Genomic DNA, 56,843 nt, shown 5'->3' on the forward strand with positions numbered 1-56,843 from the left:
CCTGTAATCCCAGCACTTTGGGAGGCCGAGACGGGCGGATCACGAGGTCAGGAGATCGAGACCATCCTGGCTAACATGGCGAAACCCCGTCTCTACTAAAAAATACAAAAAAACTAGCCGGGCGCGGTGGCGGGCGCCTGTAGTCCCAGCTACTCGGAAGGCTGAGGCAGGAGAATGGCATGAACCCGGGAGGCGGAGCTTGCAGTGAGCAGAGATCCGGCCACTGCACTCCAGCCTGGGCGGCAGAGCGAGACTCCGTCTCAAAAAAAAAAAAAAAAAAAAAAAAAAAAAAAAAAAAAAAAAATTATGTGGCTAATGATAAAATTGGAGTGAATAGCAGACGATAAATTATTCAGGGCCCTTTCATTATCTAGTGCTGCAATCACTAAATAGGTAACCACTGGCCACATGTGGCTAATTATATTTAAATTAATTAAAATTAAATAAAATTTTAAAACTCAGTTCCACACACTGGCCACATTTCAAGTGTTCAGGGGTCACAGGTGGCCAGTAGCTACTGTATTGGACAGCACAGATAGGGAACATTTCCATCATGTCAGAAAGTTCTATTGGACAGTTCTAGAGAGATCTGAGAGACAGTATGTGTCTCTCGCCCACCAATACTCCATCTCGCCCTCAGCCTGTGTGCAATCCAAGCCTAGAGACTGGTCCCCAAGCTCTACCACTTTCTACAGAAGATTTAAAAACTGGTAGTGCCAACAGAAGTCATTTAGCCTAGTCCCGCCAAGAAGGTGCTGTGGTAATAAAGTCCAAGATTCTGTCACATAAGTCGGGTCAGCAAGTCGGCGGCGAAAAGAGGGTTACGTCCCAGACTTGCTGGGAGGAGGCGGGACAAAGGGGCGGGGCGAGAGCCTGGCTCTCCGGGTGGGCGCTGTCAAGAGGCCGGGGGCGGGGCAGAGCGCGGCTGGGCGGGGCCTTGAGGGGCCGGCCGGGGGCGGGGCAGCTGGCGGGTCGGCGCGGGCCCAGCCGTGCGTGCTCACGTGACGGGTCCGCGAGGCCCAGCTCGCGCAGTAGTCCGGGCGAGCGAAGATGGCGGCCGAGAGGGAACCTCCTCCGCTGGGGGACGGGAAGCCCACCGACTTTGAGGATCTGGAGGACGGAGAGGACCTGTTCACCAGCACTGTCTCCACTCTAGAGGTGAGAGCGCGTCGCTGTGGGTGCTGCGCTGCGTCGCTGTCGCTCGTCTCACCTTTCCCCTGCCCTGACTTTTTCCTCCCCACCCCCCGGGTTTGCAAGGACCGTCTAGGGGTGACACCTGTGACGCGAGCCCCACCTCCGGTGCCCGTCAGAGGTCTGTGTCGGGCTGAGCGCAAGGCCTCCTCAGGAGAGCAGCCTGCGACCCGGGGGTGCCGACCTAATCCTCTGAGGGGCCAGGACCGAACTGAGAATGGCAGCGGCCCTTTCCCAGCTCAGCTGGCCTTCCTCGGTGTCACTTGCACCTCCTCCTCTTCAAGCCAGGAAAGGGCTTGCTCTGCATCCCAGAAAACCTCCACCGAGCTCTCCGGGGGCTTCAGTAGCCCTTTTGGAGAGGTGCTCGCTTTTCCTTTCCCGAGGAAGGGTGTGCCGCTGCCAGGGGAGTGCAGTGAAGTGAGCGCTGAGGGGCTGAGGGTCTGTGGGAAATGAATGGGTGTCCTTTCCCAGGAATGGCTCTTCACGGACTGAGGTTCCTCTTGAGGGAGCTGCTTTCGATTTGGACTAATTAGGTAAATGCGTTTGCCTGTTTTTGTTTGTCTTTAGTTCCTAGACTTTTAAAAGGTCATAGTGTTTATAAAATGTAAAACTGAAGGCAGGATTAGTCCAGGAAACTGCTGTTTTGTGTGTGTGTGTGTGTGGTTTTTTTTTTTCTAAGTTACCTAGGGAGAAATAGAAACAGATGTCCACTCCTTTTTCCTCTTTTCTCGCTTGATCAGCGATCTCTGAAGCTGTGTGTTCCTGTTTTTGTCAAAGGAAACACCCTCTGTAAACTTAACTGTATTGGGCCCTACTATATCCAGTTCACATTTGAATTGCTTTGCGTTTGATGAGAGCACCCACACTTCACAGCCTAATTTTAAGTGTGTGTATGTGAATTAAAATGTACGAAATTTCCCAGAGGATTGTTTACCGTGGGCTGTACTTGCTTATGAAGTACTTTTAATAAGCTTTCTTGGCTTGTTCAACTCTGCACCCAATCAATTGGAAATTACTGTAAAATATCCATTATCTGAAATTCAGTTACCTGAAATTGGAAACCCGGAAACCGTTTTCAGCACTGATCACATTCTGCTAATTGCATGTGCAATGTCCCAGCCAAACCCCACGTCCCCTCAGGTTATAGGCTTCCTGCAGCTAGTGTTAGTTTCCTGATCATCTTTGTGTCTCTCACAAAATTTTGAACATGTGTATTTATTAGGTTGGAACAAAGTAATTGCGTTTTTTGCCATCCCTTTTAATAGCCAAAAGCCGCAATTACTTTTGCACAAGCCTAATAGTAAATGTTTACCTGAGTTAAAACCAGCACCTCCTAAAATTAATAAAAATTACTTTGCAGAATATATTTTTGGGGATTAGTATCCTTTTAGCCCTTTATACTTACTATACAGCTACTTTAACATGTACATGTGTTTTGAAAGTGTCTGCAGGATCCTAAGACCTGTATTCCTTTTGGAGGATACAGTTTTTCTACCAGCGAGAATTAGAACAAACTTGATTGACCCTAGTGTGAACTAGAATACTGTGAAGGCTAAGCATTCTGTTGGGGGTCTTTTAGAGTTGAGTAAAAAGAACTATAATCTGTATTTCCCGTGTGAATGGAACTTTTTAAAAACCAGAGCGTTATATCCTTTCTTCCGTAAGTCTGCAAAGTTTGTTTATGAATAATTTATCTTGGTTAACGCACGTGAAAGTTGTAAACACATTTGTTTTTGATTGTTCATCTCAGCCCCTTATTTAATATACTCATTTAGGTTACTGATTTTCAGAAGGTGGTGTGGCTATGAGATTTGTAAAGTCAGATTTTTTTTTTCTTTTCAAATTTGGAAAGAATATATAGCAGTATTTCCTAGTATACCAAAACTGCTTTAAAGGAACGTTCTTTCAGTGCTTCACTTTTCTTTTAAACAGTGCTTCTCAAACTGTGGTGTGGCTGAGTATCCACAGTATTCATCTTTAAAATGCAGATGGCTGTGCCTCACTGGAAACAACATGTTTAATAAAGTGTTCTAGATCCGTGTTTTGCAATCTTTATAAATAGGGATCTTGTTGAAGTGCAAATTCTGATTCTGTAGGACTGAGTAGAGCCCGATATTCGGCATTTTTAATAAGCTTTCCTGATATCAGTGCCTCTGGTGCATAGACAACATTGAGTTGCAAGGCCCTGGGTAATTCTGATATAGATCATCAGTTCTAGAACACTAGAATTTATTCCTCCTATTTGGCTGTAATTTTGTATGTTAACCCATTTTTGACTATTGGCCCCTTCCCAGACTCTACTAATCACTTACTTTCTACTTCTATAAGATCAACTTTTTAAACTTTTAAATAAGTTTAATCATTTGAAGAGTTGCCAGACTGGTTTCCCAAAATGGGATGAGTTGGAGGCACTTTTTTAAAAAAATTATTTTATTTTTTCAAGTTCTGGGGTACTTGTGTAGGATTTGCAGGTTTCTTAATAGGTAAATGTGTGCCATGGTGGTTTGCTGCTCCTATCAACCCATCACCTAGGTATTAAGCCCAGCATGCATTAGGTCTTTTCCCTAATGCTCTCCCACCCTCCCCTGACAGGCCCCAGTTTGTGTTGTTCTGAGTTGGAGGCACTTTAAACAGTCTGAGGTTAAAGGCCTAAAGAACGAAAGTGCAAATAATAAAGGAGAAAAGAGAACTGATGTAATAACAGATTAAAAGATAATATTCAGAATACTTATAATGCCTCCCTTCAGATGATTCTTAGGGGAGGGAATAATAAGTTTATTTCACTTAAGGATATGTTATATCAGTGAAGATAGCATTAGGCAGCTAGGGATGCTGGATGGGCTAGAGATGTAGCTTTGGGAGTCTATCTTAAATTTATTGAAAACACTAAACCGGGATCTTTGTGGAAATCTAGCCCTCCTCTAGTGGAGTGTATGAACCAACAGAAGTCAGTATAATAAATACAACCATGTGAATAAATACCTGCCATACCAGGTGATATATGTGTAATTAAATATCTGCACAAGGTACAGAAACAGGTGATATATGTGTAATTAAAATATGCATAAGGTACAGAAACAGTATAGAAGACTGGAGTGACTTGATTGCGTGGAGATGATCTTTGAGGCCCTAAAAGTGGTTGAGAATCATCAAGAGAAAGTAGATTAAGACAAGAGACACTTTTGATAAAGAGGAACTGAGAACAAGTTTAATATCTGCTGTTCTAACACAACAGGTAGTAAAAGTGTATATAACTTGTTTTCTTTTCTTTTCTTTTTTTTTTTTTTTTTTGAGACGGAGTCTTACTGTGTCCCAGGCTGGAGTGCAGTGGCGCAATCTCGGCTCACTGCATCCTCTGCTTCAGCCTTCCAAGTAGCTGGGATTACAGGTGCACACCACCACACCTGGCTAAATTTTGTATTTTTAGTAGAGACGAGGTTTCACCATGTTGACCAAGCAGGTCTTGAACTCCTGACCTTGTGATGTGTCCACCTCGGCCTCCCAAAGTGCTGGGATTACAGGCCTGAGCCACCGTCCCCGGCCTTGTTTTCTTAATTCTGTTTTCTAATCCTTGGGCCTCCAACTTTAAATGTATGAATTTTTTGAAAATTTCATTATGAATTATCTATGTTTCAGAGGGAGAAATTTGTGAACAGGTATTTAAATGCATTAAGCATGGAAAATTACTAGAAAGAGATTTGTGAAGAAGCATGATTCTAGTTGACCACTTTGTCTTGAAACCTTTAAATTTAAGAAGTTTTGAATGAATTATTTTTAGATCCTATAAAAATATGTTATTCTATGAAGTTGCTTGAGAGAGGGATGCTCAACTTTTCTTGAAGAGATTTTCTTAGCCTCTTTCCAGCCTCTGGCAACCACTGATCTGTTTTCTGCCTAAAGTTTTGTCTTTTCTAGAATGTCATATAGGTGGAATCATACATTATGAAACTTTTAGAGTTTGACTTTCTTTAACTTAACATAAAGCATTTGAGAGTCATTAAGTTTGTTCTGTGTATCAGTTGTTAATGACAGTTTGTCTGTTGATTAGCCGAAGGACATTTCAGTTGTTTCCAGTTTGGGGTATTTATGAATAAAGCAATATAAACGTGTACTTACAGGCTTTTGTGTGAGCATGAGTTTTCAGTTTTGCAGCGTACATACAAAGTAACGTGGCTGGGTTGTGTGGTAAATATAAGCTTAACTTTAAATAAACTGCCAAACTATTTTCCAAAGTGGCTGTACCATTTTTCATTGCATCAGTAATGACTAAGAATGACAGCTTTTCCACATCCTTGTCAGCACTTGTTATTAGCAGTTTTAGTTTTAGGCAATGGTGAGCTTAAGGCTGGTCTTGCTAACAAGAACTGCATGTTACATTTTTAGGAATTTTATGAACTAGTTAATACACCGCCATTATTACGAGTTAAATACAATGAATTTAAAATTAAATATATACATATGTAAAGTTTATAAATGTATAAAATTTTTATTAATGTTATAAATATGTAAAAATAATAAATATACAAAACTCCTCACTAATTCCTTTACTATATTTCCCTATTACCTATGCTCTTGAGATTAATTATGTCTGTATGGTGGAAAGTACGTCTTCCCAACTCTACCACAGAAATCAGCAAAAGCTAAAAATCTGGATCTTCTCCTCTGCAGATCTGATTGCTAAACATTTGCCAACACACCACTGACTTTTAGCCATTCTAAGAGGTGTTTAGTGTTACCTCATGCCTTTAATATATATTCCCTAATGACTAATGTTGCTAAGTATCTTTTTATGTACATAACATCTGAATATTATCTTTTTTGGTTATGTGTTCTTTTACATCTTTTGCTTATTATTTTATTTTAATTTTATTTGAGACAGAGTCTTGCTCTGTCACCCAGGCTTGGAGTGCCGTGGTGTGATCTTGGTTCACTGCAACCTCTACCTCCTGGGTTCAAGAGATTCTACTGCCTCAGCCCCCTGAATAGCTGGGATTACAGGCCCCACGCCCAGCTAATTTTTGTATTTTTAGTAGAAACAGGGTTACACCATGTTATCCAGGTGGGTCTCGAACTCCTAACCTCAGGCAGTCTGCCCGCCTCAGCCTCCCAAAGTGCTGGGATTACAGGTGTGAGCCACCGCGCCCGGCCTATTCCATACCTGGCCTATTTTATTTTATTTTATTTTGTTTTATTTTATTTTATTTGAGATGGAATCTCACTCTGTTGCCCAGGCTAGAGTGCAGTTGGTACAATCTGTGCTCACTGCAACCTCTGCCTCCTGGGTTCAAGAGATTTGCCTTCCTCAGCCTCCCTAGTAGCTGGGATTACAGGCGCCCACCACCACGCCCAGCTAATTTTTGTATTTTTAGTAGAGGTGGAATTTTGCCATGTTGGCTAGGCTGGTCTTGAACTCCTGACCTCAAGTGATCTACCTGCCTCGGCCTCCCAAAGTGTTGGGATTACGGGCATGAGCCACTGCACCTGACCTGTTTTGCTCGTTTAAAATACTGAATTTTGAGAATTATTTATGTTCTGAATTTTTTTTTTCCCGCAGTCGGTGACTTGTGTTTTTTGTTTTTTTGTTTTTGTTTTTTGTTTTTGTTGAGATGGAGTCTCGCTCTGTCGCCAGGTTGGAGTGCAGTGGTGTGATCTCAGCTCACTGCAACCTCCGCCTCCCCTGTTCAAGCGATTCTCCTGCCTCAACCTCCCGAGTAGCTGAGACTACAAGCACGCGCTACCGTGTCCAGCTAATTTTTTGTGTGTTTTTAGGAGAGACAAGGTTTCACCGTGTTAGCCAGGATTGTCTCGATCTCTTGACCTCGTGATCCACCCATCTTGGCCTCCCAAACTGCTGGGATTACAGGCGTGAGCCACCATGCCTGCCTGGTGACATGTGTTTTTGTTCGATTAACAGTATCTTTGTCAGAGCAGATGTTTAACATTTTGGTAAAGGAAAGCTGTCTTTTCTTTTTTTATTGATAGTATTTTAGATGTCACATATATGAAATCCTTTGCTAACTTTAACCCACGGTCACAAAGGTTTTGCTTTTAGTTTCTTCCAAACGTTTTATAATTTTACATTGTACATTTAGGATTCATGTTGAGTTAATTTTTGTATAAGATATGGGTTGACATTCTTTTTTTAAAATACAGATATTTAATTATTCCAGCACCATTTGTTGAAAGTCTAGCCTTTCTTTATTGGGCTGTCTTTTTCAGAAATGAACAGACCATGTATGTGTGGGTTGACCTATTTCTGTATTGTTTCATTCATCTATTGAGAATCCTTTCCCAGTCTACACTGTCATGATTACTTAATCTGAATCTTGAAATCAAGTCGAATGACTCCTCTGACTTTGTTATTTTAAAACTTGCCTTGGCTATTTTAGTTCTTTTGCTTTTTCTTATAATTTTAGAATCAACTTGTCGATTTCTACTGTAAAATCCTGCTGAGATTTTAATTGGGATTGTGTTGAATTAATAAATTAGTTTCAGGAGAATTAACCCGTTAACAATATTGAGCCTTCAAGCTAAAAGCATAATCTCTCTATTTATTTAGTTAGATCTTACTTGATTTTCTTTCACTGATGTTTGTAGCTTTTAGCACACGGATCTAGCATATATTGTGTTATGTGCTAGATCTGTACGCTGAGTATTTCATAGTTTTTAGTGCTTTTGTTTCTTTACTTTCTGTATTTCCCTTTGGTTGCATGTTGACCCTGTATGATAGCAACTGTTCTAAACACTTACTAGGTTTAGTATGTTTTTGTAGAGTCCGATGATTTTCTATGTAGATAATCATATTGTTTGTGATTGGAGTTTTATTTCCTTCTCTCAGTCTTTATACCATTTTTTTTTTCTCTTGTCCTAATGGCTGGGTAGGACCACCAGTGTAATATTGAATAAAAGTGGTGATAGTGAATATTCTTTCCTTTTTCATGATCTCGGGATATAAGATGTTATCTGTAAGGTTTTTTTTTTTTTAATGAGCTTAATCAAATGAAAGGTTCTCTTCTGTTTCTAGTTTTCTGAGAGTTTTTATCCATGAATGGATGTTAATTTTGACAAATGCTTTTTCTGCATTATGATAATCATATAGTTTTCTTCTTTAATTTATTCATAAGGTAGATTATATTGATTTTTTTCTTTTTTTTTTTAAGCCCTACCCTTAGAATGATTTTCAAACTGATTCAAAAAGGTTGAATCAGCATTGCATTCCTGGGATAAACCCCACACAATCATAATGTATTTATCCTTTTTATATATTGCTGGATGCAATTTGCTAGATTTTGTTTAGGCTTTTATGTCTATGTTCATGACAGATATTTGTGTTTTCTTTTTCATATGTCTTTGGTTTTCATATCAGAAATGCTATCTTCATTAAGTGATTGGGCGAGTGTTTCTTCTTATTCCATATTCTTGAAGAGGTTGTATGGAATTAGTCTTACATCTTCCCTCAATGTTGATAGAATTTACTAATGAAGTCATCTGAATTGTAGTTTTGTGTGTTGGAAGCCTTTTTTTTTTGTTTTTTGAGACACAGTCTTGCTCTGTCTCCCAGGCTGGAGTGCAGTGGCGCCATCTCGGCTCACTGCAAGCTCCGCCTCCCGGGTTCACACCATTCTCCTGCTTCAGCCTCCTGAGTAGCTGGGACCACAGGTGCCCGCCACCACGCCCGGCTAATTTTTTGTATTTTTAGTAGAGACAGGGTATCACCATGTTAGCCAGGATGGTCTCGATCTCCGGACCTCGTGATCCACCTGCCTTGGCCTGTGCTGGGATTACAGGCATGAACCACCGTGCCTGTGGGAAGGGATTACAGGTGTGAGCTACTGCGCCCGGCCTGTGGGAAGGCTTTTAATGACAAATTCAATTTTTAAAAATACAGGACTACTTCATGGTAAACTTTGGAAGTATGTATCTTTTAGGGAATTTATCCATTCAGTCTCAGTTGTGAAATTTATGGGCATACTGTTTGTCATAGTACTTATCCTATTACCATGTTTGTGGAGTTTGTGGAGGGTAAACTTTTCTTTTTATTGATGATACTGGTAATTTACATCTTCTGTCTGTTTATTTATGTATTTTGATTTGGTAGAGGTTTGATATCCTCTTAGGATCTTTTCAAACAATCAACTGTTGCTTTCATTGATTTTTTCCCCCTATTGTTTCTGTTGTGAATTTCATTGATTTCTGTTCTTTGTTTTCTTTCTTCTGCTTGCTTTGTGTTTTAATTTGCTGTTCTAATTTTTTTTATTAATTTTTTTTTTTTTTATTTGTAGAGACGGAGCGTCATGCTATGTTGCCTAGGCTGCTCTCAAACTTCTGGCCCCAAGTGAGCCACTTATCTTGGCCTCCTAAAATGCTGGAATTATAAGTGTGAGCCACTGCACCGAGCCTGGTTTTTTAGTTTCTTATTAAAGTAGAAGTTTGGATCATTGTCTTGAGACTTTTTTCCCTACTCTTGCTGTTTAGCTATGTATTTCCCTCTAAGCACAACTTTGGCTACATTCCACAAATTTTGATACTGTGTTTTTGCTTTCATTCAGTTTAAAAATAATTTCTAGTTTCCCTTGTGACCTCTTATTTGACCTGTGAGTTATTTAGAAGTATATTGTTTAATTTCCAAAATTTGAGGATTTTCCATATAGCTATTACTGATTTCTGGTTTCATTTGGTGATGGTAAGAGAATGTTTTATGCTTTTCATTTTTTTAAGTTGTTAAAGTTTGCTTTATGGCCCCAGAACATGTTCTATTATGATAAATGTTCTGTCTGTACTTTTGAAAATAGTATGTAGTCTGTTTTGTTGGGTGGAGTGTCCTATAAATGTTAGGTCAAGTTGGTTGATACTTTTCTGTCTTTCCCTGTTACCTATTTACTTGTTTTATCGATTACTGAGAGAAGAGTGTCGAAGTCTCCAAGTATAATTGTATATTTTTAATTTTTATTTCTTGTTTTAGTTCACTTAGTTTTTCCTTTATGTATTTTGAAGCTCTTTTGCTACATAGATGCTTAGGATTGTTTTGTCTTCTTGGTAAATTGACCCTTTTATCATATAATGTCCCTTTTTATTGATGATAATATTTCTTATTCTGAAGTTTACACACTCTGATGTTTAGCACAACAGCTTTCTTGTAGATCGTCTGCATGACATATCTTTTTTATTGTTTTACTTTTAACTTATTTAATATGTCTTTAAAGCAGGTTTTTTTTAGGCAACATATGTGTAGTTATTTTTATATCCGGTCTAGCCATCTGTGTTTCCTAATGGGTATGTTTAGGCTATTTATTTAATTATTGATGTGGCTAGATTAGATCTACTGTTTTATTTGCTTACTGTTTTTCTCCTCAGTTTTTTCCTTTTCTCCTTTCTTGTGTATTACTTTATGTTTATTAGTATTTCATTTTATCTACTGGATATTTGTTTAATATCATTATATTTAAATATATATTTTGGTGGTTGCCCTGCAGCTTAAAATATACACACCTGAGTTAGTAGTATACTTCACGTAAAATGCTAAGCTTTACAACCACATAGATTCATTTACCTTCCCTCCTTTATGCTTGTAAGTCATTGCTGCCCACACCAATAGCATAGTTTTGCAGTTGGCGCCATCCTCAGGAAAAGTCAAGACAGAATACAGGAAAATATGGCAAAACGGATCCTTGTAAGGATGGGCTATTTTTTACATTTTGGCTCCCTCCTTAGTCTGCCTGCTATTTTTTTACTTTTATATTGTTGCTTTTTGTATTCTATCCAGAATTTTTAGTGTCAGTCTGTGGGGGAGGGAGGCTTTAGTGGTCCTTGTTGATCTTGTTTGGAATCCAAAGTGCCACTTTTTAATTGAAGAGATACTAGCAAAAAAATCTTAAATTTTTTTTATCCTGCTACTACCAGGTGATGGTGTGGGAGAATAAAGGAATATTCATTTATTAAGAATACAGATGTCTACTCAGTTGTATATCTTGGACAACTGTAGTTCTGATCATGCAGAACCTGTACCACAGGCAGAGAAGCCATCAGTATTCTTTTCCACCATCACTTTCTCATTTGGCAGTCACTCTCCATATTCCTTTCCATCCACTAGAAAGCAGCTCTTTTCCTATTCAGTAGGAACCTGGAAGAGGCATGGAGAGGCAGAACAAAGATAAGTAGGTTTTTACAACCTTTAAAGAGTGACAGCTCTCTTGGCTGGGTGTGGTGGCTCACGCCTGTAATCCTAGCACTTTGGGAGGTCAAAGCAGGTGGATCACTTGAGGTCAGGAGTTTGAGATCATTCTAGCCAACATGGTGAAACCCCGTCTCTACAAAAAATACAAAAATTAACTAGGCATGGTGGTGCGCGCCTGTAGTTCCAGCTATTTGGGAGGCTGAGGTAGGAGAATTGCTTGAACCTGAGAGGCAGAGGTTGCAGTGAGCCAAGATTGCACGACTGCACACCAGCCTGGGGGACGGAGCAAGACTGTCTCAAAAAAAAAAGAAAGAAAAAGAGTGACAGCTTCCTGGCAGTTGAGCAGGGCACTCCAAGCTACTGATTGTTGGACACTTGAAGGAAGTAGATTCCTCATAGTCTCTCCATAGTGATAGGACTGCTCCCCAGTAGCCTCTACTTGAGTTGCCCACTGCCCACATCATTCCCATTGTGCAGTCTGCTCTTGGGCTCTGGACTATGAGGTGAAAAGGTTGTTCTTGTTATATAAACATGTTTGTTTTTCTTTCTTTGTTTCTGGTGTCAAAACTATGAGTCCCCAAGGTATTAGCAATATGAGCATTCAGTTATGATAAGAATACATCATACATTGCGAATAGTTTACGTGTATTGTAGCTGTATTATATAATACATGTATTACAATCTTTACTTCAACGGTCATGTCTATTTTAAAGAACTTAAGAGGAAAAATAATCTGCTTTATTGATTCAGATATTTGCCATTTTTGTTGCTTTTCCTTTACCCAAGGTTTGCTCTTGTAATTTTTCTTTTTAGCATAAAGAATTTCCTTCAGCATTTGTTTTTGAGCAGATCTGTTGGTGATGAATATTCTTAATTTGTACTTCATCTGAAAACTTTATTTCACCTTCAGTCCTGAAGGATGTTTTCACTGCTTATAGGTTTCTGGGTCAATAAGTCTTTCAACACTTTGAAAGTATTCTTCCACTGCGTTGCAGCCTTTGTGATTTCTGATGAGAAATCCACAGTTGTTTGAATTGGTATTCCCCTGTGAAAATATGTTGTTTTTCTCCAGCTGCTTATATTTTTCCCCTATAGCTTCTGTTTTCAGCAGTTTGAATCTAACGTGTGTAGGCATAATATTCTTTGATTTTAGCCTCATTGAGGCTTGCTGAGCTTCTTGAATCTGTACATTTATATCTTTCACCAAATTCGGGAAATTTCAGCTGCTGTTTCTTTAAGTACTTCTGCAACAATCTTTCATCCTTCCTTCTGGAACATTTTGGTATTGTCCCATAGGTCTTTGAGGCTTTGTTCGTTTTTTCAACTTCTTTTCTCAGGAGAAGTTATCTTTGTTATTCAGATTGGATATTTTCTGTAGATTTATTTTCAATTGCACTAACTTTGCTCTGTCAATAACAATAACAACCCATTATTCTCTTCAGTAACAGCTCATTCTGTTATTGCACTTATGTGAACTTTTTGTTTTAGGTAATTTTTTTTTTCCAGTTCTAACATTTTCTTTTCTTTTTTCTTTTTTTTTGTAGCAGCTTTCTTTTTTTGCAGCAGCTTCTGTTTCTTTGCTGATAGCTGTCATTTCATTCACTTCAGATATGTTTACCTTTACTTCATACAACATAGTTAGAAATGCTTTTAAAAGTTTTAAAAATCATACATTCAACATCTGGGTTATTTCGAGGTTGACGTCTGTTGATTGTCTTTTCTCGTAAGATTTGGTCACATTTTTTGGACTCTTTATGACAAATAATTTTGGACTATATCTGAAACATCCAAAATGTTATATTGTGTAGACTCTGCATCCTGTTATAATCCTTTGGAGACTATTGGGATTTTTTGTTTATTTTTTTGTTTTGTCAGGCAATCAACTTGCTTAGGTTCAGATTACAAATTCTGTTTTGCCTTCTGTGGGCAGTGGTTCTAATCTCAGTTCAGTTTTCAAAGCTTTTGCTTCTTCGGGTCTGTCTCATGCAGGCACCACTCAGGTCTTAATCTGGGACTTTGACAGTGACCCAAGTATCAATTGAGTTTTCCAGTCTGTGAGAATTGCTGTGCTGTTTGGCTACACGTGTGCTACTCAGGGTTGACCCTGAGATTTGCACACATTCAGTCTCAGAATTAGGGGATCCCCTTCTCTAGGTTTTTCTCTGGGATTTTCCCCACATTCTTCAGTTTACAAGAATGCCCCCCACCCCTGCCCCCTCCCCCCCACACACATACAAAAATTAGCTGGATGTGGTGGCGCATGCCTGTAATCCCAGCTACTCAGGAGGCTGAGGCAGGAGAATCGCTTGAACCTGAGAGGTGGAGTTGGAGGTGGAGGTGGAGGTTGCAGTGAGCCAAGATTGCATCATTGCACTCTAGCCTGGGCAATAGAGTGAGACTCTGTCTCAAAAAAAAAAAAAAAAAAAAAAAAGCACAAGAATAGTCATTAGCTTATATGAAATATAAATGTCTTGAGAAGTCACATTTTCAGTTTGATGCGATAGAAATTTTAGAATAATTGGTCTTAATTCAACTAGTAGTAAATTTTCCTCTTATAGTAAAGCAGTGCTTTGAACTTCTTGGACATGCAGCATGTTTTCAGGATCTGTTGAGTCACGTGGAATTTTGGTGTTTGGGTATATCTGCCTCCACCAGGATAAAAAACAAACATATCAATAACAAAAACAACATTAGGGATTTTTGAAAATCAAGGGACATGATATGGTTTTGGTTCTGCTGTATATGACTGTGTAAAATATTAAATTTGGTTTTTGTTAATTATAACTTAGTATGACAAACTAGTACCTCTAAAAAGGATGACTAGAAAAGGTTTTCTGGCCAGGGGCGTTGGCACACACCTGCAATCCCAGGACTTTGAGAGGCTGAGGTGGGAGGATCACTTGAGCTCAGGAGTTCAAGCTGGGCAACATGGTGAAACCCCATCTTTACAAACAAACAAAAAACAAAAATGAACCAGGTTTGGTGACGTACACTTTTAGTCCCAGCTCCCCTGGAGGCTGAGGTGGGCCTGGGAGGTCAAGGCTGCAGTGAACCAAGCTCACATCACTACACTCCAGCCTGGGCCATAGAGTGAGACCCTTTCTCAAAAATAGAAAGAAAAAAAGGTTTTCTTTTTTACATCTTAAGTGACTTTTTGTTAAGAAAGATGATGAGTTAAAAGTGTGTTATTAGTTCATTCTTACTCTCAGAGGAGGAAATATAAATAGCTGTTCTTGTTCTTTCCTCCATTCTTACCAAGAGAATGTTCTATTTCTGTAGTACATGGTGACAGAGTTATAACAGGTAAACATGCCAATCCTTTACCTATTATTGTTCTTTTGTAACAGTCAAGTCCATCATCTCCAGAACCAGCTAGTCTTCCTGCAGAAGAAATTAGTGCAAACTCCAATGGCCCAAAACCCACAGAAGTTGGATTAGATGATGACAGAGAAGATCTTTTTGCAGGTAATTGTCATGTCTTTATTTTTTAATAATGGTCAATTGCAGTATATTTTTCTATTAGATAGAAAATATCTAAAACAAAACTGAAATTGTGTGTACAGTGTTAGTGGCAGCTCTTGTAACAACTTAGAAGGATGGGGAATTTCCAGTCACATCACTGTATGAAAAATGTGCACTGTCCAGAGAAGCAAAAATGTGGTTCTTTCTGGCTGTAAGCATTTGAGAATAAATTATATATTATAATTTGATTGGGGGCAGTACTTAGATGCAAAAGACTAATGATTGTGATACTCATACTTTGGGAAATAGCAATGATTGTACTTTTTTGTTGCTTACAAGTTGTCACAAAGTAAAATTAAACTATGGATTTAAAAATTATTCTATATTTATGTTTGAAAGCTGTTTTAATAAATTGCTGTACCATTTACCATCTGTTCTATTTGACCCACTTTTAGGTGAATAAATTGATGCTTAAGGAATTTGTTTTTGATACAGGGGCAGGATTTGGTGTAGTTCATCCTAACTTAAGAAAAAAAGGACTCTTTTTAACAATTATCTGCTTTAAAATTAAAATTAATGTTTTAATATTAAAAAGCAACATCTTCCTTAAAATTAATGACACAAAAATGAAAATGGTAAATTTTATTTTGTGTGTTTAATAGCCTAATTTACCTGAACTGGCTTTCATTGAGTCAAAACTTAATATGAATGGTTTCTTTTGTGGCTCATAAGCTTGGGATTTTCACACTACACATTTTAACTCAAGATTGGGACTTCACACTAATCTGTGAGATGTGCCTCCCTCAAACCTTGCTATAGTATTGGCACATTACCCATCTCACATGAAAAAGGAAAAAGAAAAAAAGATAAAAAATGAATAATTATGTTCTCAACTTTCATGGTGGTTCAATATTCAAACCATTCTGTGTTTTTGTACAAACATGCTTGAAGATACAATCCTCCATCACAAAAATCCATATAATTTACACCTTGATTCAGTCCATGAGAAGTTGTCACTGCAGATGAATTCACATATTTTATTGTGTCACAAAATTAAAAGTATGATACCACATACCATCATGTTCTCTCTTTAAAATTTTAAGCCACCTAACAACTTAGAGTTAAAATCACAGTTAACCAAAGTTGTAATATTACAGTATTTGTTATTATGTTCTTTCATGGACTTTTTTCCAGGCAATCTTTCAAAGTTGTTTCATGGTATTTGTATCTTATGCTAAAATATGACACAAGTTCTTTCTCTACTTATCAAGTACTAATCTAAAATTCTGTGTATTCCTTTAATAGTATAGGGTCATACAAAGAGGTTTTAAATTATCCATTTTCTTAAAGACTCCTTCACCCTATAATCTCAGATTTCTATGTAGATGAGTATGTTTAAACCTTACTGTAACAACAGAACTGTGTCTGTGTGTGTGTGTGTACATGCGAGGTTTTTTTTTTTTTTGACAGTATGCACAGCTGATCAAAGAGTTAGCCAAGTGAGGACTATACAATGATATTTGCCCACTTAGCTTGGTTAGAATAAAAATTAAAAACAATTTTTAGGTAGGTTCTCACTCTGTCACCTAAGCTGGAGTGTGTAGTGGTGCCATCATAGCTCACAGCAGCTTCGAACTCCTGGGCACAAACAATTCTCCCACCCTTGCTTCTCAAGTAGCTAAGTCTACAGACATGTGCCACCATACCTGGATAATTTATTCATGTTTTGTAGAGCTAGGATCTTGCTGTGTTGCCCAGGCTGGTCTTGAACTCCTGGCCTCAAACAGTCCTCCCACCTGGGCCTCCCAAATTATTGGGATTACAGGGGTGAGCCACTGAGCCCAGCCAGAAAAATCTTTATAGTGTTTTATTCTACCTAGCAGTCTATACTAAATTCTGTGAATCAAATATGGTGAATATCAGTGTTTGTTTTAAAAAAAAGAGAGAGATGGTAACTAAAGAACAATAAACATAGTCATCTGTCTCCTTTGTTAACCTAAAAATAGAAACCTTTTCTATGCTTTAGCTTTCATCTTAAACTCAGCTGTATTTCATAATGACATCTTTAAGTGACTGAAGACCTAATCTGATGATTTTTGTATGAACGAATGAATAGTACACTTGGTTCTTATTTATAGTACATTTTAACAGGTGTAGCATTCCTCCTTCTATGGAGGAGTATGGTTCTAGGAAACTGTAATAGGAAGCAGCATATGTTACTGGGATGGTGAAGACTATTGTTCAGTAATGAGAAAACTATACTTGATTTGTTCCTCCTATACCAGAGGAAAGAATATAGATATTGCTGTAGTGACATTGACATAATCAGTTTATACATGTCTCAAAGCATGTCTCCAAGGAACATTTAATCTTTATAGTTAGCACCTATGAAGCATCTTCCTGAATCTTTAGGTCTGCTTTAAATTAAACCTTGTGAATTTGTAATATATTGGTTTAATTAAGCTAAAAAGTGTCATGAAGAAAATTTAAGACAGATTATATATTAGTATGTTGAATCTAAATCCTACAGTTTTTGAATGAAGCAGCCTGTTAGTGTAAATAACACAAAACTCAGTATCAGTAAAGTAAAATGTTATTAAAAAGTTTAAATGACTTCATCTATACTGATTTCTCAATAAAGTTACTATCTCTCACAGTATTTTGCCTGTGAGTCTGTTGCCAAATAGCAGTGTCTCTTTCAGATTCTGGGGTTTTTGTTTTCTTTGGTGCTTGCTGTTTTGCTTATTGTTGTAAAGATCTCACACTTGTAGCTTTGATATACTGCTTTTTTACTTTATCGTATTACTCATTGGTTTCATTTCTTTACAAAAAGAGTAATAAATACCATTAATCATCACAGCCTAAAGTTGCATATAAACTTTTATTTTGTTTTGGTAGGCTTATCTATATCCTGTTTCAACATCTATAGTCCATTTTCCTTCTTCTGGTTACGGTAGTTTGAAAGATTTTCAGTTATTGATCATTTTCGCTTTTAATATGAAAAAGTAAAGAGATCATTTATACTAAGTAAGGATCTCATCAATATGAGATAACCAGTAAGAATAGCTTGATAAAATGTTGACATGTATAACCTTATTTCAGGTAAATATGCTATTACTGCTATACCTTGAGGTATTAAGATTAAAATGGTTCACTGACTATCATTACCACCATCTTGAACCTCTAAGAATCTAAGAACCCCAGGTTAGAAACCACTGGCCTGGTCCTGTGTTTTCCTTGAGGTCCTGCTTTCCTTTCCTAGTATCAATTCTACAAACCAGCAAAGTTGTGGTTTACATTATGGCCATCAATTGTAATTTTCCCTTTCCTGGCTCTGCTTTTTGCATATGCTATTATTCCATTTTCATTGAATTCTTCCTTCATTTTTTCTCTACCCATTTCAGTCTTCTCAGATCCATTTTGTAAACTGTTCCTGATTTTTGTCTCCTGTCTCAACTCAAATTGTAGTGTTTGTTCTGTAGCTTATGTAGCAATTACATGTCTTATAACATTCTTTTCATTGTTTGCCTGGCTATTATTTAAGTCTTTTATTATTATTTAACATCCCACATGCTTATGTCTTGTTTTCGCCAACTAGATTATAAACTCTCTGAGGGCAGGTATGATATTTTACATTTTTGTGTGTTTTTCCGTTGCACTTAGCACAACGTTATGTAGCCTGTAGACATTCAGTATTGATTTGGTTTGATTTTTTAAAATTATTAGTATTAGATTTTTCAAGTGAGTGGGCATTTTAATTTAAAACCTAAACACCTATTTGTTTTGTGTCATATTTGTGTATCCAATTAATATCCAGTAATCTTTAGCAATTAATTGCTTGAGATTACTAACTTTGTAGCTTTTCCTAACCAGTTTTTAATCCAAGTTAAAATAGTTGTGGGCAGACTTCCACCATAAAATTTGTGTTTATATGTATAAAATAATCATAATATTAGTGTAAATAAATATTTGAAAGGTAAGTTACCACAAGTATAAGATGTTACAAATCCAAACACAAATGTGGAATCATCTACATCATTGCTTTTCTTTCAGCCTTATCCCTACCACTAGTATAATTAAGCTAACTTAATAGGATTCTTTCTAAAACCAACAAAGTTACAGTTGATTTTAAAGTTGTGGTAAATAACTAATGAAGGATGCATAAAATTCCTTTGTCACAATTATTTTTAAATGATATTATTTTTTATTTGTGGGTAATATAAAAATATTTTTTATAATCCATTAACTGCTATGTAGAATATTGGGGGTTTGCTTGCCAGTGTTCTTAACTAACTTGTTTAATCTATGTCTAGAAGCCACAGAAGAAGTTTCTTTGGACAGCCCTGAAAGGGAACCTATCCTATCCTCGGAACCTTCTCCTGCAGTCACACCTGTCACTCCTACGACACTAATTGCTCCTAGAATTGAATCAAAGAGTATGTCTGCTCCCGTGATCTTTGATAGATCCAGGGAAGAGGTACAGGAAAATGTATTCTAAATTAATATGTAAATATATACCTTTTTTCCCCCACCCAACATCACTCTGCTGTTAGTCATTTCTAATCAAAGCCTTTCAGACATTTTGGGAAAAGAATTTTGGACTAAATAAGTTATGGGATCTGGCTTCCATCTCCCCCACTCTACCCAGTGACCTGGGTGTATCATTTACCTTGTTAAGTGAAGGAGTTTGTCATTTCTGATTTTATGATAATAGCGTGTGTTTCCCTGGGTTTCTCTGTTGGTCAGATGATATATAAAAGTGCTTTGAAAACTGTTAATCACAATAAAGTGGTATTTTGTGTAAATTTATTTGATAAAATTTGTAATAAATACTATTAATACTTAAAGGTTGCTATTGAAAAAGAAGGGAGGATGTATATCAGTTAAAGGTACATTCTCATGATTTGGCAGTAATTTCTGACAAGGTGAATTTGGAAAAGAAAAATGAGGTTATTTTAATGGCAAAATTATATATTTAAAAGTCATTCATGGAAATAATGTCATTAAAATGACCATGATCAAATAACCACATACAAAAATATGAATAATCTCGCAAACATAATATTAAGGGAAATAAGACATAAAAGAACACTGATGTAATTCTAATATATGAACTTTAAAAACAGGTAAAACTAAGGTACAGTGTTAGATGTCAGGGTAGTGGTTATTTTGGCAGGTAAAGAATGGGTTGTAACTGGAGGGGAAGCATTAGAGGGCCTCCTGAGCTGTAGTGATGATGCTTATTTATGATCTAGGTTCTAGTTACAAAGATGTGTTCACTTTGTGAAGACTTATTGAACTGTACACTTAAAATTTATATACTCTTATGTAATGATTTTTTAAAGTTTTACTTTAAAAATATCTGTACAAGAAGACAACCTTGAAATAAAACAATTATGATTCAAAACACTTTTCATTTAGATACTGTTAGACTATTAATAATTGCCTCGAAAAATTTGCAAAGTTGAATAATCTCTGAACTTTGTGCTTGAGAATAACAAAGCTTTCCTGCAGAGCTAATGTTTGAATTGCTTATTTTTAATGGCATTTACAAGGGCTTCTCTGAAGTCTCGACATAGGGTTATCATTTTTCCCACTTACTGCTTTTTCATTGAGGTTTATAATGCTTTCCTTGGCCTCCAGAAGAACATGTGTTTATTAGATAATTTGAGAAATCTTGATACTAAAGTAGCTTTTCAGTATAATCACTTCTGCTGGTTTGTAAGGTTCTACTGATAAAAGTAATGAGTACCTACCTCCTTGGTATTAAGGGGTAGAGACAGAACTTTGAAAAATGCTAGTATTAAAATTAATTAAAGAGGTAATTTTTTAATAATCTGAATCTCAAGATTCAGTATATAGAACAAAAAATCCCACAATATTTGTACAAAAAGACTAAAACATTTTTTTCTGCATCTGAGGAATTAACACGAGATTTTGGGCTGGGCGCAGTGGTTCACACCTGTAATCCCAGCACTTTGGGAGGCCGAGGTGGGCAGATCACCTGAGGTCAGCAGTTTGAAACCAGCCTGGCCAACATGGTGAAACCCTGTCTCTACTAAAAATACAAAAATCACCTGGGTGTGGTGGCAGACACCTGTAATCCCAGCTACTTGAGAGGCCGAGGCATGAGAATTGCTTGAACCCAGCAGGCAGAGGTTGCAGTGAGCTGAGATTGAGCCACTGCACTCCCACCTGGGCAACAGAGTGAGACTGTGTCTTTAAAAAAAAAGAAAAACTTGTTACTTCTCCAGATGGTCTTTTTCGTGTGTGTGTGTGTGTGTGTGTGTGTGTGTGTGTGTGTATTTTGTTTGTGAAGTCAGGAAATGTGAAAGTTTTTATTGTTTTTCAAAAGTGAAGTCCTGGGTGGCTAAATTATTTGTTTTGACAGTGACTCTTACAGAAAATAGATGATAAAAATTAGTGTCATGACAATAATTTAAATTATAATTTTTAATGCCAAAAAATAAATTATACTTTCTAGATTGAAGAAGAAGCAAATGGGGATATTTTTGACATAGAAATTGGTGTATCAGATCCAGAGAAAGTTGGTGAGTCAATATTTATGATATTTTGTATTTGCTTTTTATTAGTTTGTTGGTTTAGTATTGTTTTTCTTCATACATCAGTATAGTATTAAATGAGTTTTATTTTTATGCATGTGATTTTAATAGTAGTGTTTGACTTTTTTTGTAGGTGATGGCATGAATGCCTATATGGCATATAGAGTAACAACAAAGGTGAGCTTTTTGTGCTTTTAAAAAAACTATTGAGCCCTCATTATGTGTAGTATGAGGATATGGCTATGATTGAGGTAGAAGTGATCCCTGTCTTTATAAAGGGTACCACCTAATAAAGATTGCCAAGAAATGGGTACAATGAGTTGTGAGTGGTTTGATATGTAGTGTTCAGTGAGAGTATGCAGGATGGGACCTAATTCAGACCTCAAGATGCCTAAGCCAAGACATAGATGTGGGAAATGATGGGGAGGAGTAGGGGAAGAAGAAGAATGCTTGTTCCAGGTGAGGAATTTGCTTGTGCAAAAGCCAAAAGTCAGGAAAGCATTGTGCTTTCTAGACTCTCTTAGAAGTGATGCATGATTGAATTGTTTAGCAGTAAGACTTCGTGTATTATGAGCAGCCACATTTTAAGGAGTTTAGCTTCATCCTAAGTATAATGGAGAGCCATTAAAGAAGTTCAGAGAAGAGTGGCACAATTAAGTTTTTGTTTTAGAAATATTTCTTTGGCCTCAGTATGAATTGGGAGGGTCAAAGTAGAGGTCAGGATTTCCAGTTAAAGGGACACTGCAATGATTAAAGGATTGTATCCCTTCAAATCTTAAAAGAGAATGTCTGTCACAGCAATTCTAGCTGTGAGCAGTAATACTTTATACTAAGAAAATGGTTCTGGAGATGAGTGAAATAAGTGTCTTTTTGAGTTACCTAGGAGGTAGAATTGACAGGACTTGGATGTAAGTGATGAGGAAGGAGAAGGATGCCTAGGTTATTGACTAGAGGGACTTTGCAGCTGTGAGAGTGATCCATGGAGAAAGGCAACAAGGGCAGGAACACGGTGAGGATGGGGATGACAGTTGTTAATTAATTGGGTAAATATTCATTAAACACCTACCATGGTGTCAAACTTTGTTGCAAGCACTGGGGTAGAGTAGTAAACAGTACAGACAAGGGCAGCCTCTTATAGAACTTATGTTCCAGCAGGGGGAAATAGGGTAAGTTTGAAGTGCCAGTGAGATTTAAGTGGAGGGGTATTTGGATATATTGGACTGAAGCTTTGAAAGATACCTGGTCCAGATGTAAAGATTTAAGAATTGTTAGCATACATAGAGTGAATAAGATCAGTTAAGATAGAATAATGCAAATACTTTTTTGTCCTATTAAGGTTCTGTAAAATCTATGGTTTAGGTTTTTTTTAGTTAGAAACCTATATACCACATTAGTTAGATACTCTGCATTGTTTTTCAAAGTAGATATATGTGTGTGTTCACAATTATGTATAACATTAACTTGGGGAATAATTGCTTACTATTCAAAATTTGAAATGCCTCTTCTTCACTTGTAGACATCTCTTTCCATGTTCAGTAAGAGTGAATTTTCAGTGAAAAGAAGATTCAGTGACTTTCTTGGTTTGCACAGCAAATTAGCAAGCAAGTATTTACATGTTGGTTATATTGTGCCACCAGCTCCAGAAAAGAGTATAGTAGGTAAGCACAAATTTTTCAAAAATTAATTTTTGTTACTGTTACTAGTTCAGTTTTAACTGTATAGATTTGTGGATTTCTTAATCATTCACTGTCAACATTTTATAATGCATAGAGATAACTGAATTTAAATATTTCATTTATACTAATCATGCATGGATTGAAGAATGTATTGGTAATAGTTTTATTTTCTAACACTTGAGGATTTTTGTTTATGTAATACAATAATGTTAAATATTGGGTTGAGGCCAGGTGTGGTGGCTCACACCTGTAATCCCAGCACTTAGGGAGGCCAAGGTGGGAAGATCACTTGAGGTTAGGAGTTCGAGACCAGCCTGGCCAACATGGTGAAACCCCTGTCTCTAGTAAAATACAAAAATTAGCCAGGCATGGTGGCACGTGCCTGTAATTCCAGCTAATTGGTGGGCAGAGGCAGGAGAATCACTTGAACTCAGAAGGCGGAGGTTGCAGTGAGCTGAGATCATGCCTGGGCAACAGAGTGAGACTCAGTCTCAAAAAAAAATTGGGGTTGAAATTCACCAAGTTAAAAGCAGTTGGAAACCCTAACCTTTTAGGGTCATTAGATTACCATTTTACTGAGTCACAATCAGAGAATACTTATTCTTAATATGTTAACATTTTTCTAAGGGATGGAGGTGTTAGACCCTCAGCTATATACTAGCCTTGGCTCATATAAGAGCTGTTTAAACTCATCTTAGTTCATTTCGTACCTCAATTTAGAGTTTAAAAACACTTCTACTTTTTTTTGGGGGGGTGGGGGATGGAGTCTCACTCTGTCATCCAGGCTGAGTGCAGTAGTGCGATCTTGGCTCACTGCAACCTTGGCTTCCTGGGTTCAAGTGATTCCCCTGCCCCAGCCTCCCGAGTAGCTGGGACTACAGGCACACACCACCACACCTGGCTAATGTTTTTTGTATCTTTAGTGTAGACGGGGTTTCACCATATTGGCCTGGCTGATCTTGAATTCCTGACCTTGTGATCCATTTGCCTTGACCTCCCAAAGTGCTGGGATTACAGGCATGAGCCACTGTACCTGGCCACATTTGTATTTCTATAAGCAATAAAGACTTAGTTAAGAAACTGCAGAAAATTACAAAAGAGGAGGAAACCTCCATAGGCTCACCATTAACAGACATCTGTCATCTCAAAATTTTGTAGTATTTTATTCAATGCTTTTTCAGTCATACGTTTTTATTTACCTTTTTCTTTTTTTCCCCTTTAAAGTAATTATCTTCTCTGTATTGTTCACAGTTTTAGTACATGTGCTACCGAAGTGAGCACTACCATTACTTTTCTTTATACTTAGATTAATCTGAAAGTGTTTTCTTTTTTTTTTTTTTTTTTTTTTGAGACAGAGTCTCGCTTTGCTGCCCAGGCTGGAGTGCAGTGGTGTGATCTTGGCTTGGTCATGGTGGCTCACGCCTGTAATCCCAGCACTTTGGGAGGCCAAGACAGGTGGATCATCTGAGGTCAGGAGTTCGAGACCAGCCTGGCCAACACAGTGAAATCCTGTCTCTACAAAAATACAAAAATTAGCCGGGCATGGTGGCTCCTGCCTGTAAATCCCAGCTACTCTGGAGGCTGAGGTGGGAGAATCGCTTGAACCAGGGAGGCGGACGTTGCGGTGAGCCAAGATTGCTCCATTGCACTCTAGGCTGGGCAACTGAGCGAGACTCCGTCTCAAAAAAAAAAAAAGAATTTTGCTGATTTTTTTTTTCCCCCCAAGCTGGTCTCAAACTCCTGGCCCCAAGCAGTCCTCCTGTCTGGCCTCCCAAAGTGGTGGGATTACAGACCGGAGCCACCATGCTCAGCCAAAATTTACTGATTTTTAAATTATTGTTTTTACTTTTTTAAACATTAGGTTTATAAAGCAACGTTATTAGTACCTGTTATGGTTTCAAAACCTAACGTATTTAGATGAATTTGTGATATTCTTTTTTTTTTTTTTTAATTCAAAAATTGAGTTTAGTGGTTCTTTAACTTTTTGATCTTTCAAGACCCCTTTGTATTCTTAAAATTTGTTCAGGACCCTAAGGAACTTTTGTTTATGTGGGCTATATTTATGGACATTTCCTTTGAAAACATTTAAAAATTTTTATTTATTGTTTTAAAAATAACAATAAACTCATCATATGTGAAACATTTGTGAAATAAATTCTGCAAGACAAATTTAATAAGGGTGGCTTACTTTTTTTTCTTCTACATTTTTGCAAATCTCTAATTTCTGGCTTAATAGAGGATAATTGTATTCTTATATCTGCTTCTGCACTCAATTTGTTTTGAAATAACACATCATATTACCTTTGTAAAACTACACTGAACACTCATGAAATAATGAGAGTAAAAAAATCCAAATAATAGTTTAGTATTATGAAAATAGACTTTGTACCCACCCACCTGTCCCCCTTAAGGGTCTGTGAAACCCTCCAGGTATTCTGAACCGTATTTTAGAACCGCTAATCTTTAATAATCTTATTTCTTCTACTTTAGAACTGCTAATAATTTAATAATCGTATTTCTTCTACTCTAAACTATTGTAGTGGTATTTTTGGCATCCTGTTATCTCTGTAGAGAACTTAAGTTTTATTTATCATAGTTTTTTTTATTAATGTCTTTTTTTGACTTCATTATGCAACATTTTTACATACCAAAAGAGGTAAAACAACATATTATTTTATCTCATTTTGGTAGCTGTATATGCTTAGTTAATCCTTATATGTTGACAAAAAAATTTTAAAAACTAAATTTTCATGCCTAAGGTCATTATGTTTCCAACTGCTTTTCTGCCTTAATAATCTTCAGTGTTCCATGAATTATTACAGTATGATAAATACCACATGTAAATTCAAAGTAGAAGTTAGAAACTAAATCCTAAGAGCATTCTTTTCTGTTACTGATTCTGACTGGCTCCAGATGTTAATAGGGGACAGTGACACAGATATATTTATGTTATCCATGTATCTGACCAGCCTAGCCTATTATAGCAGTGGTCCTGGCCAGGTGCAGTGGCTCATGCCTGTAATTCCAGCACTTTGGGTGGCTGAGGCGGGTGAATCACAAGGTCAGGAGATCGAGACCATCCTGCCTAACACGGTGAAACCCCCATCTCTACTAAAAATGCAAAAAAAAAAAAAATAAAAGTAGCCAGACGTGGTGGCATGCACCGGTAGTCCCAGCTACTCGGGAGGCTGAGGCAGGAGAATGACTCGAACCTGGGAGGCAGAGGTTGCAGTGAACCAAGATTGCGCCTCTGCTCTCTAGCCTGGGCGACAGAGTGAGACTCCATCTCAAAAAAAAAAAAAAAAAAAGAGAAAAAAAGGCAGTGGTTCCCAACCTTTTTGGCACCAGGAACAGGTTTCATGGAAGACAATTTTCCACGGATGGGGTTGGGGTGGGGCATGGTTTCAGGATGAAACTGTTCCACCTCAGATCATCGGCACTAGATTCTCATGAGGAGCACACAACCTAGATCCCTTGCATGCTCAATTCATAGGGTTCACACTCCTTTGAGAATCCAGTGCCACTGCGGATGTGACAGGAAGCAGAGCTCATCCCCTGCTGTGTGGCCCACTTCCTAACAGGCCATGGACCAGTACTGGTGCATGACCTAAGGTTGGGGACCCCTGGATTAAAGCGTAGGAATAACTAACATTCACTGAATGCTTACTGTGCTGATGTACTGTGGTAAGTACTTCATGTACATTCTATCAGTTGATCCTCTCAGCAACTTTATGAGGTTAACTTATTGTCTTTATTTTACAGGCAAGGAAACAAAGGTTAGTCAAGGTTAGGTAACATGGTCCAAGTCAGTGACAGAGCTGAGCTTTGAATGTAGGCTTTCTAACTCCAGACCCTCTATTCTTAATCATGATTCTATTCTGCATCCTAATTTCAATATGGTTATTTCACCACAATTATAGTTTGCTTGAATTTTTTACCTAAAATAGAAAACTTTCCAATTTTTAAAAATAACATAATGCTTGTGTTATTGTAGAATCATCTAAAATACATTTAAGCCTGGTCAACATAGTAAGATCCCTATTTCTACAAAAAAAATAAATTGAAAAATTAGCTGGTCATGGTGATGTGCACCTGTGGTCCTAGCTACTCAGGAGGCAGGCAAGAGAATCATTTGAGCCCAGGAGTTTGAGGCTGCAGTAAACGACAATCAAGCCACTGCACTCCAGCCTAGGTATCAGAGCAAGAATACAATTTATTTTATTCTTGTAGTAGCTGGGACTACAGGTTTGCCACCATGCCCAGCTGATTTTTTCTTTTCTTTTTTTTGGTAGATAGGATCTCACTATGTTGCCCAGGCTACTCTCAAATTCCTGGGCTTAAACCATCCCCCCTCTACAGGGATGGTTCAATCCCAAAGTGTTGAAATTACAGACATGAGTCACCACACCCAACTGAAATACATTTAACGTGGATTAAGTTGTTTAAAACTTCTTTTTTTTTCTTTTTCTTTGAGACGGAGTCTCGCTCTTGTTGCCCAGGCTGGAGTGCAGTGGCACTCTCTTGGCTCACTGCAAGCTCTGTCTCCCGGGTTCACGCTATTCTCCTGCCTCAGCCTCCTGAGTAGCTGGGACTACTTCTTTTCTAATAGTTTAAATGGAATAGTGTTCTTAAGCCAATGAAGGTCCTACCAAAGTAGTAAGTTATGTGCTAATGAAGACTCTTCTCCCTTCAGTGGCAGTTATAAAGCTTCCCAGCAAAGTTGCCTATGGCCAGTAGCTAATTTTTGTATTTTTAGTAGAGGCGGGGTTTTTGCCCGTGTTAGCGCTCAGGATAGTCTCGATCTCTGACCTCCCACGCCAGCCTTGGCTTCCCAAAGTGCTGGCATTACAGGCATGAGCCACAGCGCCTGGCCTGTTTAAAATTTTGCACACACACACACACACACACACACACACACACACACACACTCACTCCACCATTCCAAAAAGGATTTCAGGCAACTACATGTAATACAGTTTATATATAGAGAAATTGTCAGGAAAAAAATAAATGTAGTCAAATAGTAATATGAAGCCAAGCAAAACAATTTCTTCAAAGTATGGTAAAGTCTTGAACAATTATTAAAGGTGGGTGACAAATTGATCTTTGAACTTCTAATTACATAGCTGGTGGTTTTCAAGTAACTTACACTTAGAGCAGGGGGCGTGGAAAAAGAGTCATAACTTCTCTTTGCTGGGAAGCTTTATAACTGCCACTGAAGGGAGAAGAGTCTTCATTAGCACATAACTTACTACTTTGGTAGGACCTTCATTGGCTTAAGAACGCTATTCCATTTAAACTATTAGAAAAGAACAACAAAGTTGAAAAGTATTAAAAGTTAACTGGTTAAGGTAGGTTGTTTGGGGTTGTATTTATTTATTTATTTATTGGTCACAATGTCCCTTAACGATTACTTCTAAAAAGTAGAATGGATAGGTCTTTAACTTCAGTGAAGAACAACCTAGTGGTGAGATTTTTTTTCAGGGAAATACAGTTTGTGAAACAATTCACATCCCATATCCGGTAGTTCAGTCAGAGGTAGCTTTAGGTGTCTTAAGTTTTCCTTTTCAAGCCATTGCATTCCATTGGAATTTTAAACAAAACATTAATAGGTGATTAATAATGACTGTGCCAAACTGAAGATGTACCAAACTGAAGAATTGTATGGTTTTACATAATCCATTTTTAAAAGACTTTATTGGAATACAATTTACATACCATATAATTCATCCATTTAAAGTGTCTAGATTGAGTGTGGTAGCACATGCCTGTAATCCTAGCACTTTGGGAAGCTGAGGCAGTTGGATTGCTTGAGCCCAGGAGTTTGAGACCAGCCTGGGCAACATAACAAAACCTTGTCTCTACAGAAAATTAGCTGGGTATGGTGGTGCGTGCTGGTGGTCCCAGCTACTCAGGATTGCTTGAGCCTGGAATATAGAGAGGCTGCAGTGAACCGTGATCATGCCACTGCACTCCAGCCTAGGTGACAGAATGAGACCGTGTTTCGAAAAAGAAAAAAAAAGGGTATCCAATTCACTGGCTTTTAATATATTAAGAGTTGTGCATACATTACCACAGTCAATTTTAGAATATTTTTATTACCCCAAAATGGAATCTAGGATCCCTTAGCCATCATCCCCTAATGTCCTTATTCTCCCCAGCCCTAGGCAGGCACTAATTTACTTTCTTTTTCTAAATATTTACCTACTCTGGACATTTCTTGTAGAGGGGGTCATGCAGTAGATGATTTTTTTGTGTGTGACAAATTCCTTCCACTTAGAGTCATATTTTCAAGGTTCTTTCATGGTGTAGCATATATTCAATACTTTGTTTCCACAGAATACATTTTTGAAAGGAAAAAGAACAGGAAAATAAAAGAGAAAAATCTGCAGTCTAAAATTAAATTTCTCATAGAGAAATAATTAACATGACTTATTTTTAAAATCTGAAGTTATAAATGACTCTGTGAAAGAGCTTTTTCTTTCAACCATTATAAAACTACCTATGATAAGTAAACAAGAACATGCTCTTATAATCTGCAGGAGAGAAAACATAACAAATTCATGGATTACATTTATTTTTGTCATCCCAAAGTAAAGAATTTTAATTATTGCTCATGATAAATGAAAATGTTAATTGAGCTTAAATTTATTCATTTGAAATTCCATTATGCATATTGGGTTAGAAACACCTTTTAATTTACCAGGAGTATAAAATACAACAGATAAAGGTTCTTTTTGATATAAGCTTTTCTGTAAACAAAAGCAGAACGGATCAGAAAACTATAAACATTTTATCTGTTCTCTCATGTTTTAAGTATTTACCAAGTAAATATGTTAACATATGAGATTTAGCCGGGCGCGGTGGCTCAAGCCTGTAATCCCAGCACTTTGGGAGGCTGAGACGGGCGGATCACAAGGTCAGGAGATTGAGACCATCCTGGCTAACACGGTGAAACCCCGTCTCTACTAAAAAATACAAAAAACTAGCCGGGCGAGGTGGCGGGCGCCTGTGGTCCCAGCTACTCCGGAGGCTGAGGCAGGAGAATGGCGTAAACCCGGGAGGCGGAGCTTGCAGTGAGCTGAGATCCGGCCACTGCACTCCAGCCTGGGCGACAGAGCCAGACTCAGTCTCAACAAAAAAAAAAAAAAAAAAAAAAAACATATGAGATTTAATTCCTCAAAACGTTTTTGCTGTTTAAGTAAGATACCAGTTACAAGTTTAGGGCTGTTAAGTTCAAATTTTGAGTGTATTTTAAATTATGAAGAAATGATTGTAAAAGACTTTCACAGCAATATAAAGTAATCATGAATCTCATTCAACTTCTTCAAAGGGATGACCAAGGTCAAAGTGGGTAAAGAAGACTCATCATCCACTGAGTTTGTAGAAAAACGGAGAGCAGCTCTTGAAAGGTAATTCTAGACAGCTATATTTTATTACTCTCATGTTTGTACTTTAAATGTAATTCTATTATATGGCACAATTGTGTTTTAATGATTAAATTTTTTCCAAGGTACCACTTGATGGCCCTTAAGACTGCTTTAAACTGTTTTAAGAAAGTTATTTCTTTCAACAAAATACTGTATAATTATTCTGTATAATTTTTAATCCTCATCAGTAGTCTAACAGAATAACACCCATTTTTCTAGTACATGCTACAAGCAGGAGCATATAATAGAAAACATATAAAGACATGAGTTAGCTGGGGATAGAATTATATCATAGGTAGTCACCAAGAGTACTAAGAAACTACCAAACTTGGAAAACATGGAAGTTGTGAATGGGGGGAAAAATAAAAATTTTTGGATAAAAATAATCCCACTTTGGTCTTATTTAGGTTTCTAGGAAGTTATGCCACATTCATGTACTGTGTTGGATAGTATAGCTAATTATAGTTCATCTAAATTAATTTTTCTGATGAGTTTTTACTTAGAACATTATTAAATACAGTGAGAAGTACAGTTTGTGCCCCTTTGTTTTTGTATAATTGATTTTTACTTGAATGTACAAAAGTATTAGTCTTTGCTTGAGTTGACTGTATACAATTGGCCCTCCATATCTGTGGGTGCCTCATTTGTGGATTCAACTAACCGTGAATGGAAAATATTTGAAAAAAAAATTACATCTATACTAAACATGTACAGACGTTTTTGATCATTATTGTCTAAAAAATACAGCTTAACAACTGTTTTCATAGTCTTTCCATTATATTAGGTATTATAAGTCTAGAGGTGACTTAAAGTATATGAGAGGATGTCCACAGATTATTATGCAAACACTATGCCATTTTCTATCAGGGAGTTCAACATTTGCAGATTTTGGTATCCGTAGGATGTCCTGGAACCAGTCCCCCACTGATACTGAGGGACAGCTATACTTAAAGGCTAATATATATGTTGTGTTTTCCTTTAGAGTACTTGACTCTACACATTTCCTATAGCTTTGAAGACTTGTCTTCATTGAAGCAGACTAAAACGGGGAGGGATGGGAAGATGGGAAGAACCCCACCTCCATAGTCTTAAAATTATTCCTTCCTTGCTGTGCTGACAAAGTGAGAAAACAAATATAAATTATCTTAAAGCCCAGCATTTAAGACACGAGTTGGTAATTACCTAGGCTTGAAACTTTCTAATTTCATTTTTTTTTTGTTTGTTTGCTCTTTATTTTTCTCTGGCTTAAAATCAGTGGTTAAGGTGAATAGGACAGGTCTTGGGGGTGGTATCTATTTCTCTAGGTCGCAAATTATTTTTTTTATTTTTTTTTTTTGAGGCGGAGTCTCGCTCTGTCGCCCCCAGGCTGGAGTGCAGTGGCGCGATCTCGGCTCACTGCAAGCTCCGCCTCCCGGGTTTACGCCATTCTCCTGCCTCAGCCTCCCGAGTAGCTGGGACTACAGGCGCCGCCACTACGCCCGGCTATTTTTTTGTATTTTTAGTAGAGACGGGGTTTCACTGTGTTAGCCAGGATGGTCTCGATCTCCTGACCTCGTGATCCACCCGTCTCGGCCTCCCAAAGTGCTGGGATTACAGGCTTGAGCCACCGCGCCCGGCCGCAAATTATTTTTTAAAACTATTTCAAGGCAACTTATTTCTTATTTTCAGTAGTAAATTGTTTAAATTTTAAGAAAAATGGCACAGTGAAGTTAGATTTGAACAATTTACATTAAGAAAAGCTAAAGAATATGTAGTTTAAAATCTTATATTAGAGAAGACTTAAAGATGGGATTATGTCTGTGAGAATCAGCAGTTACCCAGAATAAGGATTTAAATTGCATCAAGAGAAGTTTAGGTTGGGCATTTGAATTGATTCTATTGTAGGAGAGGTCATAGACTGAATATTTTTAAGAATCAAGGTAGATAATGGTCTACCTTGATTTCACTTAGTCTTTCCTGAAAATGTAACCAGGACCCTTTGAGAGACCTTTCAAGTCTTATTTTTCTATGAGTAAATTTGAAGTATTTCAGATGGCATGCTTGATAAGGAACTTAATGAAGATTTATTGTACCAAGGACATATAATTTGATTCTACGTTTACCTTTCTTCTAACTTGACTGCATTGCATAGTACTTACCATACCTTCATGTAGTATGAAATGTTGAGGAGAGTTTTAAGGGATATTGAAACTTGACCCAGTGTGTGTATAAAGACACTTTCTTTACTGATAAATTCTACTTGTTAAATGCTACCATAGTGGAATTTACAATAGTGAAAAAAAGAAACAGTATAGTATGAGGGAAAAGTTCATTTTCAATTAGAAAAAAAAATCACTGAAGAAAATATAGGCATAAAGGTATAGAAGCAAAGGAACTGGAATGGTTCTTTTAATCTAATCTTAGTTCTTCTATCCAAGCTAATTTTCCTGTACACATTTATTTTTTAATCTGTACAGGATTTTAAAACTGCATTTTTCTTGCCCTTTCATATAATCAGCTCTTCTAAAGTGATTTTTCTGTGGTATTTCTTAAACTTTAAACATCAAACAGGTACATCTGTGGGATACTCAACCTAGTTGGATCTGGTGGGTTAGGAAAGTATTTTTCTTTGTATTATTTTATTTAATAGTGTGATATTTATGTATTTGTTCAAACTTAGATGATCCAGATTACTATCTTGAATGAAAGGATAAATATCTGGTATTAAAGGTTAGGAAGAGAAAAGGAGTGGTTAAATACCCAAGTATTCCCCTGTGCCACACTCACTAGAGTAAACAGAGACTACTACTTAAGAGTAGCCCTAACATCACTTGCTTGGTTTTCTTGAGAGTGCTTCAAATCTTTAGATCATATTGAGTATATTTTATAGGTAAGGATACACATCTGCAAATACAGAAGGAGAAATTTAGAGCCTGATAATAAGTGTATAAGATTTATAATTCCTTTTCAGATGAAACCTGTACTAACACTACATACTTTCTGTGTGACCTAGGTAAATTACTTAGATGCATTCCTCTTTAAAGTGTAAATGTGAGGCTGGGCGTGGTGGCTCATGCCTGTAATCCCAGCACTTTGTGGGGCTGAGGTGGGTGGATCACGAGGTCAAGAGTTCAAGACCATCGTGGCCAACATGGTGAAACACTGTCCCTACTAAAAATACAAAAAAATTGGCTGGGTGTGGTGGCGCGTGCCTCTAGTCACAGCTACTTGGGAGGCTGAGGCAGAAGAATTGCTTGAACCCAGGAGGCAGAGGTTGCAGTGAGCCGAGATCGTGCCACTGCATTCCAGCCTGTCCACAGAGTGAGACTCCATCTCTAAATAAATAAATAAATAAATAAATAAATAAATAAATAAATAAAATGTAAGTGTGTCAGGATTGTGTTCATTTCAAGCATCTAAAAATCCGACTGGCCTAAACGGTTAATGTAGATTAATTAATCCACTCTTTCAAATCAGAGAGTTTGGGGTAGGCAGCTGTTCAGGATTATCTGATTCACCAGGAAATTCTATTGCTTCTTTCTGATAACTGATAATACAACCTTTTCTCACCAGTCTACTGGCTTTGAGTCCAAAGGTGTTAATTAACTGCAGTAGCCTCCTAATTGGTGTCCCTGATTCCATTCTTGGCACTTCTACTTTAATATAGAACTTACAGTAGTTTTATATATATTTATATTCTAAAATATAAATCAGATCATTTTTAACCCCTCCCCACCCTGGCCCCATGTCCCCATTTTACTCAGTAAAAGCCAGAATCCTTTTAATGGACTACAAGACTCTATATTACCTGCACGTCTCACTGTGTTACCTGTTTGATCTCATATCCTTCATGATCACTCACTCTGCTTTAGGCCAGACTAACCTTTTTGCTGCTTCTCAAACACCCTCGGCATTTTCCTATCTTAGAGTCTTTTCAACTGCCTGCTCCCTCTGCCTAGAATTCTTTGTTCCTAGGTATCTGAATAGCATTCCTTGTTCAAGTTCATATGTTCAAATAACACCTTTCAAGTGAAGCCTGTTTCAGTCATTGGCTTTCTTCTGACCTATTATATTTATTGCCACCAACCACGTCTTAAATACTTGGTGATATTTACCCCATTGTTCTGTCTTTTTTTCCCATAGCTTTTGCCATCTTGTCACATACTTTATCATTTGTATGTTTATTATGTTTATAGTTTATTGTCTATCTTGTACTAAAATGTAAGCTTCACCAGGGAAGGAATCTTAGTCTCTTGCTCACTGATGTCTTCCAGGTACTCAAAACTGTACTTAATAGGTAGTAAGAGCTCAGTAAGTATTTGTTGAATGAACAAGTGAATGTCATCCAAGTCCCAGGCTCTTTCTACCTTTTTATTCTCCCATTGTGTGCACTTGTGTTTTAGTTTCAAGCAAGATAAATATTTGTAACTCTGTTGCTCTCAAGCATTTTATATAACCTACTTTGTTTTGTTTTGTTTCTGGTAAGTAAATAAGAATTTGAAAGCCTTGAGTGATTTTTCATCAGTAACTTGAAGTAAACTTGAAGAACAATTACTGAGCACCTCTTATTGGATGGTATTGATCAATTCTATTTCTGTTTCTTTTCAGTGTTTCAATTTCTCCCTATACCTCTTTTCCTGTCTTCTTCCTACACTCATTTACCCTTTTTGTCCTGTGTCTTTCCTTTATATTACAACCATCTCTGGTCTTAATTCCGAGTTGGCGTATGTTTATAAATATTTATTGTTTTAAAATCCATTTTATAGTTCTGTTCTTAATTTCAACATTATATAAGCTTATATATATATAAAAGCATATTTATGTATGCATTTCTTAGTTTTTAGTTTATATTTTTAGTTTATATATGTTTAGTTTATGTTTTTAGTTAACATTTTTAGTTATATATGTTATATATATAAACTAAAAAATACATATATAAACTAAATATAAACAATATATAAACTAAAAAACTAAAAAATACTAAACTAAAAAAATATATAAACTAAAAAAATACATACATGTATATTTTAGTATATGTATTTAGTATATGTATTAAGCTTTATTTCATGTTGCCTTTGAGAAGGAAGGTTTTACCCCCTTTTTCTGGAATATCGTTTTTCAAAATTGATTCTTCAGAATGCTAATATGTGGTAGAATGAAAAAGATCTATAGTCAATTGAGTTTTGTTAACATAGGGTTTAACAGAGTTCAACTAGGGTTATTTTCTGTAGGAGTTCTCACAACACTTAATAAAATGCTGTTTGATACTAATTTTAAAAGACAGGAATATGTATATATTTCAAACTTTCTTGATATGGAATCAGTCTTTTTCATGGAATAGTACGTGAGACTAGTATTCTACAGTCTTTTTCATGGAATAGTATGTGAGACTAGTATTCTACAGAACTCACTTTGGAAAGCTGTTTTAGAATATAAATGATACAAGGTATTTCCACTTAGGTTTGAAATATTAGAATATTTTTTTCTTTTCTTCTTTTTTTTCTTTTTTTCTGAGATGGAGTCTCTCTCTGTCACCCGGGCTGGAGTGCAATGGCGCAATCTCGGCTCACTGCAACCTCCGTCTCCTGGGTTCAAGCGATTCTCCTACCTCAGCCTCCTGAGTAGCTCGGACTATAGGTGCATGCCACCACCCCTGGCTAATTTTTATATTTTTACTAGAGATGGGGTTTCAGGCTGGTCTCGAACTCCTTACCTGTGATCCACCTGCCAAAGTGCAGGGATTACAGGCATGAGCCACCTCACCCAGCCGGAATATTTCTTAGAGGTTAAGTACTAGATGTTTTGTCTTTCTTGGGTTTTTGTTTGTTTTTTACAAGTATCTGAGTTCCTGCTATTACCTAGCTGTGGTATGCACTGAGATGAGCAACTTATGCAAACTGCCTTCAAGTAGTACTCAGTCTAAAAAACTAAATAACTTATCTGATATATTGTGACAGAACTTCAGTGTTAAAATTGTAAGTCAAATTCAAGTGGGGAAATACCAACATTTCTCAAACCTACAGGGTTAATGTTCTTGCTGCATCCATTTTTTTGGCTTCATAATATAGGCAGCAAAAACTTTTAAACCATAGCATAGGTTATATTGCAGATATCTGTTAAATGATCTGGATCTAGTATAATGACTTCTTATGTGGACTACTGACTTAAAATGAAGTTTAGTATGCTGTATATTTTATTTAAATATATAAAAACAGAAGTTAACATTTTGATACTGATAAAATAGTCATTTTGATCAATGTATAGAATTTGACTTTAGAGAAGATTATCCTTTTTTGGAAACATTAATTTTAGACATATTTTATAATTTTATAAAAAGGTAGAAGAAATTACTGACTACATTTATTCTAAAGAAATAAATGTGTTATTAATTGTGAGTAAAAATATTATAACTGAAATATTACTGCATATAATTATTAACTTGGGGAAAGATAGCAGTTGTTTTTAATGGGATTAGATGAATAATTGAGAATCATCAAATAGTTGACCTTATTTCCTTTTATGAAGTCATGATTGGTAATTTATTATGGGTGACAGGCACATGTGAGCTTTTCTAATAAAGGGGAAATTGATTTCATAGTGATGTTTCTCACTTTTTCATTTTTATTCATTTTACGTGGTATTCGTTTATTTGATTTTATATGGTGTCATATTTAGATAAGATATTTACCAAAAACAGCAAAGCCTTAAAAATAGAAATATTGAATAAATACCTTTGAAGAGGTATGGGGAAATTTTTTTTTCTTTTTTTTCTTTTTTTTTTTTTTTTTTGAGACGGAGTCTCGCTCTGTCGCCCAGGCTGGAGTGCAGTGGCCGGATCTCAGCTCACTGCAAGCTCCGCCTCCCGGGTTTACGCCATTCTCCTGCCTCAGCCTCCCGAGTAGCTGGGACTACAGGCGCCGGCCACCGCGCCCGGCTAGTTTTTTGTATTTTTTTTAGTAGAGACGGGGTTTCACCGTGTTAGCCAGGATGGTCTCGATCTCCTGACCTCGTGATCCGCCCGTCTCGGCCTCCCAAAGTGCTGGGATTACAGGCTTGAGCCACCGCGCCTGGCTTTTTTTTTCTTTTTTTATTATACTTTAAGTTCTAGGGTACATGTGCACAATGTGCAGGTTTGTTACATATGTATACATGTGCCATGTTGGTGTGCTGCACCCATTAACTCGTCATTTACATTAGGTATATCTCCTAATGCTATCCCTCCCTCCACCCACCCCCCAGCAGGCCCCAGTGTGTGATGTTCCCCTTCCTGTGTCCAAGTGTCCTCATTGTTCCCACCTATGAGTGAGAACATGTGGTGTTTGGTTTTCTGTTCTTGCGATAGTTTGCTGAGAATGATGGTTTCCAGCTGCATCCATGTCCCTACAAAGTACATGAACTCATCTTTTTTATGGCTGCATAGTATTCTGTGGTGTATATGTGCCACATTTTCTTAATCCAGTCTGTCATTGATGGGCATTTGGGTTGGTTGCAAGTCTTTGCTATTGTGAATAGTGCCGCAAAAAACATACATGTGCATGTGTCTTTATAGCAGCACAATTTATAATCCTTTGGGTATATACCCAGTAGTGGGATGGCTAGGTCAAATGATATTTCTAGTTCTAGATCCTTGAGAAATCACCACACTGTCTTCCACAGTGGTTGAACTAGTTGACAGTCCCACCAACAGTGTAAAAGTGTTCCTATTTCTCCACATCCTCTCCAGCACCTGTTGTTTCCTGACTTTTTAATGATCGCCATTCTAACTGGTGTGAGCTGGTATCTCATTGTGGTCTTGATTTGCATTTCTCTGATGGCTAGTGATGATGAGCATTTTTTCACGTGTCTATTGACTGCATAAATGTCTTCTTTTGAAAAGTGTCTGTTCATATACTTTGCCCACTTTTTGATGGGGTTGTTTGTTTTTTTCTTGTAAATTTGTTTGAGTTCTTTGTAGGTTCTGGATATTGGCCCTTTGTCAGATGAGTAGATTGCACAAATTTTCTCCCATTCTGTAGTTGCCTGTTCACTCTGATGGTAGTTTCTTTTGCTGTACAGAAGCTCTTTAATTAGATCCCTTTTGTCAATTTTGGCTTTTGTTGCCATTGCTTTTGGTGTTTTAGACATGAAGTCCTTGCCCATGCCTGTGTCCTGAATGGTATTCCCTAGGTTTTCTTCTAGGGTTTTTATGGTTTTAGGTCTAACATTTAAGTCTCTAATCCATCTTGAATTAGTTTTTGTATAAGGTGTAAGGAAGGGATCCAGTTTCAGCTTTTTACTTATGGCTAGCCAGTTTTCCCAGCACCATTTATTAAATAGGGAATCCTTTCCCCATTTCTTGTTTGAGGTATGGGGAAAATATTGAAGAAAATTTAGTTCTTGTCAAGTGAGGACTCAAGCTAATTGTGATCATTTAAATATGCTGACATGCAATTGGTATACTCTTCCCCATTTTGGTGATAATAGCAATTTAAAACTTGGTTGAGTGGAATATATATAGTAATAATAATATGTTTCTTAGAACTCTAAAATTATAGTTGAGAATGTAATGACTCCATCTAAAGATAAAATTATTCAACAAACTCACATGCCCCTTTACAACATTAATGCTTTGCAATGAGAAGTTTGGTAAGTTATTTATCCTCTCCCACTCCCACCCGTTGCCATTTTTCTTTTTACATAATTATGAAAACTGGATAGTATATCAATTTTCAAAAGATGAACAGAAACCTTTTTAATTATTAAATTGCTGTAGGATTCTAAGTAATTACAGTGAGATCAGACTAATAGGAAGTAGTGAGGACACCTTTTTTCCTAGTATTTCTATTTTTTATCATTTTGTTGAAATATAATTCAAGATGCTACTGATAAAGGAGCAATTTTACTCTTAAATCTAGGTATCTTCAAAGAACAGTAAAACATCCAACTTTACTACAGGATCCTGATTTAAGGCAGTTCTTGGAAAGTTCAGAGGTATTATTTCTGTATTAAATTTTTGTATATGAATGTTCTCATTATTTGTCATTGTAATTTATATGACTATATATATAGTAAATAATTGGGTCAATAGATGGAATAAAGCAATTATTATTATTTTTTTCCTTAGTGCTTTAATTACCCTGCTAAATTAGTAGCAAAATATCTTTGCTTTGATACTTGTAGGATGATTAGTCCCTTTCTTGAACACTTAAAATAAGATTTAAGAGAGTGGTTTGTAAGTAGTCTAACTCTGAATGCCCTAAGTTGTTCCTCAGGCATCATGTTGAAATAAGTTTATTCAGACTTCATTTTAGAGAAAGAGAAAGTTGAATGTGTGTTTGCTTGTCTACATTTTGGTATCCTTATTAAGGTTTTGAAATGCAAATTTGTGACTTGAAAGAGCCTAAATTATAACCATGATGCTCTTTATGTTTGAAATGTTTGGTATAATTTTGGCTCCTAAGAACAATTTGAGTTCTAGTTTGAGTTTTTTTCTTTAATTTACTTGAGTTGCAGAATTTTTTAAAAACTCAAAATCACACAATGCTAACTGAGCATAAGGAGATTTTTCTCAAGACTTTCTTCTTTCCTTATAAACAGTTTATTTCTGTTAGCAAACAGGTGGCCAGTGTTAGGGTACTTGGCAATTTCTTAATATATTTTGACAAACAGGGTGTTTGTTCCATCTAAATGTAAACGTGCAGAAGAAAAGCAAATGGAAAGTCTATTTTTTAAGTTTTCCTTTGAGAATGTACAAGTAGTATATTTGAGAAATTAGATCTCACTAGTGAAATGTATGAGAGTGAAGAAAATACAACCTCCTTTTTTAAATTTGTTGGGGGCGGGTGGGAAGGAGGGGGGATCACTTTTGTGCCCAGTTAAACCTCCAGGCTTTTAACCGGTTTGTTTGCCCTTATTTGTCATTCAATTCCAGCTGCCTAGAGCAGTTAATACACAGGCTCTGAGTGGAGCAGGAATATTGAGGATGGTGAACAAGGCTGCCGACGCTGTCAACAAAATGACAATCAAGATGAATGAATCGGATGCAGTAAGAGCTGATTTTTCGACTTGAATAATGAGATGAATTAATGAGCCCAACAATTGCATTTTAAAGCTGTACAAGTGGAAAATAGGATATTAATTTGCTTATTGAGTTTAGTTCTCAGCCACATCAGTTGGCCACCATGGTTATACATGGTTAATTTGTTGCTTTAAAACAAGGAATGTAGCTTGGTATTGGTAACCTAATTTACAATGGTTTGTTCTTCCTAAATTAGCTCCATTTTTCATTTTTTTCTTAGTGGTTTGAAGAAAAGCAGCAGCAATTTGAGAATCTGGATCAGCAACTTAGGAAACTTCATGCCAGTGTTGAAGCCTTGGTCTGTCATAGAAAAGGTTTGTTTGCCTTATTACTTATGTGGTTAGCACCATAAAACTAACGAAAATATTTTATTTAAATTTTATGAAAATAAATATGCTGAAGTCATTGCAGAAGAGAGAAAACAATCGTTTTAAGACAATATTTTCTAGTTCTACTTTATTATTTAAAATTTTTTGTTCTATTTTGATTTAATATCTAGTTTGGAAGTAGAAAAATAACGAGCTTAGAAAACTGTTAACTGGTACAAATGTGAGCTAAAAAAAGAACAAAGAAAATATATTTGAATTTTGGATTAAAACTTGGTCACTTGATTAACTTTTTGTTAAGTATAGTTACAGTTAAATGGATGAAGATGTCTTATCAATTAGTAACTTTGATTATAATAAGAAATTTGAGGTTTGAAAATTGCTTTTTGAAAATTTTTTGGGAAATATTTGTTTTGTGCCTCTATTTCCTGTTATGCCCTTTGAAGTATTTTCTTCATTTTTGAACTACAATATTGACAGATCTGGGGGTTTTGCTGAAAATTCTTAGAAAATTTGAGTTGTAATATTTTAATTCACAATGAAATTATAGTTTTTTTGGTTTATTTTTAAAGAATCCAACAATGTAAATATCAATTGTCCAAGATATTTAATAAGCAAATAATATGTAACATTACCAGCAATACATTTTATTAAAATAATTATAGAAACTTACTAATAAATTTATTATTGAAAGTAGTTTGTAATAGCTTTTGCCATTTGAATTATATATCTCTTAGGGAATGGGCTCTTTTGGAGAACTTTACATAATGTGGAGCAACAGAGCAATTTCCAGGCAATGTAACTGTTAGTCATTGACAGTGTTCAGTCTGTAAACATCTACTTTTCTTTATTTGAAATATCTGAAATGATCACATTCTAGATCTTTTTAGAAATTCTAATATTTTACTGAGATTGTTGCACAACAAAGGAAAAAAAAATAAAATTTATGTTAATTGTGTATATAATTTTACCTTCGCTCCTGTTAGCTAAATAATATTCTCATTAAAAATTATAAACGTTATTTTCAATGACAAATGTTTAAAGGCCAGAAATGTGGTATAAATCAATTGTGAGTATTGCCAGTTCCTCTCATATTAAAAATATATTTCAGGCCGAGCACGGTGGCTCAAGCCTGTAATCCCAGCACTTTTAGAAATAGACGGGCGGATCACAGGTCAGGAGATCGAGACCATCCTACAACACAGTGAAACCCCTCGGCTCTCTACTAAAAATACAAAACTTAGCCGGGCGTAGGTGGCGGGCGCCTGTAGTCCCAGCTACTCGGGAGGCTGAGGTAGGAGAATGGTAAACTCCGAGGTGGAGCTGGCAGTGAGCTGAGATCCGCCACTGCACTCCAGCCTGGGTGACAGAGCCATTCCCAAGGCCTCAAAAAAAAAAAATATATATATATATATATTTCATTTTTAGGAATGGACAGAGAAACAGTGAACATTGTGGGAGAAAAAACAGGAGGCAGATTTTTTTTTTTTTTTTGAGACGGGGTCTCACTCTGTTGCCCAGGCTGGAGTGCAGTGGCCGGATCTCAGCTCACTGCAAGCTCTGCCTCCGGGGTTCACGCCATTCTCCTGCCTCAGCCTCCCGAGTAGCTGGGACTACAGGCGCCCGCCACCTCGCCCGGCTAGTTTTTTTTTTTTTTGTATTTTTAGTAGAGACGGGGTTTCACTGTGTTAGCCAGGATGGTCTCTATCTCCTGACTTCGTGATCCGCCCGTCTTGGACTCCCAAAATGCTGGGATTAGAGGCTTGAGCCACCGCGCCCGGCCCAGCTTTTTATATTAAATAATTTAAACATAGTTCATCCCTTTGGAATATAAGCAGTGATTTGTCCGCAGCCAGCAGGTAGATTCCCAGCACCTTTGGCATTTATGCCTGAGGCATTTTTTTTTTTTTTGAGACGGAGTCTTGCCTCTGTGCCCAGGCTGAGGCAGGGCTGATCTCGCTCACACTGCAAGCTCACTCGGTTCACTTTATTCTTCCTGCCTCCCACTCCTGGAGTAGCTGGGACTACAGGCGCCCGCCACCTCGCCCGGCTAATTTTCTTGTATTTTTAGTAGAGACAGGGTTTCACCGTGTTAGCCAGGATGGTCTCGATCTCCTGACCTCGTGATCCGCCCGTCTCGGCCTCCCAAAGTGCTGGGATTACAGGCTTGAGCCACCGCGCCCGGCCTGCCTGAGGCATTTTAATGACTAATTGTTTCATGTTAATTAATTTAAAATATTATTTGAGCAACTTGTGAATAAGTAAAATTTACAGAAAAGTGGAAAAATCAATACAATATTTTAAAATTTTGCTAGCAAACACTAAAAGTGCATACTGTTTTTTAAATTTCAGAACTTTCAGCCAACACAGCTGCCTTTGCTAAAAGTGCTGCCATGTTAGGTAATTCTGAGGATCATACTGCTTTATCTAGAGCTTTGTCTCAGCTTGCAGAGGTTGAGGAGAAGATAGACCAGTTACATCAAGAACAAGCTTTTGCTGATTTTTATATGTTTTCAGAACTACTTAGTGACTACATTCGACTTATTGCTGCAGTGAAAGTAAGCCCTTTCTTGCATTCTTCTCACTTGTGTGCTTTAAAAAGTATTTTGTCTCCTATTAGTTATGTGTTTAAATGTCTAAATTCCTCCTATACTAGCAATAATAAAGTGGTTTCAAGGTAATTATACATAACTTAATACTTTCTTCCCTATAACTTGCACAGTACAATAGATAGAATTAATGTTTTTAACAGGTCTAAGGAATGACAGATAAGATAGAAAACATACATTTACTTACGTATTTGCTTATACAAGTTTGGAACTAACTAATAGCATTTATTTGCTCATTCTAGCACTAACTGAAACTACTCACTGGACTCTATTGTCATTAGTAAAGCTGACTGTGTAATAAATAGGATAAAACTAGAAATGATTATTGCAGTGAATATGTTTAATGGGGGCTTTTTCATGTATTTGGATATAATCAGATTTTGTATCTTCAAATGTATAGTCACCATGTGTTTATAGATGAGATGGGACTAGATTAGATCATAAATTGTGTTACTGAATGGTAATACTTAAATATAATAGTGCAATTTCTGAATAGTTGAGAAAGTGATCCAGTTAGCAAAAATTAGTATTCTACAGATATCTGCAGTATTCAGACAGTTAAACTGAACTGAACGTTACTCAGTGTATCATGTTTCAGAAGATACTTAAAGAATCTTTGAATTTTTGTTATGGATATTAACAACATGGGGTTTGGTGGGTACTGGGTGTTTACCTTTTACCTTGAATTTAAACATCTAGAAAGTTGGCCGGGCGCGGTGGTTCAGGTCTGTAATCCCAGCACTTTGGGAGGCCGAGGCAGGTGGATCATGAGGTCGGGAGATCGAGACCATCCTGGCTAACACGGTGAAACCCCGTCTCTACTAAAAATACAAAAAGCTAGCCGGGCGTGGTGGTGGGCACCTGTAGTCCCAGCTACTCGGGAGGCTGAGCCAGGAGAATGGCGTGAACCCCGGAGGCGGAGCTTGCAGTGAACTGAGATCGTGTCACTGCACTCCAGCCTGGGCGACAAAGCGAGACTCCGTCTCAAAAAAAAAAAAAAAAAAACTAGAAAGTTAATGAGATCTTGTTCCTTTCTTATGCCAAATTTTTTCAGCTAAAGTCTGTGATCAAGTTAGTACTCATCTAGAGTGAGCATATTGATAGTTCTGTTCTCAAGCTACTGGTGACATTTATTACTAGAGCATTCTTAGCACTTCAGAATGGTGCTTTCTTTTATTTGGTAAAATTACCAATTTTACTGTTTTAAATGTTGTTCCTTATGCTGTTGGTGATTAATTTTTCAGTATTTAGAAATGTTAATATAGATAGCAGTTGTCAGAGTATATATGCTTCATTATATACAGGCAGCTTGTGATATACAGAGATCCAGTTTACAGATTTGTGCCGCCTACTCTCACTTCTTACCAGAGCGCCCAATAGCATGAGAGCTGTTGTAAAAAAGTGTGACACTTCCAACAAACCTGTGGGTCAAAAAAGGGGAATTGGGCAGTGTCTGTAAGAATACATATCTGGGCTGGGCGCTGTGGCTCACACCTGTAATACCAGCACTTTGGGAGGCTGAGGCAGGCGGATCATGAGGTCAGGAGATCGAGACCAACCTGGCCAACGTGGTGAAACCCCGGCTCTACTAAAAATACAAAAATTAGCTGGACATGGTGGCATATGCCTGTAATCCTAGCTACTCAGGAGGCTGAGGCAGGAGAATCACTTGAACCGGGGAGTCAGAGGTTGCAGTGAGCCAGGAACGCGCCATTGCACTCTAGCCAAGCCAAAAAAAAAAACCCCAAACAAAAAAAAAAAAAAAAAAAAAAAAAAGAAGAAGAATGCATATCTGCTAATAAGAGCTAGCCTGGAAAAAGACCCCCTGGCAGTGATGGCCTGCCTGTATAATGGATATTGATCCCTCAAAAACAGCTTTCCTCATACCCTAAGTCTTTTTGCTGTGTTATTATATTTCCTGAAATTATAGTTATATTCATGTTTTCCAAAATACTTTCTATAGAACACTGGCACCAAAAGATGGATTACAGTTAGCTAAGTTTTGTATATGGTATCCCTGTTTGCAAGATTCAGAATGCATTTTAAAAGCTCAGAACTGGTTAGGAGTGAAAAAGAAAACAAATTTTAATCCAGAGGCTTCTAAATCCGTTTGAACAAGAATTATTTTCCAACAAATGTCTATTTACATATATGGAACACATTTGTGGAAATACTGAATTAATGACTTCATTGACTGAAAGAGTTAAAGAGTTGTGGTCAATTTGCCTTCAGGTAAATTAAGCTCTTTAAGATTGGTTTCTACTGAAACCTAGCCCAGATCAACTGCACAAAGGAATTGAGATATTATGGAATGAGGTGACAGGTAATTTTTACAGTTTTTGTTTTTGTCATATTCTTTGTTTTGAACTAATTCACTTGTATTTGAAAAAATAATGCACATACATGATAGTTTTAATAGCCCAGCAAGGTAAGTTTCCTTGCAGAACTACAACCTGTAGTCTCTGACCTCAGTCATAAACTGTTAGGTTCTTGTGTGTCTTTACAGAATTAGCTATGCATGTACATGAAGCTAATTCTCTCCCCTCTGTCCATTTATTCCTTCCATCCCCTTCTCTCCCTCCCTTCCTCTCTCAAAAAGGAATATACTGTGTTTAGTGTTCTTTGTCTGCTTTTTACACCCACTCCACTTAATAGAGCAGTCTCCCTATCAATGTAGGTAGATGTCTTTTTAACGGTTGTATAGCATTCCATCGTATAACATTTAGATACACCTTGAATTATAGTCTAGTCTTTTAAAAAATCAAGTATTTTGATAAGTCTTTGGACATAAAGATTCTATAAGTAGGATTGCTGACCAAAGGGTATATGCATTTTAAATTTCAATAAGTATTGCCAAATTACTGTTCAAAAAGATTTTGCTTTGTACCCTAACCTACCTAAACCTACACGTTTCTTCTTACTACCACCCAAGAATGAAGGTTTTTTTTTTTTTTATAAGTTGTCATTTACTTAGTGTGAATCAAGACATCTTTACAAATGGTAAGCCATTTTACATTTCTTTTTCTTTCTTTTCTCTTTTTTTGAGATGGAGTCTTGCTTTGTCGCCGAGCTAGAGTGCAGTGGCGCGATCTTGGCTCACTACAACCTCCGCCTCCTAGGTTCAAGCAGTTCTGCCTCAGCCTTCTGAGTAGCTGGGACTGTAGGTGTGTGCCACCACAGCCAGCTAATTTTTGTAGTTTTTGTAGAGACGGGGTTTCACCTTGCCAGGATGGTCTCCATCTCTTGACCTCGTGATCCACTCACCTCGGCCTCCCAAAGCGCTGGAATTATAGGCATGAGCCACCGCACGCGGCCCTACATTTCTTTTTCTATGAATGAACTGTTAATGTCCTTTGCCCAGTTTTTGTTTGCTTATTATCTATTTCGAATAGCTGCTTAATATTAATTAACCTTTGGTTTTATCCATATCGAGTGTACTTTTCTGATGACAGTTCTTCAAATTAGGAGTACTTTGGGGATTAATATAGAGCCATTGTTGGGATCAAAGAACATCAGAAATTGAACACCAAAGAAAAAGCTAAATTTTACACATTTCGAAATATTGCCTAAGCCTGGCGTTGTGTCAGGAAACTCCTGTTTTCCTCTTTTGTATAGTACGTGGTCTCTGAAATTTAGAACTATAAGTTTTTTTTTTTTTTTTTTTTTTTTTTTTTTGGAGACGGAGTCTCGCTCTGTCGCCCGGGCTGGAGTGCAGTGGCCGGATCTCAGCTCACTGCAAGCTCCGCCTCCCGGGTTTACGCCATTCTCCTGCCTCAGCCTCCCAAGTAACTGGGACTACAGGCGCCCGCCATCTCGTCCGGCTAGTTTTTTGTATTTTTTAGTAGAGACGGGGTTTCACCGTGTTCACCAGGATGGTCTCGATCTTCTGACCTCGTGATCCACCCGTCTCGGCCTCCCAAAGTGCTGGGATTACAGGCTTGAGCCACCGCGCCCGGCCAGAACTATAAGTTTTGGCTGTATCCTTACAAGCATTGTCATGTATTGGGCTTCTTTGAACCACTAGAGTAGGGTCAGAGATTGAGGGCAATAGTTCTTAATGTTTTTAGCACTAGAACTTTTCATAAATAATTTTTGTAGGGGATCCCAATTTATAAAACATATTAAAAAAAAATTTTTTAACTAAAAGATGGGTTCCCCAAGGGGTTTAAACGCTTTGTTGTTTGTCTATAGATACTCAGCACCTCTTCAGAACTCCATGAAGCTGGGCAGCATATTTTTAGATTAACTGAATTATAATATGATAATTAAAATTGTAGCTTCAAATTTCCTGATGGGCCAAAAAAACTGTTAGACATCTGGAATCTTGTCTAATTGAGAGCAGCTTGCATACAAATGTATGCCATAAATTAGCAGAGAAATGGAGGTCCTAAATGGATGATCCCTGTAAACTTATCCCTCTTATAATGGTTCTACTAGAGTGGATTAGTATCTTGACATGCAAAGGGAAACATTGTTATGATTTAATTGGTTTAATATAGCATTGTTAGAAATTTGACTGGTGCTGGTTCTTTTTTTCTTTTATTTTCTGTTATTTTGTTACAAAGGTAAGAAAACAAATGAAGAAAAAGTTAATTTGTATATTTAAGATCAATTTTTTTTTTCCTGAAATAACCTGACTTTAGTAGTCTTACTTTTATCATAGCTCCTACATCTGTACCACAATAAACATGTCCTGTTCTGGAATACTATAAGATAATAAATTGGACAGGGACGAAATTAGTTTAGATTTAGCATATCAATGCAAAGCCAGTTGATATACATTGAGAACTTAAGCCAATATTGAATTAAAGGGCATGTACATTAACTTTTTCCTTGTATTGGTACATATTTTAAGGAATCAAATTGTTACTGAACAGAGGAATTTATAAATGAAGAAAAGATAAGACCCTGTTCCCCTAAAGCAAGATTAGGCCTAAAATCTTACATTACTTTTTGGTTAGTCGTGTGTATGTGTGTTTGTGTGTGTGTGTGTGTGAGGTGAGAGAGATTGTCTTTTTTTTTTTTTTTTTTTTAGTAGAGACGGGGTTTCACCATGTTAGCCAGGATGGTCTCGATCTCCTGACCTCGTGATCCACCCGCCTCGGCCTCCCAAAGTGCTGGGATTACAGGCTTGAGCCACCGCGCCCGGCCGAGAGATTGTCTTAAATCAAGCCTTTCCAACATGCGGCCGAGGACAGCTTTGAATGCGGCCCAACACAAATTCACAAACTGTCATACATGGCTGAGCGCAGAGGCTCACGCCTGTAATCCCAGCACTTTGGGAGGCTGAGGCGGGCGGATCACAAGGTCAAGAGATCGAGACCATCCTGATTAACACGTTGAAACCCCATCTCTACTAAAAATAAAATAAAAATAAATTAGCTGGGCATAGTGGCGGGCGCCTGTAGTCCCAGCTACTCTGGAGGCTGAGGCAGGAGAATGGCGTGAACTTGCAGTGGGCTGAGGCGGAGTTTCCAGTGAGCTGAGATCGCGCCTCTGCACTCCAGCCTGGGCGACAGAGCGAGACTCTGTCTCAAAAAAAAAAAAAAAAAAAAAAAATCTCATGACTTTTTTTTTTTTTTAGCTCATCGCTTAGTGATAGTATATTTTATGTGTGGCCAAAGATAATTATTCTTCTGGTGTGGCCCAGGAAAGCCAAAGAATTGAACACTGTTGTTTTAAATGGTAGTAACTTTTTCTGAATCTATTCATGTTAGATGTGTTACTTTTGGATTTTAGCCTAACTTAATTTGACTAAAGCAAAGTTAATTTATAATAAGGGATGTTTTAGGGAAAATGTGGTACTTTAAATATAAGAAAAGCAGACAAAGGGGACAGTAAGATTCACTTAATGTAAGCAAAAGTACCCGAGAAGACACATACAGCAAAGTGGATTTAAATACCCATAGATAAGGTACTTTGATTGCTAGTTTGCCATGGATATCTGTTGTCCTAGTTAATTTAAAATGTTCACGATCTTTAAGAATTCTTTTGGAAAAATACTTTGGTTTCTGGTTGACTGGATTTTTAAATGCTATTATCACATTTTGAAAAATTGCCATATGATATAAATGCTGTCTAATTATACATTTTTTCCATAATACTAAGCTATTCTTTGCACTTTTAATAGAAAGCTTAACAGTTAACTACATTTCCGTGTGTATGTTATTTAGAAGTAATCCATAATGGCTGTGCCTACTGATGATTAAGCATCCACTAGGTTAAGACACTATGCAATAATATACTCCTCATGTTATTTCTAATCCATAAATGTAAACATCACTTCCCACCTTTTATATTTGGGAGCATTATAGCTTGGAGAAGTTCAGTGAATTTACCCGTGGTCATAGAGTGACAAAACTAAAATTAGAACCAAATTTGATTTTCTCCAAAGCCTGCTTTTTAAAAATACACTAACTACATATTTTTCTCTTCAGCAGATCCCTAAAGGAACATGTATTTTTACTACTTCATGGTTCAAAAAGTTTTTTATTTGTAATAAATTAAAATAACTTGGGTTTAGTGCTTCCTGGTTCACCCAGTTTATTAATGTTTACTTCATGAATGTTTGATTAGTAATTACTAAAATAATTTTAATATTTCTCTAACATGAAGCCAGAAAGGGGATTCTTAGTGGGTTCTCCCATCCTATCCATCATTTTTCTCATGAGACTTCTAATTAATTTGCCCATATTTCATTTATTTTCTCTATTCACTTGCTCTTGCCTCTGCCAGACTCCTTGAGAGAAGTCATGGATTTGGTTGACTTACTATATTAGGATCTTTTTGTCTATTTCTTTAGTTCTGCAGTGTATATATAAAAATATATATATAGTCCTCTTTTCTTCTTTTGCCCTTTTCATCTTGTATAAGACTGTCTTTTTATTCATTTTGTTATATTTTACTTTTTGATTGCTTTGCCTTTTTTAATTTGCTATGGTAATTTCTTCTACCACATATGTTATGAGTTTTTCTCATTTTGTCTTTTCAATTTCAGACATGTTTCTAATACTTAATATGCTTTTGATATTATTTAACGGGAAAATTTCCAGTGTAGGTATGACACTAGCATTTTCCTATTAAAGACATCTTTCTTCGAAGAGTAAAACGCTGTTATAAATCTTATAAACCACACTAGCCTAAAGGCTAGTGATGAAATGGGTTTTGAATGTAGTTTTTATTCTGAACATGTTTCATGCAGTGACAGGGTTTTTTTTTTTGTTTTAAGCAAATGAATATGGAGATTATTTTCTTTGATATTGGCATACTTACTTTCAGTATCTTAGTATATTAGAATAGGACTTAAATACTTGGTTTTATTGCTTTCAGTATGATAACACTTCTAGTGTTATGAAAGTATTTTAAATGTTACTCTTAATAGCATTATGTTATTCACTTATAGGGTGTGTTTGACCATCGAATGAAGTGCTGGCAGAAATGGGAAGATGCTCAAATTACTTTGCTCAAAAAACGTGAAGCTGAAGCAAAAATGATGGTTGCTAACAAACCAGATAAAATACAGCAAGCTAAAAATGAAATCAGAGAGGTGATTACTAAATGCTTTATCTCTTAAGTTTTTCATGAGTCATTCATATATACATAATTTTTCATAATTTTTTTCTAAACCATTCAACACATAGCTATTTTTGCATATTTTTATGAACTGTGAGAATTACTTCAACATTTTGATCATTATTAAAATCTCCAGAGCCCTTTGTTACTTATGGAATGGATAAAGAAGCATACAAGGGAAACAGCTAAAATTAACCTTTACATTAATAATTACACATTTATTATTAGATGGTTAATTTTATTTCAGATTATTATTTTCTGTCTAAAAATGGTTTTGGAGCTAGATCTCTCCCACATTTAACTGTCCAGGCAACATTATCCCCCATATATATGTATTATATATGGTATTTTAGTGAATTTGTATAAGTTTATTATAATTTATACACTTTTCTTACCATGCTTCAATAAGGAAATTGAAGAGGTAGGACAACCTTTATATTACTAAAAATAAATGTACCTGCCCTTTGAAGAGTATGTACCAGTGTTTTGGTTACACAGTGGGAAAAATATCATTACATTGCTTAAATCTTCAGTTATTTTAGTTGTTTCATTGTTCACTAATCACAACATTTTGTTGTTTCTGTACTGAATTTAATATTTATTGATGGTCTTCAGTAGAACATAATTCCACATTTTTTTCCAATCTGATTATTTTACCATTACAAAAATGTTTTTAAAATGTTTATCATGTAATTTTCCTAATTTAAAGTATTTCCATCAGCATATAAATTTTGATGAACACATATCCTTGGATTTAACAGTATTGATATATTCTGAAATAATTACTGATATAAAAAAGTAATTAAGAAAATTACACTGTAGTTTGTTAAGTACAGTATTGAAATATCTTAATATTGAGCAAATCTGTGGAATATTAATGGAAATTAAGCTAACATGCATTTCTATTGGTTGAAAGTTATACAATTTCTGTTGATGCTAAATTGTGCTTTGCCAATATTGAGCTTTCTCAGAATTTTCAGGTATTGTGATTAAGTGAGCAGTCATGACAGTACTATACTTTTTTTTGAGATAAGCGTAAAATATTTCTTTGTTTGTTTTTATTAGTGGGAGGCGAAAGTGCAACAAGGGGAAAGAGATTTTGAACAGATATCTAAAACGATTCGAAAAGAAGTGGGAAGATTTGAGGCATGTATAATAATTTTGCATTTATCTTAACAACATGGTCACATTTGCTGCAATTTTGTGGTAAAGTTGAATTTAGCTTTCTACTAACAGACTTTTAAAAATGTACTTCAACAGAAAGAACGAGTGAAGGATTTTAAAACCGTTATCATCAAGTACTTAGAATCACTAGTTCAAACACAACAACAGGTAAGCCATTTTTGTTTATAACTTAAACTTATAGAAGTTGTTTTTGGTATACTTCCTTATTTTAAAAGGATGATTAATGAACTGGGCTTTTAAACTCAAGAATAAGAAATGGAAGACAGAAAGCCAGTGATGGTAAAGGATAAAAGGGTAAACTCATTGGAAACTATCTCGGTTTTTTGTTTTTTTTTTTTTGCCTCTGCTTAACACTAAGGCAGAGATCGACTTTTCCCAATTTTAGGCCATCAGAAACCTCATGGGCAAGTTTCCCCTTTCACTGTCTTTCTAGTTTGTTTTCTTTGTTGGTTAGACCTGTTTGAGTAAATTCTCATAATAAGTTATTCTCTTCTATAACAAATAGAACTTAAACTAAACAGTTTTTCAGAATTAAAAAAAAAACTGTACTGTTTTCTTTTTGCTTTATTTTGTTTGGGGTTGGTGGTGGTTGAATGCTGCAAGTGGCATTTGTCTACTTTACCATGGATTTTAATGGTATATTAAATAAAAAGATAATCGCAGAAAATTTTCCTGTATATTTTAATGTAAATTAGAGTAACAGGTCAAGTAATTCAATATCTTGAATAGAATTTTTCTTCCAGTTTTAAAACATGTGGATCTAGAATGTCATTTGTGTAAAATATAATAGGTTGTTTTTGAATTAAGTGGTATGATATCTTCAAATTGTCTTTAACTTTTATTTAAATAGTTCATAAAGTTAAATTTTTAAAAATGTGAAAATAAGTCATATAACCTTGTTTTTATTTTTTATTTTTTATTTATTTTTTTTTTTTTGAGACTGAGTCTGGCTCTGTCGCCCAGGCTGGAGTGCAGTGGCCAGATCTCTGCCTACCTGCAAGCTCCGCCTCCCCGGCTTACTACCTTCTGCCTCACTCTCCGGAGGCTGGGACCACAGGCTCTCGCTTCACCTCACCCGGCTGCTTTTTGTATTTTAGTAGAGACGGGTTTCACCGTGTTAGCCAGGATGGTCTCTCGACCTCCTGATCTTGTGATCCGCCTGTCTCAGCCTCCCAAAGTGCTGGGATTACAGGCTTGAGCCACCGCGCCCGGATAACCTTGTTTTTAAAGGAATTGTTTTAAACATGACTTCAGTTTATATTTCAGTCTGTTCTCTGGACTATTAAAGGAAGACTGACAGCCAGCCTGTCTCAGTCAAGTTTTTGTTCAATATTTTCTTTTCTTCCTCCTTATATTCCATTTTTCTTGTCTAGCAATAACGTAAAACTATCAATATGCCTGAATTGGGAAATCTTACCACTTTATGCTGGAAAAGGTCATTGAAGTTGTATTATTTAATATATGGTAACACTGTTCTGGTAAAATTTTGCATAAAATAAAAAATTGTACATTAAAAGAACTCTATTATTTTACATCAAGAATAAAAGTAGCCAGGAGTAATTAATGTTTTAAATAATTTATATATGAACTATATTGACGGACTTTAGATAAGGAAATTAAAATGATTCTTTTAGGAACTGGGCATTGGCTGGGTGTGACTCATGCCTGTAATCTCAGCACTTTGGGAGGCTGAGGCGGGTGGATCACCTGAGGTCAGGAGTTTGAGACCAGCCTGCCATCATGAAACCCCTGCCTTTTACTAAAAATACAAAAAAATTAGCTGGGCGTGGTGGTTGCCTGTACGCAGCTACTCAGGAGTCTGAGGCAGGGAATTGCTTGAACTGGGAGGTGGAGGTTCCAGTGAGGCGAGGTCATGCCATTGCACTCCAGTATGGGCAACAAGAGCGAAACTCCGCCTCAAGAAAACAATTTAAAAAACCCAGACATTAGTAAATATTAGTCATTGTTAGTTAGCTATTTGTATAGTTTTTTTATGTTGTTTTTGCTTTTTTTCCTTTTTTTTTTTTTTTTGGAGACAGAGTCTCACTCTGTTGTCCAGGTTGGAGTGCAGTGGTGTGATCTTGGCTCACTGCAACCTCTGCCTCCTGGGTTCAAGCGATTCTCCTACCTCAGCCTCCCGAGTAGCTGGGATTACAGGTACGCGCCACATTGCCAGGCTAATTTTTGTATTTTTAGTAGAGATGGGGTTTCACCATGTTGGCCAGGCTGGTCTCAAACTCCTGAACTCAGGTGATCCACCCACCTCAGCCTCCCAAAGTGCTGGGATTACAGGTGTGAGCCACCCCACCCGACCTATGTAGATTTTTGTTAATGCTGTACAGGATATATGCATATAAATGACAAAAAGGTAATGAGAATAACTTTATTTTAATTTTCATTCACAGCTGATAAAATACTGGGAAGCATTCCTACCTGAAGCCAAAGCCATTGCCTAGCAATAAGATTATTGCTGTTAAGAAGACTGTCGATGTTGTTCCAGTTATGTTGAATTCCACAGTGAAATCATTTAAAACCATCTGAATAAACCACTATATATTTTATGAATTACATGTGGTTTTATATATATATATATATACACACACATACACACACACACTCCGACATTTTATTACAAGCTGCATGTCCTGACCCTCTTTGAATTAAGTGGACTGTGGCATGACATTCTGCAATACTTTGCTGAATTGAACACTATTGTGTCTTAAATACTTGCACTAAATAGTGCACTGCAAGACCAGAAAATTTTACAATATTTTTTTCTTTACAATATGTTCTGTAGTATGTTTACCCTCTTTATGAAGTGAATTATCAATGCTTTGAATAATGTTCACTTATACATTCCTGTACAGAAATTATGATTTTGTGATTACAGTAATAAAATGATATTCCTTGTGATATATTAGTAACAAATTATTTGGGTATTTAAACATATTAGTAACCTTTTCAAAGCATTTTTAATAGGAAGAAACTTTTTATTCTAGATGTATATAGGTAATGCTATGATTCCTTAATTATTTTAATTGACAAAGCTGAACTCATTAAATGACTAAATGAAGCTTAAGTTTTCTTATGAAACCATCATAAATCAAAGAACATTTGTCTCTTGATTGTCTTGGGTAAAGAACAGAATAATTGTCTTTGCTTGTTTTTACCTATTTCTATTACAAGTGCCCAATTTAAGAATTAGGAAAAAAATGTATTTATATACTTTTACAAGTCCCATGAATTTTGTTCATCTTCTCGTTATCTTCAGAATCTAGTACTTTGCATATATTTAATTTATTCTTGTCTTTTATTTCTTTTAAACTAAAAGTCTATCATCTGTGCTCACAGTTGACAAGGAATGGTACCATGTTAAAATATACCATGACTTGATGAATAAGCAAGCACAACACAAAGCAAATTTGAAGTAAAGTGAAATTTAGTTTGCCTTGGGCAATGTTTTTATCCATTCTGTATGCTACTTAGACAGCTGTTATCTAATCCTTAATGCTGATGAAAATTTAAGTTATGGCTGGGTGTGGTGGCTCATGCCTGTAATCCCAGCACTTTGGGAGGCTGAGGTGGGTGGATCACCTGAGGTCAGGAGTTCAAGACCAGCCTGGCCAACATGGTGAAACCCCGTCTCTACTAAAAATATAAAAATTCACCAGGCGTTGTGGGGCGTGCTTGTAGTCCCAGCTACTCGGGAGGCTGAGGCAGGAGAATCATTTGAACCAGGAAGGCAGAGGTTGCAGTGAGCCAAGATCATGCCATTGCACTCCAGACTGGGCAACAAGAGTGAAACTCCATCTCAAAAAAAAAATTATGACTGGTGTCAGAGCTATTTTTGTTTTTTAAAAAATATTCTTACAAACACCCCTCTTCTTGAGCTTAACCACCACATCTCCCTTCCATAGGAACAAGATACGGTATGTGTAACTAAATCCTCTCTAGGGAGTCACTGGATACAATTTATATATCAAAGTATTCTTAGCATGTGTTTGCTTCTACTTTAGTTGAAGTGTTAAGCCTTCTATAGGTGTTATTCATATTTATACTCCCAGACCCCAGAAGAGTGGCTGATACATTATAGGTTTAAATAATAAAGGCTTGATGGGCCAGCCACAGTGGCTCACATGCCTGTAGTCCCAGCTTCTTGGGAGGCTGAGGCAGGAGGATCTCTTGAGCCCAGGAGTTTGAGGCTGTAGTACACTATGATCATGTCTGTGAATACCCACTGCCCTACAGCCAGCCTGGACAACATAGTAAGACTTGTCTCTAAAAAAAAATTTAAGACTTGATAAGTTGAACAGAGAAAACAAAAGTTTGCTGTTCTAAGAAGAAACTGAAGCAGAAATAGTACAATCGTCTTTTGTTGCTTCTGGGAATACTTTTGAGAAATGAATAATTCATAGTAATATATATCAGATGCTATCTTGTTGCTCCATTAATATTGAGCAAAAGATAGGCTTACCAGGAGTAGTTTCACTAGAATGATGTCCTAGTGTTTTGTCCACAGTTATATTACTTACAAAGGTATAATTTACACATGGGATAGTTATTCAAGTTACTAAAATCTTCCATTCAGATGTGGTACATTAGAATATTCAGTACCGCCA

The 56,843-nt window shown here is 36.7% G+C and overlaps 1 protein-coding gene and 1 pseudogene across 2 annotated transcripts; both read left to right on the forward strand.

Moving 5' to 3' along the window:
• Window positions 1-943: 943 nt before the first annotated feature.
• Window positions 944-55,139, forward strand: SNX2 (sorting nexin 2). Of its 2 annotated transcripts, XM_009208976.1 has the most exons (16): window positions 944-1,158; window positions 14,713-14,830; window positions 19,141-19,304; window positions 21,312-21,378; window positions 21,524-21,567; window positions 22,907-23,048; window positions 30,400-30,478; window positions 39,370-39,445; window positions 40,386-40,499; window positions 40,753-40,846; window positions 43,211-43,416; window positions 50,870-51,013; window positions 51,449-51,460; window positions 52,105-52,185; window positions 52,300-52,371; window positions 54,630-55,137. In XM_009208976.1, exons 1-16 carry the CDS (start codon window positions 1,051-1,053, stop codon window positions 54,678-54,680), a joined length of 1,572 nt encoding a protein of 523 aa, XP_009207240.1. In that variant the 5' UTR covers window positions 944-1,050; the 3' UTR covers window positions 54,681-55,137. The 2 variants fall into 2 exon arrangements, with proteins under 2 accessions (XP_009207240.1, XP_003900088.1); XM_003900039.2 differs by lacking the exon at window positions 51,449-51,460 and having other exon boundaries at window positions 54,630-55,139.
• Window positions 15,540-15,670, forward strand: LOC116275174 (annotated as a pseudogene).
• Window positions 55,140-56,843: the final 1,704 nt, after the last annotated feature.

The sequence above is a fragment of the Papio anubis genome, chromosome 5 (genome assembly GCF_008728515.1).
Source record: "Papio anubis isolate 15944 chromosome 5, Panubis1.0, whole genome shotgun sequence".
Lineage (NCBI taxonomy): Eukaryota > Metazoa > Chordata > Mammalia > Primates > Cercopithecidae > Papio > Papio anubis.

Excerpts from the sequence above, each read along its gene's own strand:
- SNX2 (XM_009208976.1), top strand. The coding sequence starts at position 1,051 with ATGGCGGCCGAGAGGGAACCTCCTCCGCTGGGGGACGGGAAGCCCACC. Across the intron at positions 1,159-14,712 it reads GCACTGTCTCCACTCTAGAG|TCAAGTCCATCATCTCCAGA; the intron begins GTGAGAGCGCGT and ends CTTTTGTAACAG. Across the intron at positions 30,479-39,369 it reads CGGAGAGCAGCTCTTGAAAG|GTATCTTCAAAGAACAGTAA; the intron begins GTAATTCTAGAC and ends TCTTAAATCTAG.